This window comes from Podarcis pityusensis, assembly GCF_964106645.2.
Source record: "Podarcis pityusensis genome assembly, chromosome: 9".
In the NCBI taxonomy this organism is placed as follows: Eukaryota; Metazoa; Chordata; class Lepidosauria; order Squamata; family Lacertidae; genus Podarcis; species Podarcis pityusensis.
Window position 1 is genome coordinate 24,055,794 of NC_138034.1, and position 72,089 is coordinate 24,127,882.

General features: G+C 42.7%; 1 long non-coding RNA gene across 1 annotated transcript; it reads left to right on the forward strand.

The window, feature by feature from the left end:
• Positions 1 to 12,154: 12,154 nt before the first annotated feature.
• Positions 12,155 to 24,123, forward strand: LOC308485176. The gene is made up of 2 exons (XR_013990450.1): positions 12,155 to 12,241; positions 23,927 to 24,123. It is a non-coding gene; the product is annotated as an uncharacterized lncRNA (long non-coding RNA).
• Positions 24,124 to 72,089: the final 47,966 nt, after the last annotated feature.

A 72,089-nucleotide genomic window follows, 5' to 3' on the forward strand; every position in this document is an offset into this window, starting at 1 on the left:
GTTAAATGTATGGTGTGGATCATCCATGAATCCTTTTGCACATTTCAATGAGCGCTGAAACAGGAAGAAGGCTGAGCCATGTTTCCTATGCTTCCTTGCAAAAATATTTTTAAAGGGAACTGATGCATCTCACCAGTGGAAAGATGCGGAGATAGCATGTGCACTCCATAGAGTGCATTCTATGGAGAACATTCCAGGCACAGGCACCTAGGGTTGCCATATTCACAAAAATGAAAAATTGTTGATTTTTTTTTGGTCATAGTTGTTGAGCTTTTCTTGGGAACTGGCAGGGACTGTGCTGAGGGCTGCACTAAGGAAGAATGGTGGGAGCCACCCCATCCTCCTGATCCTGACTCTTCCCAGGAGGAGGAGGACAGTATAGATTTGGAACAGTGGTTTGCGGAGGGGCATAGTTCAGAAGGCAGAAGCTGGGAAATACTGGATTGGGAACAGCTAGCAGAAGAAACACTAGAAGAGAGAGAGAGTTAACAGATTCATAATCTCTGGACAGTAATATGCTACCCTCCAGCATCTGCTGCCTGAGGGGGCTACCTCATTCTACCTAATGGCAGAGTTGGTCCCGCAACAATGGTGAAACTGCAAATGCTTTAAAGTAATTTTCTCTTGCTTTCAGGCATGTGGTCCCAAGCATGCTGTATTTGAACGTAGGTCTCATTGGAAATGAATGGGGTTTGCTTTGGAGTTAACTTGTTTAGGGCTGAGGGCTAAGAAATAGTGTTGTGACCTGGAGGCACCATAACTGTTTACATACATGGTCCTTGTGTACCTTATCCCTGTAGGATTGTGATGTGCTTGGCATATTCATTGCATATCCCTGTGAAAATCAGCTTCTGCTATCAGCCCCCTATGGCATTAGTGAAATGTAGACTCCAGACGACCTGTTTATTGAGCATTCATCCTGATTTGCTTGCATGGATTGTTTGTTCTGATTTTTCTGCAGGGCAGTTATGGAGCAATGAGCATTCATTTAGATTTGCTTACAGGGTGTTTCTACATCTATCCATTAATGGTTTGCTCATTCCTCACTTTCCCCCATAACTTTCCTACCTGCAACCCCCCCCTCTTTTTTTTGTTGCTCTACAGCAACAGAGCGCTTCAAACCACTTTAATTGTGCGGAGCTAAATTTTTGGCATGCACTTGAATTCCTCCCAACCAAACACTGACAATGTGGAGGCAACCATAACAGAAGTAGCACTATTCTTTTGTTACTTTCTCCCTCGGTTTTTACGTTTGCTCTGAAGGTTAATGAGCAGTCATGAATCTTAACAAATGTGCTGTGTGCTAGTGTGCAGCCACCCTCAAACTTGATAGTTCTTGATGGTTTCATGTTTCCTCTTATCTCAGGGCTGTCAGATCTACTTAGTTTTCATTCTAGTACTGATTCATGCCTTACCAGTGACATTGGCTTTCTTCCAGTTCCAAATCGGCATCTTTCAACTTGAAAGCTGGCGGCAGTGGGAGTGAAGGTTTTCCATTTATCTGTGACGTAGGCAGTCACAATGAGCTCTATCGGACCCCGCCTAATAGCTTTGACCCTGACCTAGAAGGAGAGCTTCCCCCCCCCCCAGGTCTTTTAATGGTTTGAAGTTGTACAGTCTCGAAAGGAGTCTCAATTTAGTTTCTCTGCAGAAGAGGCTGACTTGCGTGTGGCTCTTTTGAGATATGAGTTTCTTTTGAGTGAAGATAATGAAACCCATTTCAGTCAGCTCCGAGGATAAGAGCACCTTAGAAGTATATTAGGAATGCATCTATGCACTGAGCAATGCGCATTTTAATGTCGTAAGCAGATCTTTATTTGTTTAAAATTGATACACGGCACAGGAGCTGTGTACTGCATCGGAAATGTCAGACAGGGAAAGTGCCAGAAGGACGACTGCGAGGAGATATTAATAGGGGTTTGCATAAGCCCAATAACGTTGCAAAAAGTAAAATAATGTTTCTTTCTGGCAGTAATTTAGAGCTCCTTCCTTCCTTCCTCGCCCTATTGATTTTCGACTACATGATCAATGATTTGAGGCGCCTTCCCATTTGTTATCTTTTCCTATATGTTAATTTGGTTTGTTTTATCATTGGGTAACGAAAGATTTGCAACACTTGGGTGGGAATAAAAACACAGCTGGAAAAAATAATAATTCACAAATGATCTAAGCCGAGTTTACATCAGGGGTGCAGAACCAGCAACCTGTGGATTGGATGCGGTCTGTAATGGTCTCCATCCAGCCCACAGCATCCCTTCATGACGTCCACAGAAGTGGAGTTTTAGGCTGAAAAAAGCCTTGTATTAGAGGAACCCAAAGCCTAATTGTGTAGGCTGCTTTTTTGGGGTGTGTGTGCGTGCGCTACAGCTGAGGAGGAAAAGACTGACAATCCCCTCCCTGGATGCTCTGACTTCCCACTTGAAAATGGCCACAAATGCTACCCTTAGGCATGTCAACAGCCTTCTAATGGCACCACTGGCCCTTTTTCCTTAAAGGGGGCATTTTTGGCATGGGAGGCCATAGCACACAGGGAAGGGATAACCTTTCCCATGCACTGCACCCCCTTGCTTGCACGATAGCCCCCATGCTGCAATTTGGCTTTGAAGTACAGCTGTTTCCCGAGCCTAACTGCTGCGCAGAAGTGGGGCCTTTTGGGGGGGAGGTGGGGGCCCTTCCTGTGTGCTATGACACCCTCTGGCTGAAATGGCCATGCTGCAGTTTCCGTTAAGATGACCTCTCCTGGCAATTAGGCTTGAACATAACTAACAGGCTGTTTTCCAGCCTGATTAATTACTGGGAGGCAGGGGAATGTGTATGTGTGTGTGTGTGTGTGTGTGTGTGTGTGAGAGAGAGAGAGAGAGAGAGAGAGAGAGAGAGAGAGAGAGAGCCACAGGAACATAGGTTAATGGACTGCTGGGTAATGCAGCTTCCTATCTAGCTCAGTATAGTCTATACCAGGGGTATATCAGCTATCAGCAAACCTTTTCAGCAGGGGGCTGGTCCACTGTCCCTCAGACATTGTGGGGGGCTGGACTATATTTTGAAAAAAAAATGAAGAAATTCCTATGCCCCACAAATAATTTCATTGTAATTAATTGTTAATTTCATTGTACACAGGTTGTACATTGACAATAAAGGTATTGTTATTATTATTATTACCCAGAGAAGAAGAAGAAGAAGAAGAAGAAGAAGAAGAAGAAGAAGAAGAAGAGTTTGGATTTGATATCCCGCCTTTCACTCCCTTTAAGGAGTCTCAAAGCGGCTAACATTCTCCTTTCCCTTCCTCCCCCACAGCAAACACTCTGTGAGGTGAGTGGGGCTGAGAGACTTCAAAGAAGTGTGACTGGCCCAAGGTCACCCAGCAGCTGCATGTGGAGGAGCGGAGACGCGAACCCGGTTCCCCAGAATACGAGACTACCGCTCTTAACCACTACACCACACTGGCGTAAAGGACACATTCTACTCATGTAAAAACATGCTGATTCCCAGACCATCTGCAGGCCGGATTTAGAAGGTGATTGTGCCACATCCGGCCCCTGGGCCTTAGTTTGCCTACCCATGTTATTTACTGACTAGCAGAGACTCTCAAGGGTTCCAGGCAGAAGTCTTCCTTCTGCTCTTCTTAGAGAAGCCAGGAATTGAACTTGGTCACTTCTGCATGCAGAGCAGATGCCCGACTACTGAGCTGTGGCCCTTCCCTACGCCCACTCTACCCCACCCACTCTTGTTTCGTTTGTGCTATTGCTGGCATTCACCCTCCAGGGGTTATGTGGCCCCTGGACCAGAAAAAGTCCCCCCGCCCAATTTACATCCTCGCACAGGATGAAACGGATTACAATTCCCCCCTCATTGGAATTTGCAGGCAGTATTCCTTCTTAGCCATTTTACCAGGCTTTCTTTTGTTTCTAATTTCTCTCTTTCTAGATGTAAAAAACCCCTGCAGTCAGCTTCCGTTGGGGCTCGTTTGGAGCAGAGGTGGAGTTTGATGCCAGCACAAATCAAGGCATCCTGTCCCGAACTGCTGAATCCATCCCTCTCTGATGCTGATGCATCTGTGTTTTGGCTTCCTGCCATTGCTCTCCCCTGCCCACCTCCAGCGCCTGCCCAGTCATTGTGCCAATAACTGTTACCTGAGAACTGTCCAGTTATTCTGGTTATTAAGCAGTAAGTCACAGTTGGCTGAACTTACCGGCCCTCGTCGCAGTGTGCCAAATACTTTGTAGGGCGGATGGTTGCCAGACAAATTGCTCCCAGGCAAGTAGGGTGTTTGGAGAGATTTTCACATGGCTGAAAAATCATGCCCAAGGTAGCATTCATGCAGTGTGTCTTCTGCGTATGAAATGTCAAGATGCAATTGGATTGCAGCTTTCAGCCTCGGTATTTTGTGACATAAACTTCACTGAAGCAAGAGTTTTCCTACTAGTTGCTCACACCTGCCAAGCATTATAATCACTTTATTATTTTTCCACACCCTATGAACCTGAAACCAGTCTGAGGCTCCAGTTACACATGTCTTCAAATGTGAACCTGTCCCAGTCAGATTTAGATTGGCTAAACTAGACAATATATTAAATATGTGGTTACATATGCATATAATATCTTTATTTTATTTTTTAAAGTGGAGACAGGTGATCATTTAGGTACCTGGATGTTTCCAGGCCATATGATGTCTTGAAGATAAACACCAGCACCTTGAATTGCCCCCAGAAACAGACCCAGAACCAGGGCAGATGTTTGGGCATCAGTGAGATATGATCCCAACTTTTACTCCCAGTTAGCAGCTTAGTATTTTGGACCAACTGCAATTACTGGAATATCTTCAAAGGCAACCAACGTGCAACACATAATCTAAACTCGAGGTTAAGGTGGCCATGTTCCCTGTTTTCAGAGAAGAGCTGTCAAAGGACAGTCCTCTGTTTACAGGGCTGCCCTGTGTCTGTCCAGTTTACAGATAAAGAATAATAAAAAGGGGGCACTGAGATCTTGAAGTTACCCGTCAACACTTAGCACTGGGACAGCAGACTAACCAGGCACACAGGTCACCTGGTCTTCCACAGCATGCTGAGATGCATTTCTATTTAAATTACAGTATTATCTATCTATCTCAATCTCTGAGCAATGTGAGATTCCAGGGGAACTTACCCAGGGTTCATGTTTCCTCTTGGAATGAGACACAGTGGAGACCGTGGTGTCATTATGATATATGGTTTATTTACACACATATATAACTTGAGCCTACGATGAAGAGGTTCACCACATTAACATCCTCAAAGGGTCTTGGTTGTCTTGTAGCTGAAGCCTTGGAATTAACATTGCTTTTAAAAGTTGCGCTCTCTCTCTCTCTCTCTCTCTCTCTCTCTCCCTCTCTCTCTCTCCCTCTCCCCAGCTCGCTGCTTTACTTCTAGGTCACATCACTGCAACTCAACTCCAAATTCTTTCTTTGTCCTACTAACTAACTGTGAGAACTACAAACTAGGGGAGGGGACCTGCACGGAGCCCCTTTCCTTTGTTCCCCTTAATGGCCCATCACACAGGTGATCATCTCACCAGGAATCTTGCCTGGCTTATATTTTAACACTTGCTGGATCCAATGGTTAGAAGGATTTCATATATAGCTTACTTCATCCCCTCCAAAAACTCATAAACACATGCAAATTTTATGCAAAAAACGTGTCCTCTTTGGTCGTCTTCTGCTAGCAATGAGAAAGTTGCAAGCCTAGTGTATTTCTCTCAACACTGAATAAACTAATGTCTGTAGCTGCTTATCACTTGAACTCACCTCCATTTTAATTGCAAGTTGGTTAGATACACTTTTTTTTAGAGGACTCCTCTCTATCAGCCACACCGATCAAACATGGAAGTTGCTTCTCAGGATGATTTTTAATCTACCAGACAGGAGGCATAAACATATTCCTGCCCTTTTCAGTTTCAAGCATCAGAGTAAATTAAATGGGGAAACTAACAGCACTATTGCCATTAGTTTTGCACAGAAGGCGAACACAATGCCGCCTTTGCTTCTGGCAGACCTGTATTTAGGGAGGTTGGTAAATCACTGAAAGTTTATTTCTTTAGAATGTTCTCCTGTACAAATTGTACAATCCTTTTTTTAACCAATTAGTGAATGTTAGAAGAACACATGAAGGAAAAGCAGGAAAGAACCCATAGCAGTTTTCTTACCAATGTTCCACCACTGTCACTGGATATACTGAACTCTGGAAACCTCAATTCAGCTCGTGGCTCTTTATGGATGTTTCTCAATGATAGGAAACATAATGTGGGTTCCATCAATGGCACAAACACTTGAGTGAATTCTGAAGCATCTCTTGAGGTTTTCCTGCTCTGTCTAACCTATATTACAAGCCCACCTTATGATATGGATAATGTATGTGAAGTAAGTTGCACGCATGAAATGCACTTGATGCTGATATCTAGTTGTGGGTAGATTTGCCAACTCTAGACATCAACAATTCTGGTACTGAGGTGGGGCCAGGAGATGCAAATGCTATGTATGGACCTTCTGCGTAAAAATAAGGAAAAGGGGACTAGTGTGTATGCTGTTACCACTTGCCTTTTGGGTAACTGGGTCTACTCTGGGTAAAACTGAGTTGAATACTATCCATTGTGTGTGAGGTGAGAAGAAAGTTCATCTCTGCATGTGGAGTTATATCTGTAATGACTCATTCATGCATGAAAGCCATCAAATTATGAACAGGCTTGTTTGAACCAGCATTAATCCCCCTTTAGAAGGAGTAGGGCCCTGGTTGTATCCTCCCCGCATCAGTACTCTTGCACCAGCCAATGTTAGTCGAGACCCAGATCTGGTACCTGCCTATGGATGCATTGGACTTTGGACAGAGGTCATGTGAGCTATGCAACAATATGCTGAGGCCATGCGTCTTGAATGGCAGCAAGTCAGTATGTCAAGTCCCCAGTCCAGGGTTAATCCATTTGTCAAAAGTCCAAAGAGAAGCACATTCCCACAGAGATCCTGAAGCATCCACACTGAGGACTATCAACATGGGCAGTTGAGCAGACACAACACCTCAGCTCTGCTTCCCTTTTGTTCCTTGCATGCTGACTGCAGCATCTGGGCTTGATGAGGCAGGCGGCCCTCACCTGTTCTGGGCCTACTCCAGCTGAGGAATCACCCCCTCCTCCCAGAGCTAATGAGTCCCACCTGGCCAGCTAGGGAGCTGGGCTGTGGGCCCTTGACTGCCTCAGCCTCCTAAAGTACCACTCCCACTGCTCCCTATACCTCAGAGCCTGTTGTGTTTGTAGACACAGGGGCCCCTCTGGCTCTGGTGATGGATCCCACTGCTGTGGTTCCCCTGCACTGCCCTCCACCTCATCATCCTTCATCACCCCGTGAGTCCTTCCTACAACCTCTCCTTCCCCAGTTTGCCCTGGCGTGTCCCAGTCCCTGCTACACCCCTTGCCAGGGTCCTCTTCCTCCTCCCCATTGTCCTGCCAGCTCACACCATGTTTAAATATCATTTGTTGTACGCACCCTTGACAACGGCTCTGCGGCAGAAATGGGATTTGCACACCTATACAAAAACGCAACAGAAGGTAAGACGAACAGAGGACTTTTCCGCTGTTCACATTTTTAAGAGCTTTAATCAAAATCTTTATGCCACTATCTGGCTTCGTGGGTGATCAGAGTCACAATTGGCAGCCTCCGTGGGGATGCTTCTGCTACGAAGCATTACACAAGCTGCACGAAGGATGCATAGTATTCCTCTGCCTCAGCTTGTGGTGTTTTGATATCTATGCTCCGGTGCGAACTCTGAATGGGTTTTGAGATGGGCCATTTTGCTCTTAAAGGGCAATAACAATGACCCTTTTCTATAGGAGTGGGGCTCATGTGCTTTGCTGAGGTCCTCTTCCCAACATTCTCTAAGTGACTCTGCTCTCTGTAAATAAATCTGCTTGTGGCCTTTTGGTCTCTGTATAATGAAAGATGGATAACAGTAGACTTATTTATTAGCTTGCTATTCTTTAGGAGCCAGGGTGCTATTTGTTACGTCTACAGTAAACACTTTATAAATGTCCAGACGGAAAGGAGTGCAAGGGTGAATGTGGAACATTACCCCCTCTCCTTTCTGTGGCTCCCTTTGTCTTCGACAAGGTGTAAGGAAGGGCTTTGAAGTCCTGGGAAAAGTTGGCAGTGGAAAGAGTTCTGAAATAACCTCATGCGGAGATTGGATTTTTCAAGCCTTAATGAACAGCTTTTGCATTATAATACACATAACACGCAGAGCTGCTTTTTGTTGAAGAGGTGCTTTTTGTGATCTTCTATCATTATATATAAATTTAAATTCTGAGTTTCTCTAAATGATATAATAGCCTATCCTCCTCACTAGCCTCAGGTAATGGAGCAGGAGCCTGTCATTTCTTGGTGTTGATGGAAAGATTGTTGGTACATGGTCAGAAGGATGGTTTGCTTTTTAAATATTGCTTTACAGGTTGTTTGGGTGCATTTCTAGTCAAAGCCCTACAAATACTAGATTGAATAACATTGCTTGTCTATGCTAAACTCCAGTGCTAAAGATTGAACTATAACCTTCAGATCTGCAGTATTTATATTTCGATGTAGTTGGAGGGTTAGGGCAGATCAGCAATTTCTGGATGTGCTGCTGCTAAATTGTCCGTCTGGAAATACCCAGAGTCAGTTGTGAACTGATCTTTTGGCAAAAGTCTACCCTGTGCTCCTCACATGCCACTCTTTTAGATTTGGCTGTTAATGAGGGTTGCTAATAAGGTCCTCCCAATGCACTACGGCATTACTGAGCACAAAAAATTAACCAGCCCTGCTGATTGTAGCAGTGATTATAGCTATAATACATAATTTGGGCTTTTTTTTTCATGCTTAGCATTTGCTTTTTTTATACGGAGGGAGAGTTTAGATGCATCTTCCGGGCTTGACTCGACTCTTGCCAAAATATAATTAGTCACAGCGAGTCATTTTTGTGTGTTGTCTAAGATACGCTGTAGTTCAAAGCTAGAAAGGGACTGAAAGATGAAGAAGGCCCCTGTGATGCTTTATAAGGGACTAAATATTTTGAGGTTTTTCTTCAAGGATGAAAAGCAGAGGCCACAGTGCAAGAGAAATGGATTTACAATGTACAGAGAAGGCAGGGTGTGAGAGAATACCGCTTACATACTGTGCACTCTTTATTATTCTCTTCCTTGAGCAAAATGCAGAGGCCAGCTCAATCCATGAGAGACAAGAGTGATTTAGCGATTTGAGAACAGCCTAGGGGCCAAAGGATATTCTGAGTTTTAATTTTGGTCTGGCGTGGACTTTCCCCCTTTGTGTCCAGCTTAATTGGTCTGGCGCGGATGTTTGGAGACCTGGGAAATGCATTATTCTTGGGGCGTAGGTACAAGCTTATTAGTTTATGTTTACTTAGGTTTTATTGTGCAAAAGCATCGCTAGAAGCATATTCAGAGTTATTTTATCTGTAATGATCCTTTCTCCCCCCTCCTTTTCTTCCTCTGCGCCTCGCCCATACACGAAACATCACTCATTCCTTGTTTTCGTGGTTTCATGTACTCCTACATAATTTACCTAGCTTGTCATTCTTGATTGAATAGGTCTGCTGCTGCCTCTTGTGTCTTATCCTTTCAGAACCGAAGACTGCAGCATACATAGCAGAGCTCGCTGAGCTGTATGAAAGTCAAACCTTTTGCTCTGGTAGAAACTAATAAGACTAACAATAGCAATGCTCTGCTCACTTATGCACTGTGAGATATGGAAATGAAGAATTCCATTTATCAAACACCAAATCAGTCCTAGCATGAGACCATCTCTGGAGCCCAAGCTTGTCAGCCTTTGTTCCTGGAATCTGTTTTCAGGGCCATGAAATAGACAAGAGCTTCTGAGCATGTATAGCTTCTAAGGCAGGTTAGAACTTTTCAAATTCAAATGAATTCAGCACTATCAAATGAGGTGCCTGTTGCTGTATCATCATCATCTTCTTCTTCTTCTTTGGCGATCACTTGTAGCCAAGTAAGATTATCTTCCATAAACACGGTTTAAACAATGAGTCTGTAAGTGGCTGTGGAGGCCAATTCTGGATCCACAGTCCTTCCACAGTGGGGATATTGGTTTCCAGGTGGGAGTTGATCACAGCGTGGATTTGCCAAGCGTGCCTTCCTCTTAGTACGTTTCTCCCTTGCGTCCTGAGTTTGAGTGTCTTCAAAGCCCATGACACCTTTGGTAAAGGCTGTTCTCCAACTGGAGCGCTCACAGACCAGTGTTGGCTGTTGCTGTATCAGTGTAGCCTATCTACTTTTGACTAGAAGTCATCCCTACGGAATCCATCCAGTAAACTCCAAACTACTCTTGCTTTGTTTTCTTCATTGCCTGTTTCCATCACCCTTAAAACCTCAGATTTAGACGGTCATGAAGGTCATTGAATTGAAGCCCATCTCATGCTCTTTATCTTATACTGCCTTCTCCCCACTCCCCCATGCTATATGACCTACTCTGCTTCAGAGGTGACAATCCTTTTTTCTGATGAGGACTGCATTCTCTTGTGAGTAATCTGTCAGGGACTGCATGATGGTGGTGGGCAGGGACAGGGCTAAAGGTTGGTGGTGCCACTGTTCTCTTTTTAAATTTTACCCCTCCCTCACTTCCAATTTTCCCCTCTTTGCCATCCATGTGAAATCAGGCTGAGGTCTATAGGTTGCCCATTCTTGGTCCAACAGGTTGCCCATTTTTGTAGTGATGATAAACAGTAATGGCTCACATGCATGCTATCTTGAATTCTTTGGAGGAAAGCTGGGATACTGCTGCTTCCACCAGACTTTACAGAACAGACCTCACAATCTCTATTCAGAAATAAGTCCTATTAAATTCAGGGGGGCTTAGTGCAGGTAAGTGGGATTAGGACTGAAGCCCTTGTGGTTTTAGAACCAACAAGGAACTGCATCCAACTTGGGTGTGGCAACAGAGGATGAGCTATTTAGAAGTCAGCTGGTTTTCTAATAATAACTGGAAGCTACTGGAAGCCAAAGCACTGGTATAATATGTTTGCAGGAGCTTTCTCTTAAAAAGAAAGATAAAATATGACTTGAATTCAGATACCTGACATAAACCAAACCAGAAAGTGCCTAAAATTATCACTGAATAGAAGGAATGGGGGAAAAATATTGTTGAAGATACCATTGACTGCTACACATTTTCTGTAGGATTTTCAGAGTATACTAGGAACTATTGCCATGGCAACTAGAGCAGCATTGCTACTGGAATTGCAGTGTATCTGCAAGGAAGTGATGCCATTCCTTCTCATGTTCACGTTGCCCATCTGCCAGGAAAGGGCATTGTTGTTTCGGGAGAGGTAAACTTATTATCTCACATAACTACTGCTGGCAAAGTGTAGAACTGACAAACACAGAAGGGGATTAGACAAATTCATGGAGGGGAAGGCTCTCGATGGTTACTAATTGTGATGGCCTTATAATGCACCCAGGATAAAAAAATCAATGTGAAAATTCATCAACATTTTAGTGTGAATTTCTCCTAATAGACACATTTACTATGTACTTTTGACTAATGCACACATTTCTGCAAGCTATCGCTCCTAAAATAATGCATTTCTGTATGATTGTTTATTAATATCTTGTTTTTTGTGCACACTGTTCCCAAATATTTTTGTAAATATTGGTTGGAGGGTTGCATTGAAAAATTCAGATAAGTGCAAGTTTTGAAGGATAGCTGTATTTTGGTTTGGAAAGTGTGAATTTGATAGATTAGCCTTCAAATGAGTACTGAATTGAAATTCTCTTCCATCCCTAACAGACATACAAGCAGATCTGGAAACAATCTGGTAGCACACTTTCCTCTACTTGTTCATCCTTTGAACACCTTCTTTTAAAATTGCATTTTATGGCTTGGATACAGGGTTTTGCATGCATGGTTTATCCCCGCTGTACAAGATGATAAATTAGCACACATGGAACTGATCACAGTCCACACACATAATTTGTGGAATGGTAGCTTACATTGTATATCTTCCCATGAATTGCAACACATACACACACACGCTGATGCAATGCTGGTCATGCAGGTCAGTATTAGCAGCTTTAAAAGTGATGATGAACTGTTTACACCATTCTCCCCCTCATTCTCCCCCTCCCCAGAGGCTGAGTGGATAGTTGCATAGCCCCTCACCCTGCAATTCGGGCAGTTTCCTGATTCCAAATCCAGCTCCGGGCTTCACCTTCTATCAGAGTGAGTTGAACTGGTTCTCAACGGTAGACTTACTGCATTCCAAGTGACAGGTGTAACTCTGGAGAATTCACCCATGACTTTTAACAGCAACAAGAGACATGGCTCTGAGTATTGTGCAATTTCAAGGAGTTCCTGCATGCTTCAAAACTTACACACACACCCCACTATACTTGAGTAGCCATGTAAATTGGCTTATGTTTTATTGACTTCACATTTTCTGGTACTTTCTAACAGGATCGTGTGCCAACCTTCCTATCCCGTGCTATATTTCCACAGGTGCATTCAGAATGACATCCATTTGATGGAGACACATTAGTCAAACCCGACGTTGACATTTTCTATTTATAGAGTCACATAAGCGCATGCAGTTTTGAAAATTAGGGCTTACTTTTTCCGGTGTAAAACTGAAATGGTGCTGCCATAGGAATCCTGACATGATTTACTGCCAGCAAACGTGACCCCATGCTAAGCCTATTGGACCAGCGTACACCTGATGCTTGCTAGTAGTTGCCGCTCTCTGAAACTCAGTAACTCATTAAAAGAGAGAGAGAGAGCAAAGCACACAGCGAAATAGTTACCACATGCTGGAAAATTAGCAATGTGGCATTCAAGCTTTTGTGTGGCATTGGATCAACAGATGGAAAAAGTTAAGTATCGGCCTCGGTGCCCTGCATGTGTTTGCTCGAAGTGAATGAAAAGCTTATAAGGCGTGACATTATTTAATTTTTATAAAGTCTGTCACATCCAGAGAGATTTACAACACTTGCTTTAAAAATATCTCCTGCAGGTGCCTTCTGAACGTGTTCCAATTCAAACATTCCTGTGTGCACTTAAGCGACTGGACCCTATACCGCAGTATTTAAATCAAGTGCCATAGTAAAATGATTTAGGGTAATCCAATAGCATTTGAGGGATTTGGGTTGCAATATACAAGCAAAGAAGTACTTAGATATAATCTTCCAAAAACTGTTGAGTGATGTTGCAAAGGCCATGCTGGCTGGTTTGTACTATGTGCTTAGCCTGGACATCATTCATTTGTAAGTGCCTGTTTCTGGTCCAAATCTCCACAATGTGTGACCCAAATGCAGCCCACCAGCCATGTATGATGATACACCAGAGGCTCTATAAACCTCTTGATACTGCTGCCTGCCTGAGTGTGGTCACCTTCTTCATTGTAGGTCTTGGGATGTGTGTGTGTGTTACAAGTTGTGTTGGCCAATTCTACAGTATGGTCTTGATTCCAATAACTCAAATGTATTGGAATGCAAGCATGCATTCATACTGCAGCTGTGATGCTACAATGGAAGTGAGGAAGGGGAGGTAACTCACATAAGAGGTACCAGATAACATGGGATGCTGGAGGTGCTACAGTCACTAATTTGGATTGTGGTACCTCAGCTGATCATGCTATTCCATGTGGACAAATCACAGCAACCTCGGGCTCAGTACATTACTGAAGTGGATGCCTGTGGGCACGATGGACATCTGAAGGTGGCTTTGACAGGTAGGTCATATAGGATTTGCAAGACTTTGGATAGCTCCAAGCAGACATCTTGCCCCCAAAAGGCCTGGAACTCAACCTTATCTTTCTTGGGCTCTACTACGCTTCCTAGGCTCTACCCACTTCTTGAAGAGTGTGGGGCCTTCAGGGGATGAGAGACAGCATTCAATCACTTCCAATACTGTGCATGGTTTTTGCTGGTAAACATGAACATGAGATGATGAGGCAATGAGATGTTATAAATGGCAGTAACTGACCATTACTGTTGCTGCATTCACACAGCAGCTTAATAATAATAATAATAATAATAATAATAATAATAATTATACCCCACCCATCTGACTGGGTTTCCCCAGCCACTCTGGGCAGCTTACAGCATATATAAAAACATAATAAAACATCAAACATTAAAAATTTCCTGATACAGGGCTGCCTTCAGATGTCTTCTAAAAGTTTTCTAGTTCTTTATCTCCTTGACATCTGAAGGGAAAGCCTTCCACAGGGAGGGCACTACTACCAAGGAGGCCCTTTGCCTGGTTCTCTGTAACTTCATTTCTCGCAGTGAGGGAACCAGCAGAAGATCCTCAGAGGAGGACTTCAGTGTCTGGGCTGAGCGATGGGGGTGGAGACGTTCCTTCAGGTATACTGGGCTGAGGCCGTATCCCATTGTTTCCCAAACTGTTAATTTCCACATTAAATTTGAGCTTTCACATGATGAAAAAACTACTTCCAGAATGAAATATAGTGCATGTTTAATACTCATTTCCACATTTTTTTTTATTCCAGAAAAATACATTTGCAGCCCCCTTAACCCAGAAAATCATGGGAGTAAAGGGACAAAATTTGGGGTGATATAAAAGCGCACAGTTATTTCCTACCTTTTAAAATGATGGAATCTTTGGAGAACATGTGCATGTGCAGAAAAAGTGGGGGTGTAGCAGTGTTGGATATTTGTTGTTGTGTCACACCATACCCACTGGTGTGAATGAAATTTAGCATGACATGCCAGTTTATCTGTCAAAAAGTCACCGTTCTATTACATTATAGGTACTGCAGTGTGAAAGGAACATTAGAAAACAGGGCAGAAGTGCTAGCTTTATAATCAGGAAAACTAATGCAATATTCCCCATGTCTGAAAGCACACCCTGAGTTCTAATAATATTTATTGAAAAATGTTATGTCAAGAAACTTTGGTCGCATCTATGCTTTTGCTATACAGGGGAAAAGGTCATTCTTCCCACCAGATAGGTGAGATGATAATTCCCCATAAAATTTGTTTTCTAACATCAAATGGCAGTTTTGCATTTTGAAAGATAATGGTTCTCCATAGCATCACATTTCAAGGACTGAAATGGGATACTAATTGGCTACTCTTCCAAGGAACCTTGGACATTTTTATTGTTTTCGATTATTTATTTATTTCAAAACATTTATACCCTGCTTGATTGTAAAACAACAACAATGTCAAAGCAGTTTACAAAAGATAAAACAGTAAAGCCCCCCTCTCCCATTACAAACCTAAAATAAAACATACAAAAGTTAAAATGCAAAAACGGAATAAAATTTACCTCAACTTTCTAAGCATCTGGTTGGGCTTGTCTTAACAGGGATGCTTGGGAGCACATGCTAAGGATTCCCTGAGACCTTTAGTGATCTCTCAACTACAGGTTGCAGGGTTATTTGTTTTAGTTGTAACATAAAATATACACATGTTCACTTGAAAGCAGACTCCCACTCTGGTGGTGACCAGACCCAGCCCTGCTTGGGCCTCTGGTATCGTAGTAAACATCAGACCTTCAGGTTATTCAAGTGGGTTATATGGGAGGAACTCATGACAGTTACTCCATCTTAAGTTTGCAGTGTACCTCTTACCCTTAATGGTGAACTCGCTTGATCCCTGCAACATCAAATGAGAACAAGCAAGTGGGGGAAAGCTATTGGGGATTTAGCATCACAGACAGCAACTTCCGTATCATTTCACATTCCTTCAGGCACCACGCTTTTCAAAGGAATCAGTTCACACATTCAGCTACCAGTGATCAAATGTAGGGAAGTGATTATTTATGTGTTGGAATCAGCCAATGGTTTTTCTTTTAAAAAAAACAATTTCATCTGTGTGATCACTGATCAGTGACTGCTTTGCTACTCTCTCGAGTGCCAGGTGGGATTGCAAAGATGAATATTCATGATCTAGAACTCTTATTGTTTAATTCATTTGAGTCTTCTACAAAAAGCTTCCCTCATAAGCATGTTTGAACTGGGTAAAAAGTGGCACTTATTTACAATGGGAAAGATAATTTTATGCCAGATAAGTGCGGAAATTTCGACTCCCACAGGTATAGTGTCACAGGCTGGAAAATATATTATAACAATCCTCTCATTGATAAGCTTTTTCGGCTTGTGCTATGACACCTTTGACTGTCAGCGTTTAGCTATTACTTATATTCGTTTGAAGTAGCTGCCAGGCGATCAAAAGCTTGGAAGAGCGGCTCAGTTTAACTACCTGTAAACATCAGGGGTCTTTAACTTGAGCACTTTCTTTTTATTATTATTTTCTGAGTTTTATGATAATGTAAAAATGAAAAGTAGAGCAGGCATTGTCAGGAAGTTGAACTGTACTCCTGAGGCTGGCTCTGGATGCATTGCATATTGCAAATTAGGCAGAAAGAGGTGACTTTTCAGCCTGGCCAATGTAGCTATTATTGGCAGGTGCTGAACCTTTTCTACAGCAAAGTTAACCTACTCACCCCTATTGCTCATTTGTTGTGTAAGGTCACTCAGCAAAGGTGCTTGAAATGAGATGAGACTATCCAGATAAGATCACTGGAAAAAGGATGATTATGCTTTAGCTGTCAGTAGACTTAACTTGGAAGAAAATTAACCATTTTGAGGATTTCTTCTTTTATACTTACAGGCCTTTCTGGCTTTTTTAACCCAGTTTAGTTAAAACATTCAGAGTCAGAAGCTAGTTTCAAATCCTAGTTAAATTCTGGCCGTGGTCATCATTCAATCTAACAGCAGATGCAACACTTACAATGGTACACAGTGGAAGAGGAATTTAAGAACGTAACTCAGTGGTACAGCACATGCTTTGAATGCAGAATATCCTAGGTTCAATCTTCAGCGTCTCCAGGAAGAGCTAAAAAAGCTAAGCTAGATGGAACAATGACCTGACCAGGGTCAGCCCATCCATGAGGCAAGGTGAGACGATTGCCTCAGGCAGCAGAATCAACAGGGGCAGCAGATCCTGATGTAAATCTTTATTCCCCCTTGTTCCTGTTGTAGATCTTCACTCACCCCTTCTTCTCTGGTAGGGAGGGTGGTAGTGGTATTTTTGTGGGTCACCTCAGGTGCCAAAATGTATTGGCCTGGCCTTGGGTCTCACTGTATAAGGTAGTTTCCTATATTTCTTTTTGTATCAAATTAAACATCCATCAATGCCAGCTTTCTGTTTCCCTCACTGGCCAAATGCATTCAGAAAGCCCACTAGGGGAGGTTGAAGGCAATGGGACTTCTCTGGTGCTTCTGCTTAACAACTGATATTATGTGGCTTTCTTTCTCTGAATCTGGGGTTTTCATGAAGCAAAAATTGCTAGTAGCTATTGATGAGTCAAGCTTCCACAAATTTGTCTAGTATCCTTTTAAAACTATCTAAATTAATGGACGCTACTATACTTTGTGGTGGTGGATTCCATAAATGAATGTGTACATCAGGTGAAGAAATTCTTCCCTTCATATGTCCTGAATCTGCTGCCCACCAAGTTCACTCGTTGATCGTAAGCTCTAAGTACTATGAGGAAGTGAAAGAGAAAATATCTGTCAGTCCTCTTCGTCCACACTATGCATAATTATATAGACCTCTCTTAGGATTACTCTCCTCCCCACACCTTATTCAACTTTTTGATAAACTGAAAAGCCCCAAACAAGTCCTTGTAGAGAATGTGTTTTGTTTGGGAGGGATGGGGTGGGAGAGGAAGTAAACATACCTTTGCAAGACTCCTGAATGATGGTTGCAAGGTGAAGGAACAGAGCCGCCCTGGGCACTGGTGGAGGAAGAGGAGTGCAGGGGGAGCGCACCGCCCCCGGCAGCGTGATCCTGGTGGGGTGCCATCGTGGCTGCCCCCCGCCCACGCTGGATGCCACGCCCCAGCCCTGCCCCTGCCTGCTCTCCGCTCCCCGGTGCCGGAGCATGAAGCCCCTACCACTGGCCCTGGGAATGACCATGCTTTCTCCTGAGGCATTATTGCATCTGATCAGAAACATATCAGCAGATGTGTGTCTTCTGACCCCGATCTGCCCTAAATGGTGCCCCAGCTGGCCATTTTTTAAAAATAAAGCCATTCTATCTACAATCTGATCAAAATCAAAGGGAATGGTGTTTGAGTAGGCTATGCTGATGTTTTGCCGGCATTTTTGGGGGGGCGATCTTTTAAAATGCATAGGTATTCATAGGGTGTCAAACCGTTAAATCTCTTTGCAACAGTTCCCTTTTTTGCAACTGTCTTTATGCTCCCAGACAAAAGTTTAATTTTTGATCTGATAAGTTGGTTTTCTTTATAGAGCAGTCTTTGAGTTCCCCTTGAAAGCATCCCCTTGTCAGATAATAACCATAGCTCCATGGTTGACTGGGAATATTAAATTCTAACATTTCCACCTATCATTTTTCAGATATTCAAAACTGATCGCTTCAGGCACTTCAGCTTTAATGATGCATGTTATGTCAGCCATCGACTCCCCTGCTCCCCCCCCCCCCGTTTGCTATATAGAGGGTGGTTGCTGGTTTTGTTCTAGGGGCTCTTCCAGATGAGAGGTTATTGAGGAATGGCCACGCCTTGTCCATTCACATTTGATGGAGGTCCAGATGACATCACCATCCTTGTGCAATCAGCCTATATTTTCCCCAGGGATTGCCCTATGTGTCTCCCTCCCACAGAAAATCTGATAAAAATAAATAGAATGGAGCCATAATGGAAACTCTGCAGATGGAAAGGATTGTAGGAGTGCAAATATCCAGAGATGTAGTGATCAGGTGGGATTGCTATGAGGAATTATAACAGATATAGAGTAAGCCATCTGTGTCAGCAATGAAAGCATTGCGTTGACTGGGTTTAAACTATTTTGATAAGATTTTTGATCAATCTACACCTCTGCATCTCTGGCCCTTTTGACCCTACTGCCCATTTCTCTCTCCTCACGTCACGTACACAGCGTACACAGCAGTTGCTTCGCCAGGCAGGCTTCCTGGGCCATAAAGATAGTAGGCAAGTTCTTTGACCTAGTTTTCTTATATATAATCTTAAAATGTTAATCTTGGAGCCAGGAAACAGATCTCACATGAAGGTGGTAGTGATCTGGTCCTCCTGGCCATCCTTCTTATCATGTGTACTGATTTTTTATGACCTCCGGGGTTGCTGTATTTGCTCCTTTGTAGTTCTCAAGTTATTTACTACCCCTTTGTAGTTCTCAACTTATTTACCCCCAAAGTATGCATGGATAACTAGTGTTTATAGGTTAACTTTCTCCCCACGTGGGTTTGATGAAATGCTCAGAGGAAATATGATTGGTTCTTACGAGCACTGTGTAAAAGATTCTTTTGCTAATAAAATGGCCTGGTGAGGGGTGTGGTTTACGCACTTTCTCTGAGAGCCTTGCTGGTCAAAGCCTTGTGTCTTGATTTTTAATCAGGGTCCAATCCTTCCTTTACTTTGCAAACACAACAAAGGATCCTTATTGCCATTTTTGCTTCCATTTTAAAGGCTCTTCTTGCTGGTTTCCACCTGATTAAATGCTTCCTCACTGCACTAGTGCTAATCCGATTGGTCGCCTAATTAGAGAATTCCTATTGCCTGGTTTGTGCATTTTTAATTGATCCAGCTACAAAGAGGGAAAGAATGGTGGTTTCTTACAACATGCAGAATTTTAACTTTCTTTTTAAAAAAGCACAGTAATTGCACACTCAGAGGGAAAGTTGCTTTGCATAAGCTTGTTTACTGTCTCATGTTGGAAAGGGGGAACAAGTTCCAGAAATGATTAAGCAACATAGCAAATTGTGCAAGGAGGGGAAAAGGGGCTGTAGTGTAGGTGCTCTGTTGCAATTCAAGATGCAGCATAAAATGGAAAAGGAAAAATTGGAGAATGCTGAGCCTTCTGTCCACCCCAGGTTAATTTTTGTGTGAATGCTTCCTTTGTCTTTTTGTTCGTCTCACCCCAACTCTTTTCTAATACAGTATAATAAAATACAAGCAGCTAGAGACAAACGTATCTCCTCTCTGTTCTAGAAAGCAAACCTGTTAAGAGGTAGCATTTGTGCAGCCAGGGCCAGAGGCTTGAATAGTTGGGTTATGATTATATGCCTTCAGAAGCAGGAGGGGATTTGCCAGGAGTGTAACTCAGGAGACAGAGAGGCTTCCAGGTCAACCCTGCTTTCTCCTAGTCTCTCTCCTTAGAATGGTATGTGCCTTCCAGCTAAAAAAAATATGCTAATTGTAAAATGGGGAGGGGTGCAGCAACTGAAATGGTCAAGCCCAGAGGAGACCCATTGATGGTTTGCTGCTTGGCAGGCCCTCAAAAATCTTGACCTTGTTTTGAGCATTTGTGCAAACTATCTAGAGCAAAGACACTGTCTTAAGGCTGAAACACTTCCAGTAATTAAACTCTAGGTAAGCTACCTGGAAATCACTTGAGGAACCATGCCAGCATTCCTGTCCAGATCTTAATTAAAGAAGAGCAAGCTAGCAGTGAGTGGTGTTATTAGCAGAATTAATGCACACTTTCTGAGAGTTGTGTGCATCATACTGCCTCAAACATTCATCTGGATATTATCTTGCGGGCTGTATCATGAGGCGAGAGCTCATTCCGCAAACCAAATTGTTCTAATAAAGCTATTAACACATTGCCAAAAAGCAAGAAAAGTGTCTCCAAAAAGGGGGACGGATTTACATAAAGCGTACATGCTAATTTTTATCCATGGATGCAAGTTCAGAAGTAATTAGTGCAATTGAAAAAGAAATATATCTCACTGCAGAGTGGAAGAGCGCTGGCACTTCCAGTCGGTCGCTTTTTCGCATCACATACCGTCAGGTTGAGCAATTAAAGTTGAGATGGAGGTCTTGTGCAACAAACCCACTTCCCCAAAAGATTGGACTTCTTGAAATGTGGAAAGTGCGCTTGAAAGTTTGGGACACCATTTGTTTTGACGCACCATTATCTAACCTCCCCCAAGCAAGTTGGAATGAATGCTCATTAAATAGGCAACATATGGGGACATTCGTGAATGCATGAAGCGGTTGACATGGCAGGTGACCATAGAAATGTAGAGACTAGGGCTCTGCTGTTGGCTGTTTGATGTATCGGCACAGCAGTAGACAGCACCCACATCCATTTTGGCTGAATGCACCTTGCCAAATGGCTCCAGTTGGATTGCACACCTGAATGGGAATACCCTCGTGCGGCAGTGCTGTGCATAAGCATTCATAAAGCACAGCATTGGCAGCACATGCATGCACACCACATCCACAGTGCAGCTGCCGCTCTAAAGCGATGCCTCAGTTGCACATGTGCATTAAGACAGATTGTGTACTAACAGGAGGTGAAATAACAGGCTTTGTTGGCATCCCTCCCCCCTGGCTTTCTGTCCTTTAGCTCTGGCAACAGATCAAAAGGGTAAGACATGGTGGGAGCAGCAACCTGACATCCAGTGCAAGGCTTGCAAGCACTAAGACAGTGTTGACCTCCTCTGAAGTCCTACCCACTGAATGAAACTCTTAAGAAATACAGTCATACCTTGGTTTTGGAATGGCTTAGTTCCTGAAAGTTTTGGCTCCTAAATGTCGCAAACCCGGAAGTGACTCTTCCAGTTTGCGGACTATTTTTGGAAGTCAAACTGGGCTTCTGGGGCTTCCAATTGGCTGCAGGAGCTTCCGGCAGCCAATCGGAAGCCGTGCTTTGGTTTCCAAATGTTTTGGAAATTGAGCAGACTTCCGGAACGGATTTCGTTCAATTTCCAAGGTATGACTGTACACAGAATTAACTCCTGTACCATTTCCATACAATTTTAAGCACATCTATCTATCTATCTATCTATCTATCTATCTATCTATCTATCATCTATCTATCTATCATCTATCTATCATCTATGTTTCTGTTTATCTGATACTGCTTCTTGATTCAGAATAGGTAGTCTACATCCTCATCAGATTGATAAAGGTGCAATAAAAGCACAGCTCCATCACAAAAAGGCCCCTTTTCTCTAGAGGGGCCTGAGCAGTGTGCCCGTTAATGCAACTCTCCTAAAGAGAAGCCCTTGCTTGTCATTATAGTTTATCTGCTCTTGGCACCTGTAGGAATGCCATGCAATACTGCACCTGCCTTGCACTGAAAAGGCAAATGCAGAATTGACAACACTTGCTTGCACTTATACCCACTGGAATCCCCACCAAGGTCCATAAGGAACCCTATCTCTCTCCTCTCATGTCTCCAAGAAGTTGTAAAGCATTATGCCCTTAGTCCCGCATGAACGAGTTCTTTGAACAGTCTGGTGCGATAAAAAATTTAAGCAATAATTTAGACAAGACATAATTAAGTGAACAGGGCTAATAAAACTCAGTTAGAATATTGTCAAGATATAAAAATGTGAATACCCCCTGAAGTATACTTGTTCAATGATGTCTGCCCATTCAAGAATAGAGGTCCTTTCACTTGAATACACGTTTGCTGTCATTCTGTGATGGCTTAGCTAATGGGACATCCCTGTTCCTGTTGAATATTTCATTAGTATAGGTTTCTCACTTGTCGCAGTTGTCAAAAGCATCACAGTTGATATGGCTTCTTAGTCCTGAAGCTTGCATTTTTTCTGGTCTGTTGAACAGCCTCTGGTTTAGACCGTAGGATTGCAAAAAGGACAAGTGTCCAAATCGGCCGTCTCCAACATTTGTATGTAGTTTCCAATGTGCACACCTAAGTTAAGACAAGTCTAGGCTTGAATCAATTCACTTTCTGCACTGAGGCCTGCCTGAAGCTCTCTATGTGACACTTTCTAATATCCAACATTTCCTTTCCTATGTTTATTCCTTATAATGCAGTTTTGCAACTCCGGGTTATTTTTTCCATTATCATTCGTAAAACACCCATATTCTCTGGGTGCTTAACAGGAATAATATCATTATCAACAGCAGCAACAAATGAGGAATATTGCAGTGTGGTTCTTGTTCAGTGTACCAGCCAGCTGTGCTCTTTTTGAGAACACTCCATTCCACACCACCCCCAACTAAGCATTTTGTGGCCACTGAGCAAGCTCAGTCCTCATTGGGCTGGGAGGGGGAGTCTAAAGGTTTTTGCTACTTCTGCAAAACAAGATTTCCCCATTGTGCTGGTACCCCCTCCTTGTTTCTCAGTGGCCTGTTTTGGCTACCACCCTGTTAGCACTCATCAGCTGAGTTCACCAACTCAGTGAAACCAACAAACAAATATAGAGGTTTTTACTTTGGAGCTACATATGTGTAGGATTGCACTGTGAACAAGCAGCCGGTTTGAGCATTCTGCTTCCATGGAACTGGGCTATTCCTACGAAATAAAAATGCATTTTCTTATAACCAGGTACCACACAAAAAAGAAATAAAGATCATACCAGTGATGCTTACAATTACATTGTAAGGCAGGCCATGCTTATCATCACCCTCGTCTTGCAAACACAGGGACTAGCATAAAAGAATGGCTTAACTTGGGCCTGTTCGTGTTTGGTTTAGTGTTGAACACAAAATTGGGGGTGAACAGCACCTTCATTTCCTGGCTGTGGGGCAGGGATTGCAAATGTGATGCTCTGCAAATGTTGTGGACTGCAACTCCTGTCAGCCCCAGACAACATGGCCAATGGTCAGGAATGATGGGAATTGTAGTCCAAAACCTCTGGAGGGACCATGTTGGGTACTCTAGAGGCACCTGGCTGGTTGCTCTTGGAAATGGAAAGTTGGACTAGATGGGCCCTTGACCTGCTCCATAAAGACAAGGACTATTTTCATATATACTGACCAGCCTTTTGGCTTTGAAAGCACCAGGTGCCTATTCTATAGGAAAGGAGACCATTCAATTGATACCAGTGCTCGCAGCCAGCATACCTCTCCTTTATGGCTGTTGTCACTCACACTGTCTACTCACCCTTTCAATTTCTCCTCTTGTCCACCGCATAGGACTTGTAAGTAAGGAAAACAAATGAGAAATGGCAAACTTTATGAGTACATTCTTTTGGACGGCCTTTTATACGTGTCAGTTTGATTACACAAATGGAAAGGGAAGGATGTTGGATGGATGAAGAGGATGTATGCATTGACATTTGGCACTTTTTACTTGTGATGAGAAAAGAAATGAATAAAAATGGTAAAGCCCAGCGATGACCCCCATTTATGTCAATCTCTATCTGCCTAAGAGTTTAACTATCATGGGATTGCTGGTGGTGGAGGGAGAGAGAGAATGAGAATTTATTACGGCTGTATCCTGCAATGACCTTTTGCTTCCTGAGTGATAGATCAAGAGTGGAGATAAAGGTCATGTCATAAGACAGCTATCAAATCCTTCCATTAGCTGATCATCTATATTATTTAGAAAGTCCTTTTCTGAAAGGCACCCTTGGATGTTTTGTAAAGGCACTCCAATGAGAACAAGACAACACAACTACGCCTAAGGAAAACAAACCCAGTGTGATTTGCCGGAAAGAACAACTAAATAACATAAAATATATGCTGTGTAGATAAAACGGAGCAGGGACCAAAATAACAACAACAAGAATGAGGAATCAAGAGTCCAGAAAAGTCTCCAGGTCTTTAAGAGGTGTTAAAAGCTGGATATTGTCTTTGCCTCTTGAACTACCCAGGGAAGCACATTCCAAAGGGCAGGTTCTACAACGGAGAATGCCTTCTTCTCTCTTGAACCAAGCGACAGTCCTCTGGTCATTGAATGAGCAGCATGGCTTCTTTGGAAGATATTGAGACTTGGCTTAGCATGTACTAGGGAAGGCAGGTGGATTTAACCAAAGCAGCTAAATGGGTAGAAGAAATACCCTTCTGACGATTGGATGCTGAGCATGAACAACAGAGGCATGCTGTTGACTTCAGACCTTCTTGAAAAGTTCCTCATTGGGGATAATGGGATACGTAGTCAAACAGCCTTTAGGGCTACAGGTCCCCTTTCTGAGAAGTAGTTCTTCTTTAGCGCAGATTGATCTCTTTCAGTGGGTATAATCTATTCCTATTTCCAGAGGAGAAGGAACTCCTTTCTAAACATTGTCTTTTTAGCTCCATCTTATTTCGCTAGAGAAGTTGTTACAGGAATTGATTCTGTAAGTACTGTTAGGCTCAGTCCACCATACTTTTCTTTCAGTATGGCTTGCATGAGTCCCTCCTCCTCTTTTTCTATGAGCTTGTATATAAATCAGCCAAACCAAGGCAAGCCTACTTGGGTCAAAAAGCCATGCCCATCTGGGAGTCTGTTTAACTAATCATTTAAATTGGGGGGCAAGAAGAAAGGGTAAAAACAATAAACAACGTTCAAAGCTGGGTAATTAGGGGACCCACTGAAATCAGGAAACTGGGACAGCTCGAGAGGAACAGGAAGAACAGAGCCTGCTTTTACACATCTTAGTCAATTCATTAGGGGAAATTTGGAAAGAAATCAAACACTCTTGTTATTGCCTGTCTGAATGAAACAAAGCACTGTTGGCATTTGTTTCTGCTTGATGGTATTTTTTTTTTAAAGGACTCAGAAAAGCGCGAAAGATGTGTTCTATCTGTAGCTATAAAATATTCATAAAAGTAGTCAGTTTTGTCGCTTTTGGGGCTATAATGTTTTATCACATATGGGGCTATAGGGGAATGATAAAAGCAGGCTGTTCTGTCACTTATGGGGCTCTGGGGAGCAAAACTTCTGTGAATTGGCCCTGCACATTGACCTCGAATGTAATTTGTGTCTGTTGGGTACATGTGCTTAAGGCTATTGATTTGACTGGATTTGATTGGACTGAGTGCAGGGTTGTATTTTAGTGCTATAATCCATCAAAGGAAACCCCTCTCCAGAAGCAGCCTTCTATGCATAAATTCTCCCCTGGAGCGGCTTTGCACATGCCCTAGGGTGCTGTGCTGGTGGTTTCTGTTGCTGTGTCTAGCTCTTGGGTCCACACCTGACATTACCTTTGCTGGACTAGATTATGTTCTTTTGAGCATTTATCCTGATTTGCTTCTACAAGGCTTATGTGGAGGTTAGACTATGCATGGTCTTTCCTGAGGATTTGTTCTGATTTGTTTGTGGAATTGATATATAATAAAAAAATATTATTATTAATTAAATTTGTATACCGCCCTATACCCGTAGGTCTCAGGGCGGTTCACAACATAAAATTACAATATGCAAAACACAAAATACACATCATCCTGATATGCTTGTGGGATGATTCCCCATTAATCATTCACTCATCCCACACTTTTCAGTGCTCGCCATACCACTTTCCTAACAGCAAAAGGTCAGTTTCTTTTTTTAAAATGTAGATTGTTTCGCTATGGTGACAGAGTGCTTTAATTCATTTTAATTGTGTTTGTCTAAATTTCTGGTATGAGCTTGTCTCCCGCCTGCAAAATAGTGACAATCTGGAGGCAGGCTAGCACCAAACACACAGTGAGGAATTAGGGATGGGGAGAAATTTGATTCAGCTCACATTTAAAGGTGAACCTCTCTTATTCATAGAATCATAGAATTTTTGAGTTCGAAGGAACCATGAAAACCACCTAGTCCAACCCCCTGCAATGCAGGAATCTTTTTGCCCAATGTGGGGCTTGAACCCACAACCTTGAGAATAAGAGCCTCAGGCTTTACCAATTGATGTACTTTCCAAAACAATACATGAACCAAAAGGTAGCCATCCTTTTGAAATTTGCACTTCTCTGAATTTTGCAAGGCAGTTCTCCAGCAGGTGTGTGTAAAAATTCACATACTGAGATAAACTTTACATTAAAGTGCATAAAATAGTGAAAATAACATACATAATGCATGGTATTAGGCACAATTGCATAGCTCTAACTGTGGTAACTGAGATTGGGGGTGCCCTGATCATACTTGGTTTCAATCCCCGTCGCATTTCCTGCTGTGAGATTCCAGACATGTTTCTCATTGATAATTTATTTATTTTCTTATTACTATTAAAACCCATCTTTTGAGCTCATGGCTTTGCCCCTCTTCATATTATCCTCGCAACAACCTAGTGAGGCGGGTTTGGTGGAGAGGTAAAAAGAGAGCTGGTGATTGGCCCAAGGTCACTCAGTGTGCCGAGTGGGGATTTGAACCCTGGTCTCCCAGGTCATAGTCTGGCACTCTAACCGCTATGGCACACTGGCTCTGTGTTCCAAATGTGTGGACCACTGGAAAGTAGGTGGTGGTGAGGTAGTTGCAATGGAAAAGCAGTGATAGAGAAAGGGTTAGGTGCACTCCAAATCTTTCTCCCTGAAAAAGGCCTCCTTTTGATTGCTGCTGTGTGAGTATAAGTGAAGTGGTTTGGGAACACTCAAAAAGCGGGATATAAAATTCAGAGTATTGTGTTTATTATGTCTATTTCTGTATTAAAGGAGAACGATGGAGACAGGAAGAAAGGGGAAAAAATAGTAAGGAGTGGCTAGATGCCAATGCTGCAGCGAAATTAAAATCTCATTCCAATATATTATAATAAAATATACATTAACATTTAAGTTTGATGTTAAGGGACGTAGTTTAGTTCTATGAGGCTGGAGTCAAGATTTTTATACGGAGGAATAAATCTTGCAAAATATACTCAGCTGGGCTTTTTGAATAGAAATAGAATATTAGTGGAAGATGGGAACACAATAGATTACCAGATTTTTGTGAACTGACTGATATTAACATGCTTCTGAAATGTTAATTTATATTTCCATGAGTAGGAGCTGGAGTACAGACTTAAAACCTGCTAAAGGATTAGAATATGAAACAAGGGGAAATGGGATTTTGCTGTAAACCTGAATTGCCCAGCAGGCTTTCGAAACTGGAACCCATCCAGTCTGACAGCTACAGATAGAAGGCAGCTTCTCACAGTACTTTTCCTACGTACTCAGTCTGCCCGAGTTCAGTGCACACATGCTGCCATGTTTGCGCACGTTTCTTGGTGTGTTTCACCATTAAGATTGTCTTCTTCACCCTGCGTTGGACCACAGGCTCACCTTGTGCCCTTTGAGTTTCCCCATCTTTGGCTCCAGCCTCCTAGCACCCCTTTTAAGCAGGAAGAGGATGTTGGCAAGCTGATGGACTTCTTCTGCTGAAAGCTCCTTTGCATTTATGACTTGTGTACGTTTTTTGATTTTTCTTCTCTCTCCCTGAGGATGCTTCCTCGTGGGAAGTTCATTGTGAACTTGGTGACACTCCTGCATGCAAGCTTCCCCCCTTCAAAACACCATCCCATACCCCTTTCCCATTTAATCCTGAATTACCGTTTCCACGTTTGTTTGATTTATTGGATTTCCCACAGAAATGACAAATAATAGGTAAATAATATGGTATGGCATTTTGATGACGACAATGTTATGTGGATGCTGCACAGAACATGCAGGCGTGAACATCGCCAAGTCCCCAATACACTCCCCTGTGGAATGCCCTGAATCCTGCAAGCTTGTTTATTTTTTATTTATTTGTCAGATTTAGATCCTGCCTATCCCCCCAAAGGAGCCCAAGGTGGCAAAAAGATGAAAACAGAAACAAAGTGAAAACATTATCAGACAGTTAAAGCAGTCGAAAACCAATTACAGTTTAAAAGCCCCTAAAAGCAGCTACAGTTAAAAACGTTCTTCCATCCCTTGATCTCAGGGTTACCAGGAACCGTATTCTTTGCTTGCCATATGCATGGGAAAGCAGGACTGTTTTCAAAACCCTCCTGATATTTAAGAATGACGGAGACAGGTGCGTCTCACTAGGGAGGGCATTCCACAGCTGAGGAACCACCACTGAGAAGGCCCTGTCAAGGCTCAGTTCCTCGGTGATGGCACCACCAAGAAGGCCTCACCCACTGGTTGTAGGGTCTGAGATGGTTGGTATCTGATAGTTGGTTTGTCTGCCCTTCCTCTTTCCCCCAGATTCCTGTGCCGCCCATGTATCAGGTTTCTCCCTGACAAAAAACCACAACACAACACACACAAGTGGCAGTTGGGAATGGTACCCCCACCTTGGACTGCTTCATTTTAAAAGATTTTAGTGTTTGCAGTTTTAGTGGTTAACAAAGTGAGCTTTGAGCTTGGAAGTCCCTAGTGCAAGTGGATGCTGTCAAGCCACTATTCGTCAACCTTCTATCTAACATGGGATGATAATACAGTTTCAAGGCTACTGTCATCTCTGTTCCAACCAGTCAAGAAATATGCTATCAGGGTTCAGGCAGAAGTCACTAAGTAGTTTATCAGCAAAGGGGTGAAGCTGCTTGATCCTGTACCACTTGGTATATTCTGCCAGCGGAGGGAGGGAGGGAAAGATGGATGGATTAGTTTGAGGCAACAGGGAAGAGAAGGGGAGGGGAAAGTCTTTGCTGTTGCCAAGGTAATACATATTATCTCAAATGGAGATGCTGGGAACCATGTCTGCAGTTCACGGTTCCCCCCTCTCACTGCAGTTTCCTACCCAGGTAGCCTGGCTTCTACAGGGAGTTAAGTTGGGAGTTCTAGAGCCCCCAATTGCCCAGAGATCCTTCAAAATTTGAATGGTGAATGAACAAAAGATAAATCTGCATCTCTAAGAAGGTTTGAATATGAGGGGAAAGACTATGATCCTGTGTATAGGTGGGGTTTTCTCCATCTTTCCAGTGATTGTTTAAGCCTTTTACTCTATTCCTACCCCTTTTTCTTCACCTCAGCATGCCATTTTTTTCTGTTACCCTAGATTGAATTTCTTGCTCCCAGGTACCATCTGTTTCCCCTCTGATTGTCTCACTTATTTGAAGTTCCTGGTGATGTGTACACACACACAAACACACACACACACACACACACACACACACACACACACACACAGTGGTACCTCGGGTTAAGTTCTTAATTCATTCTGGAGGTCCATTCTTAACCTGAAACTGTTCTTAACCTGAAGCACCACTTTAGCTAATGGGGCCTCCTGCTGCTGCCGCGCCGCGCCACCGGAGCCCGATTTCTGTTCTCATCCTGAAGCAAAGTTCTTAACCCAAGGTACTATTTCTGGGTTAGCAGAGTCTGTAACCTGAAGCGTATGTAACCTGAAGCATATGTAACCCGAGGTACCTGTGTGTGTGTGTGTGTGTGTGTGTGTGTGTATAAAACTGAACCACCTCTTAAGGCACCTGTGTTACTGATCGGTGCCTGTGGTCGACATCATTTCTGCCATGGTTGCTGCATCTTTAGCAACTCCAGAAAGCTTCTTATCACTGCATCTTTCAGCGGGAAAAGCTTCTCCAGTCAAATTTAGGCCATGCAGCTATCGATGGCAAGCATTTTACCAGCACAAAATCTTCATATATAAGCAGATGTATGTAGGTCTGAAGCATTAATGTGAAATATTGAGATGTCTGGAAAGATTGGAAAGCTTATCTTCAGGATACGCTTCTTGTCTTCAGGATCTTCTTTGCACTCCATAGTATCTTCCCACCTTGCAGCCAAAACATTAGGGAGAGGGCCTATCTCCTTATATGCAGGGATTTTAAAATAAAAATATGTGAACATTCAAGCACGAATTCCCTAACCTGCTTCCCAAAGTGTTATAACCTAGGACAGGGGTGGCTAACCTGGTGCTGTCCAGATCAGTTCAGTGCAGTTGCCGGGGGGGGGGGGGGCAGGCAGGGACAAATCTGCCTATCCTACACCCCCTAAGTGAACTTGTTGCCAGTGTTGAAGTAAGGTTTAACTGCTGGCCTGGTTGCCTTCAATGTGACTTTGTGTGTGTGGAGGAGGGAGAAGATGTTTTCTGCCTTAGGCAACAATATGTCTTGGGCCCGCCTTGTTTGGGGTTTCTAGCTAATCACTTCCATTTACCCTGACCACTGGGCATGCTGACTGGCACTGATGGGAGTCGAAGTCAAACAATATCTGGAGAGCAGCAGCTTAGCTACCCTTGTTCTAGAAAAAAACAAAAACATGTTCTATTTGATTCTGTTGCATGCATAAACTACAAGCTGGCAAAGTTTCCTCTTAAGTATAATATTTGCTTCACCATTCTCCGTGGAAATCATTGATTTTCTGCAGAGGCACAGTAGACAACAGGACCTGAAGAGGGCAGTAAAGATATGTCATTCTTTTCATTGCATTCACTGTCTTGATTGTACATTGTGTCAGGAAACTGCACCTCTGGCCAGCACACCTTCTGAGGCGTTAAACATTTCTGCAGCTATGCCGTAGAAAATATATTGTTGGGTCAATGAAATCTTTTGTCAAGATTTATCCACCTAGATCTCACTCCTTCACATGACAATGCAGAATTGGAAGCCTTGTCCATCACTCATTTTCTGCAAGTAGCGGGTGGATAATGAATCTCCTAAGCCAGCCAGAGTTCAGCCGGGTCATCCGCCTGAGATAAGATCATCATTTAGTTCTGCAAACGGATGAAAGTAATAATTTTACAGGTTGCCAAGAAATGAAATATGCTATTTTCATACTTTGTCTTAACAATTTCAGAGAGGCCAAGTTCCCATCAGAAAAAGACCAATGGGATTTCTCTTGTAGGATGGAGGCTTAATTTTTCCAATCATTTGTCTTGAAAGCGGCTTGGCAGCTAGGTTTAAATGGAAAACATAGGTAATCTTATATGTGAATCTTATAGGAAAGGAGGGGGAAAGGGACAAACGTACTTATAGAACAGCCTGAGTCAAAATACCTTATAAATTTGTTGGACAGAGTCTGCTGCAAACCTTTCCCTTAGAGGAAAAAGCACTTTATTTTTCCGAAAATTAACATAGTTTTAACTCTGAAATGCTACGTTTCCCATCACAATTAAAAATATGAAATCTGGAGAGAGATTAAAATCGGATCAGTTTAAACCACATATATATTTAGATGCTTGGCAATATTTTTTAAAGGACACATACAGTCATTTATATAGTCAGGGAGATGCAGCAGTTAGGGGGCTAGCAAAAGAAAATATAAGGAAAAGGAAAGGAAAGGAAAGGAAAGGAAAAGGAGGGATCATAAAACCAGGCATATGAACCCAAGCTCAGCTCAGGTGGGATGATGCAAATTAAGAGGTAGGACGGCAGGTGTATATTTGTTAACCTGTCTTGCATGGTTCCTAGGTGGTCTTCCTCATCCAAGCAGTACTCAGGACCAGATTTGCTTTTTTTGATCTCAGTTACATCATGTACTTTGAGACCATTTTCTGGAAAAGAGAAATTGCAGTTTCCAGGCAGTGCCAAAACACTGTGAAGCCAAATAAAATATATGTGAAGGTGACAGATAATTGCAACATAAGCCCTCGTCAGATTTGCATTAAGTTCTGGGCTATAAGGAGCAGTATCAAGTACTGACCACATTCCACGAAGGGGCAGGATTCATTTACTTCACACAGCTTGACAACTTGTGTCATTACAAAGTAATGCCTTTGCTTTTGCCACCCTATCGCTCACTTCTCGCACTCTCTATTCCAAGGATTGACAACCATTTTGGCCAGCGGTCATATTTGGAATTTTGAGAAAGGGTTGGTGTGCGTCAGTCGCAAAATGGCTGCTGCGTGGTGTGTGGCAAAACACAAAATGGTTGTCACATCTAAAAAGAGCAGAAAAAGAGACAGGAACAACAACAACAACAACAACAACAGGTGGAGACATCTTCCATGTCAATGGAAAAAGATACCTATACTGGCTGTCTCCATGCTTGCTCACAAACAAAATGTCTTTGTACCTCTCCCCTTTGAAGAATGGAAGGAAAGGTGGGTGCTCAGTCCTGGCATCCAATGAAATGTGGTCATGCTTAAAGAGCACGTGTTCAGTGTAAGAGAGGACAAGTCTGTGCAAAAAGGAAATCAGCAGGAAGGGTAAAGTCTGTCCTGTGTTTGGATTTTTGATGGAATATTTACTGAGAACTTTTGTGGGTGCCATAGGAACTATTGGCAGACACACTAGTGCCTGCGAGCACTGGGCTCATGACCCCAGTCTTAAAAGATTTGACTCTCAGATGCTTCCGGAAGAAGCCTTTGCCCTGTTCAAGTAATTTTTCATCTTCATTATTATCCTGTTAGTAGTTCATGAATGCAGCAAGTATGTTAGCAGTGCTGCTGATGTGATTTCAAGACTTGTCTTGGTGGCTTCACATGGAGCTCATGTTGTCTTTGGAGAGCAAGCAAAGCTTTTGGTTCACTCACTTCTATTTTTAGGAGAGCAGCTAAAAACATAAGACACATCAGTGTTTGGGTTTTCAGTATAGGGCTCATAAAATTCATTTCTAAATACAATGCTAGGATGGGTCTGCACACACTTCCATAAAGGCCAATGTCAATGGCTGAGTGTGAGTGTCCATAATTTCCCTTTATGTATTGGCCACGGTATGCAAGGACTGTATTACAATAGTTCATTTGAATTATCGGATCAGCTAGAATACTTTATAATGAGTTTTGCTAAATAGCAATGGCTAGGAAGTATCTGTTGACCTTCAGCATGAGAAGTTGAGAACAGCACAATCCTGATGGAAAACTCATGACTCAGCTACTTAAAAAAATAATAATCCACCACCATTATCCTAATCCTTATACAAAGCAACTACTCTATTCTGAACTTAAAAATGGAAAATGTAATGATGGTGGTCAACAAAAGAGGTTTAAAGACTGTCTCAAGGCATTTTTTTTTAAAAAATGTAGTATAAACACTAACAATTGGGAAACACTTGCCTGCGAGCACACCAATTGGAGAACAGCCTTTACCAAAGGTGTCATGGGCTTTGAAGACACTCAAACGCAAGACGCAAGGGTGAAACGTGCTAAGAGGAAGGCATGCTTGACAAATCCGCACTGTAATCAACTTCCACCTGGAAACCAATGTCCCCACTGTGGAAGGACATGTGGATCCAGAATTGGCCTCCACAGTAACTTACGGACTCATTGTTAAAACTGTGTTTATGGAAGACAATCTTACTCGGCTACAAGTGATCACCAAAGAAGAATCCTTATACTGCACTTTTATCCATATACACAATCTTACTGTACAACCCTATGCATGTTTACTCAGAAGTAAATCTCACTGAAAACAGGCCACTCCCAAGTAACTGTGTATATAGGACCGCAGCGTCAGTTGCCCAAATATTTATTTATTTAGCTTAATTATAGTAAGCAGCCTGTGAATTAACAGCTTTCTGTTTAATTATTTGCTTATCCTTTGAGAGTTAATTTTATTGTGTACTATTCTAATGGATTACTTTATTTGATATAAGTTGTTTATTTTTAAAGTTGGGTTTTTATTATGACTTTTTGTACTGGATCAGATTGTTACAAGGTGTGTGATCTTTGTTGTATATGTTGTTGTTTCTTTAGCTTGTAAATCGCCTTGTGCATAGTAATATAGGAAGGTGGGATGCAAATTAAAAGTAAAATGAAATGAAATCCACAGATCTCAAGGTGGTTGACAATAAGGAAAATCAAAAGCACAATCCAAATACTTATATATCCACCAGGAACAGTAATAATGAGCTGGCGTTATTGCCATCTCTATATTGCAGAAGAGCAAAGGGGTGATCATTATGACTAGCAGTGTTATTGAACTTCCTTCCTGGCTTCTTTTCGACCCGACGGCCCTCACGTTTGCAATGTTCTTATTCTCTCTGTCCTTCCTGCACTGATCCCATTAGTTGACCTGTTCTGATATTACTGTGGAGCATCACAACAAACAACTTCCACCCCGATGCCATTGACAAAGTGGTTCCTGTGTCACAGATAGGATTGGCAACTATGAGATATTATAGCAAACATTACAATGTGACATTGTGGGCAATGTTGGCAAATTAAACCTCTTCATCTACGGCATGGCTTTTCAGATGCATATGTTTTGTAGGAGATTGAGTGAGTAACTTCAGAGCCTTTCCCTAGCAGTGAATAAATAGAATTTTGTGGTTGTTGTTGCTTACCTGTATGGTTTTTCTTGGGGGGGGGGAATGGAGAGGGTGGATTGAAGGGGCTGAAGGTGAGAACTAATGGCTTGCCCAAAGGCTTCTAGCGCATTCAGAAATCTAAAATAGGAATTTCTAGCCCCAAATGTCTCTTTTAACACTTTACAAACCCAGATTATTCAAGAAGGTATGGCAGGCCAAACTATCTGCTAATATAAATGTGCCATTCTCTTTTTAAACCTAAACAGCTGCTGCGAGCCCCCATCAGGATTGTATTGTGATTCATGGGGAAGGGAGATCAACCCCTTTCTTCCATGCTGTGGTCCAAATGAAAATTGCCCCCACTAAGCTGCCATTTGCTTTGAGAGAGAAGCTCCTATTGGCTACAGTGAAAGCTTCCCAATAGTGGCAAATAGCAGCTGGAGGGGAGGGGGATTTCCATTGGGACTGTGACAGTGGGAAGAGTTAACCTGTGCCCTGTGTGCCACAGTCCCAGTCCTGATCACCTTCCCCACACAGCAGCTATCAAGAGTAGGAAAAAAGAGAGGTACACCCCCTTTTGTTTGTTCATTTGTTTCTTAACATTTATATGCCACTTGAATGTAATAAAACCTCTTAAGTGGTTTATAAAAAACAAAGCCTAAACACTAAAACTATTAGTAAAAAAATAGGTTTTTTAAAACATCCAAAAATAATGAGAAAACAACAGCGAGTAAAAAAGTGAAAACACATGTCAGCATTCTACATATCTGGATAGGATTCCCCAAGCCAGTGATGGCCAAACTTGGCCCTCCAGCTGTTTTGGGACTACAATTCCCATCATCCCTGACCACTGGTCCTGTTAGCTAGGGATGAAAGGAGTTGTAGTCCCAAAGCAGCTGGAAGGCCAAGTTTGGCCATCACTGCCCTAAGCAAAGGGAAGCTGAAAGGAGTACAATGAAGGCAGCTGCTTGATGTCAATAGGCAGGGAGTTCCGAAGTGCAGGTGCTGCTACACTAGCAGATTGATTTCTTAGAAGTGCAACACAAGTATTATGCAGTACCTGTAGCAGTGCCAGTTTCACAGATTGAGTATGCATATATGGCGTTATGTGATCCTCCAAGGCAACCTGTTCCAAGCTGTTAAGGACTTAATATACTAATTGTAACGCCTGGAACTTGGCCCAGTAACACATAGGCAGCCAGGGCAAAACCCTGAGCAGAGGTGTTATATGATGACACAGTCTCACTCTTGTCAGCAACCATGCTGGAGCATTCTGCACTGGATCAGACCTAAGGTAAGCCCCACTTTGAGTGCGCTGAACTACTGTGGCAGCGACTTCCAATGACACCTTTGACTTCCAGTGACGCCTTGAGTATCCCATCTCATTTGGCCCTAGCAGAGGACTTCCGTTGGCCGTTGCTGCTCCTTGGGTTTTGAGGCATCTGCTAATGTGTTACTTTTGGCATTCTAAGCCATGCAGGAAAGCTGTGTTTATAGCATTCAACAATCCCCAGAGGTTGTGGAATTCGGTTTTGCATGTTGTCTTGCACCAATTGCCTGCTTCCAGTTTGCACTGCTATAAACAGGTACTTTGATTGCTTATGTTATGGTACATCGGACACATGCAGATGAGCACCACTGTTTATCATCACAATTCTTGCATACCCTTGACCATAAAAACTGGAATGCCTGGATTGCATCTTATATCTTGGGTGGTCTCTCTCTCTCTCTCCCCTCTCTCTCAGTTTAAATGCTTTGTTGTAGAGCAGACTTTTGAAGCAGGGTCCAAGACAAAACTCCTCATTATTAGTAGAACGCACTGCAAGAGGCAGAGACGAATAAACTGAAATTTGACCAGTTTTCTGCAAGGACAAATTTGCAGAGCGTGAGACTGTAATTCTAAAACACGAGAGGGGAAGAAGCCAATATCTGCATAACTGCATACATCAAGGAGAACCCTGATAAGATTATCATAATGTACTTTGTGCTTTACATGGTATCTTAAAATGGAAGCAAATGAGTTTTTTAAAAATATGTTTGGCAGCTGCATGGATATATATTTTAAGTACTATGGATTGAAACCAATTGTGTTTATTATGCATTATCCTGCCAGAACGTCACCTAAATATGCAACCTGGGCTTGATCATCATTTTATTCATTTGTTACATTTATATACCATTTTTTTCTTCCAAGGGGCTCAAGGTGGTAAACATGGTTCCCCTCTTTCCCATTTCATCTCCACTGCAACCCTGTGAGGTTGGTTAGACTGAGATATGATAATAATGGGTCTAAGGTGACGCAGTGAGCTTCATGGCTCAGTGGGGATTCAATCCCCGAAGAGTAGAAGAAGAGTTTGGATTTGATACCCCGCTTTATCACTACCCTAAGGAGTCTCAAAGCGGCTAACATTCTCCTTTCCCTTCCTCCCCCACAACAAACACTCTGTGAGGTGAGTGGGGCTGAGAGACTTCAAAGAAGTGTGACTGGCCCAAGGTCACCCAGCAGCTGCATGTGGAAGAGCGGAGACGCGAACCCGGTTCACCAGATTACAAGTCCACTGCTCTTAACCACTACGCCACACTGGCGCTCTGGACTCCCATGTCCTAGTTCAACACTGTAACCACTACCTAGAATATTTTTTCTGGTTCAGATTGGCTAGTATGTAACCCCTTCCCCTTTTTGTATTTGTCTTCCTGACTTCTGTAAGGCATAGCTTGCTTGCCTGATTCAATTTGCTCTGCAGGCACATTTAGATTATGCACGTGGTCTCTGATTGTAGCAACGTCAGCCTCCATCACCGTGGTAATGTGTGGGTGGTCTTACCTTTTAGTTCCTTCTGAATGTAGCTCAAAGATGAACACTAATGAAAGAACACTTTGCAAGATTACAAATGAGCCACATAGGTTCGATTGGAAGGAAAAAATTTGGAGCTGGAGGGTTAGATTAGGCAGAATCTTAGGGAGAGCATTAGGGAGGAGGATAGTGTTATTACTGAAGTTCTCACCCTGGGCCAGCAGGGGGGTACTGTAGATAGTTTTCACTCAGGTCTACATATGCAAATAAGGAATTGAAAGTGACGTTCAGTGATTGGATAGTTACAGAAAGTTGTTACTGTTGCTTTGTAGTTGAGCTCTATATAAACAGGTTGGCTGAACCCTTCAGTTCAGTTCTGTTCTGGCCTGTGAATAAACAAGAGCTGTCTGAAGAATCGCTGTGTCGTCTGATGTGTTCACCCACAACTTAACAGATAGAGGGTTGAGGAGAGGCTTAGCTGGCTAGGAAGAGGGTCAGCAGGGTAGGGAGAGGTTGGGAGGTTTAGATAGGGTTGTCAGGTGTTGGACAGGGTTTTCTTTTACAAACATTATATAGGAACCTTTTAGATAATTAAGTCCCAGCCATGCTTGTGCATCACCAGTTTTCACAGGTGATAGGAGGTCCCACCATCCTTTCCTGCACCCATGCTATAATAGTTTTGTCCCATATGGGAATTGAACCTGCAATCTTGGTATTTTCAGCACCACTTTTACCCATCCTCTCCCTTCTGACAGGTCGGGAGATCAGTGACAGTTTCTGACACCGACACTAGTTAGGCCAAAAACAGCATGCAAGAGAGTTGGACACTGGCTTTTCTGTCCGAAATGACACTGTACCCCACTCAGTTCTATGTAATAGTACAAAGGATTTTGAGGCGCAGTCCAATTTTGTACACCCTGCCCCCTTGCTTCTCACTTCTGGCAGCCACAGTACACTTGAAAAGAGAGTACACTCGAAAAGAGAGTACACAGTACACTCGAAAAGATCAGTAAGGCAGGCCCCTATGGGTCTGGATTTGGCCCCTGGGCCATCAGTTGCTAATCCATGACCCCCAGAAATACTTTCTCTGCTTATACATTCATCAGTGAATATTATTGATGAAAAATTGCAACACTTGTTGTTTTTAAACATCTGGGCTTTGTTTAATGGCCTTGAAAAAAATTCTGCATTGTAATAAATCCATAGTTTTTCTCTCTGCAAGGATACAAAATTCACATTTTTTAGAATCTGTGGTCTGAAGAAAATGCAAGTCCCCAACTACAGTTTGTAGTCGCAATGTTCTGATCATCCTCTTCATGATATTGTGAAAGATTAACACCCTGATGTTTGATCATATTCAAGTGCTAAGTGTGAAGAGTCAGAGCATTTTCTTCGAGGTACTTTTCAGATATGACAGTGTGCATTTTTGCCTTGTGGCTTTGCGGGCTCTGTCGGACTCCTCAAAGAAAGGGTGTTTTTTTAAGGATTAAAAAATTATGAATTTTCTTAATCCCTTCTATTACAGTGTAATGTGTATTTATAGTTCCCTTGGGCTCCGTGCAATAAAACTAGTTCAAACCTTTAGTCCTTTTAGTAGTTGAGTTTTATTACAGAAGTTATTTTGTAGATTTTATGCTCAGAGCAAGGTCAGTGCATTACACTGTATAAATTATTCTAAGTAATTGCTGGGCTATTTTATAGCTTAGTTGCAGGATCTTTTATGATTATTATTAAACTTAGGATTTTTTGTAAAGCTGGGAGAAGAAGGGCTTCATAAATCACATAGCAGCATGCCATTTGAGGTTTGAGCTTTACCTGTGATAAGGATTTAATAACAATCTGGCCCAGACACCAGTTCCCTCTCAATTACCTTTCCACATGGGCATTAGTTCACACTGTTTATTAAAAACTCCCCTTGTAGTTGCTTTAATGGAGTGTTTTAGATTAATAGCCCCCATGGAGTTTGACTCCATTGCACTTCATTAAAGCTAGATTGTACAAAAGGTTACTTCAATTAAATCCCAAACCCAACCTTAAATCTGTATGGATTTGGGCAAATAAAAATAAAAATGGATAAAAATGCTATGCCGATCCTTTGAGATTAACAAGGCAACAACATCCCTTTTAGTGAGTGTAGTAAGAAATATGACTGTCTGTTCTGAATTTGCTTCCCATTTCAAATTCACATTTTATGAGATTAGAAATCAAAAGTCACTGGGTGGTGTGTGTGTGTGTTAAACAACAGATTGGAAAACCCAGGGAAGGCTGAATTTGTCAAGAGTTTTCATGAGTTTACAGATTTCCCCCCACATATTTTTTGTTTGCGGTTCTGGAATTGCTGCATTTTTCACAGTTCTAAGAAAGCGTAATAACAAAACTCCCTGTGGCCTCTAGATATATTTATACTTCTTGACAGAAAAACGTAAGTGAAAGTTCTTTCAGTATTTTTCAGCCACCTAACTATTTACACTAATTTGTTCCTGGAGGATGTTGCAGGCTCTGCATGCATTTTCTAACATTTTCTTGGATTACATTTACTTCAAAACCCTTCAGCTTGTCAGTGGGGCAAGTTGGAAAACCAAGTGGCATACTGTCATGGTATTGACGGAGAACGAAGGGGAGGAGGAGAGAAGAGCAGATGAAGGGGGGCAGGAAGAGCCAGTGCAGGAAAGGGGGGAAAGCCAGGAGGAGGAAAGGCTCTCAGATGCTGGAGCAGAGCCTCAACTGGCACGGATAGCGATGCAGTGCCAGTTCCATCTGCTCAGGAACGGAGAGGGTTAAAGCGGAGAGGGCAGAGACATCAATTGAGAATGCCGCGCCTCTTCTGCTGGAAAAGGGGCGGACGTAAATCACTCCGGGAATCTGACTCACAGGATTCGGACGTGTAATTATGTGTGCTGCTTGTACATATGTAAAATAAAAGCTGTATCTATGCATCTCTGAGTGAGCAGAAGCATTTCTTGCGAAGAGTATTCTCAAGCCATCACACATACTGATGCTTCTTTGTCAGTGGGAATTTAAAACTGACACAGCTGTTATTTATTTACTTGTGCAAACAACTGCAACACCTAAATCCAGACCCAAGTACACTGCCTAGCTCAGTTTGTTTGGTCAGTAGCCTGAGTAGGAAAAACTGAAGTATGATGAGATTGACCAAACCAAACACACTACTCTGTTGACCAAAGACGGAAGGTGAGGCTTCTGGTATTTATACGGAGCCTGGCCAATCCAGAGGCCTAATACTGCTAGCCAGTTGCAGGGACTGATGTTGCACACGCCCTGTTTTGGCATCTTGAGGCCTGAGGGTGCTCGACCCTTGACACTTATTGCATGAGAAGGACCTGCTCAATTACTTTTAAGTGAAGTTTTTTTCTACCCAGAAATTAGTTCTGCCTCTTACAGATTTGACCCCGGAATATCCCGCTTCTCCTTAGGACGTCCCTATTTTCAATGGAGAAATGTTGGAGGGTATGGAGTTATCCAATCCATCTGAAGGCAGCCCTGTATAGGGAAGTTTTTTTAAAAAAAATGTTTAATGTTTTATTACATTTTTATATGTGTTGGAAGCCACCTAGAGTGATGGGTGGGGTATAAATATGAAAATCACCACCACCACCATCATGGAATAGGACATCTCTATTTTCATTGGATAAATGTTGGAGGGTATGGCTGAATGACAGCACACCCAGCAACTCTCACTAGTAACTGGAGTAATTATCATTATTAATTGCCCACCCTTCACCCTCATGTCCTAGGGTCTTATGCATCTTATAAGATACATTAAAATATGCATTTCAAATGTCAAAAGCCAGGGCAAAGAGTTGTGTCTTCAGCATTTGCCAAAAGCTATGTAATGACGATGCCAGATGTATCTCTGTGGGGAGGGAATTTCACAGTTTAGGGGTGGCCACAAAGGATTCTCTCTTCCTGGCCACCACCTCCACGCTTCTGAGAATGACGGAACAAGCAATAGAGTTCGTCTGCCAATCTTAGCACTAGAGGGGGTCTGTAGGGAAGCAACTAGGAACAAAGGAAATGGCTAGCCTGGTTTAATCTTCAGGAAATATGGAAGTTGGACTCTTTGTGCCTGTTTTAAAATCCTAGCCATGTATCATTTATTTTGTTGTTTAGTCGTTTCTCTTATTTTCTGGCTGAAAAATTATGAATGGTTGTTTATAGCAAAATGCAAGCTTTACTTAACACAAAATTACCACAAATCACATAATTGAATCATTATAATAATTATTCTGTGAACCAAATCATTACAATCACTAACTAAAATGAATATTGACATTGATATCCTTTCAGCTTCTAGAATAATTTATACCTCTCATCTCTAGTTATCTCACTAGACTCCTCCAAGAGAGGCTTGTAAAAAAATCCTCAGATGTTCTTCCTTCTCTCATACCTTGTGCAAAACACCCAAAGGTGGGTCCGTGAATTTCTCTGCTTCCTCACATCTGGAATATCACCATATGGAGGTGACAAAGGACTAATTTCAGACATTCTAAACAAGTATGCGAAGAGCACTGGTGAAGAAATCCAAAACTTCATTCATATATATGCGCTTTCTAAAGGTTGTGTGTGGACAGTTGATTGCATAGCAGCCATGGGCCATAACTGAAGTACAAGATACAATGCATAAAATGATAATAACAGAACATATGTCTTACAGATTACTACAGTGAACAAAAGGTAGGGTAAGCCAGTTCGTCATTATAGCAAACATGGTAGCACAATTGATTACAGGTGGTATAATAACTCTTCTCTTCCGAACTAATCTAAAGCAAAATACTGTAATGGCCCGGGGCGTGGGCACTAACATCATTCTTTTCCCCACCCTCCACAAGCATCTATCGGCCACCAAATCTTATATTTCTTATGACACATATTATGAAGAAGCAGTGATTGAATTGGCTAGTGTTCTTCCTTCCTCATCTCTTTTTCATTTGTATTTCTGTGCATCTGTTAGCAAGCCTACAGGTGGGGATGGTACTGCTTTTTAGAAACTTTCAACAGCGAGGAAATGTCCCATGCTAGATAAATTAAACGGAATTTAAAACCAATATTTCTACACTATAGCTTGCCATACGTTAGGAAAATACATTTTTGGGGAGGTCAGCAATTTGGGTTTGTTCCAAACAAAAAGCTCAACAAGTGGTTGTAGTTGGGAATTGTACTTTTTGAAATATGGCAACCTTATTCTACATGCATGGTGGTGCTGTGGTCTATACCACAGGACCTGTTCGAATCCACACAATGTGGTGAGCTCCTATTGCTCTGTCCTAGCTTCTGCCAACCTAGCAGTTTGAAAGCATACCAGTGCAAGTAGATAAATAGGTACCACTATGGCAGGAAGGTAAACAGCATTTCTGTGCACTCTGCTTCTGTCACGGTGTTCCGTTGTGCCAGAAGTGGTAGAAAACTGTCTGTGGACAAATGCCGGCTGCCTCGGCCTGAAAGCGAGATGAGCCAATAGTCACCTTTGACTAGATTTAACTGTCCAGGGGTCATTTACCTTTTACCTTTTTTACATGCATGGTGAACAACCACCACATTTTCTGGGGGGTATTTTCCTGCATACCTCTGATCCAGCATATGTTCACAAGTTTTCACCCTTTCAGAGAGTACACCAGTTTTATGGATAGGTGCAGTACTGGGAGCACCCGGCTGCAATGTCAGAAGTACAGTTGCCTTGATGTAATGTCACCCTCCCTCGACCTTGCTTGCAGAAAACAACAGCATAGAGTGTTGACTGTAGTCTGGCTTCTTCACTGCATGACAGTCTGAGGACAAAGTAATGTGTGCAGCTTCCTAAAGGACGGGAAACGTAGTGCTGCGATGGGATTGCTCCTCATGTCTAATGAGATGTTCAAAACCAGCCCTTAAGCCTTCCTTTGTTACTGTGAGTCCTCCCTTCTACCTTTTCTCTTTGATGCTTCCCAGAGAGACGCGAGCGTCCTGTTTGATTTCCATTTTGTAGCAGGCTCTGGTAAAGTCTGAAAGGAACCGTACGAGGAGAAGAGGATAGATGTTCTGAAAGACTGCAGAGTCGCTCTTTCGCAGTTATGTCGCAGCCTCCAACCCCACGCTGTTGTGGGGTTAAATATTATGTTGGGGAAACCCTGCAATTTGGGATGAATGCTGCTTTTTGTAAGAAGCAATGCAACATTGTTCAAGCACGCCCTCTCCCCTTTCGATGGCATCGGCCTGAAGCCTCTCATGGAATACGAAGCTATATTATGAGAGAGATTGATTGGTAGACAGAGGCAGGTTCATGATGAATGCCATTTATCACTTCGCTGTGCAATCTATCACACAAAATCACCCAATGTGGTTTATTTTTAATATTGTCCTGTGGTAGAAGCCAATAAATAGCAGAGGTTCTTCACTGCAGAAAAAATAGCAAACGCAGAAAAAGCTGAGACTGGTTCAAAATCCTGATCTGGCTCTTGTTGCTAATTCTACCTTACTGGACCCAAGAAATGCATTACTGCTAGAAGACCGTGACCCGATGTGAAATATTATATGCTGTATGCATTTTCCAATAGGATTTGTTTTATGTGGCTCTAGGACTTCAGTTATAGAAATTGTTGCATGCACATATTGACACAGCAACATAGGATCTGTAGTCTTTAAGTTATGTAGACACTGAAGGATTGCCGATTTTATGGTTTTGTTGGAAATTATTACACAGATTTCAAAGATTAAATTGGTCTTTGCCAAATAAGTGATGTGATATAGGAGGGGGCGGGGAAAGATAGACAAAATTAGGTAAGTTTGACAAGATGGTTTGGCATAAGAAGACTTAGAATACATGCAAAATGAGCAGTAGGATTAAACATTGCATGGAAATGTTTACTATTAAATATCTGCATCATAAGTTAGACCAAAGCATGGCAGACTTTAGTAGGAATGCTGGAATTCTGAGTGATTGGGTTCTATATACATGACCTGAAATTCAATACTTGTGAACTCTTATGTCAGCCTTGAAGAAAGTTTCTTTTAACCCAAATATGAGTACTTAATTTTCATACTGGTAAGTTATTGAACTGTATTATATTGTAATTTTGTTTAATAGACTTTGTTCCTTATCAGAGAATCCTGAGGCGTATGTGTGAGTAGGGATCTATAACAGAAAATTCATAGCACCTAACCAAACTCCATTCACAGGAATCTTTGGAAGAAGCCATGATAGTTTAACTGAGGTAAAACTAGTGCACATTTATAAGGTAGATATGCTGCATGTTAAGAGTGTGCCTAAATGCTTATGAGCACAAGAGGATTGCTCTGTGTTTTAAATAATCTGTATACCTGGGGGGAGAGTATTCCAGCCTTACAAAATTGCAGTAGGAACAAATGTCATTTAGTTGCTTCCTTAGCGACCCTGGCTGCTGAAAATACATTGCCTGGCCACTCTGCTTTCTTGCACAGTCCCCTCAGAGACTGCCAGGTCAACTCCAAGGTCTCAATGTTAATCTTCAAAGCCCTTTATGGAATTGGTACAAGTTACCCCAGAGAGTGTCTCGCTTTGTGTCTACAACCTCCCTTGACAGCTGTGTTCCTCAGGAATTATGAAGCTGTCAGCCTCAAGGGTAAAGCTCGAGAGAGCAATAGATAGGACTTCCTTAGCAACATAGCTGAGGTTTTATAACTCATTATCACAGGGGACAAGAATTACCACAAATCTCTCTGCCTCATGAGCAGTGGGTAGAAGGCCCTTTTTGTTAAAGCTTCGCTTCCCTACAGACACATTTGAACGTGCCATTTTTTTTAAAAAAAAGGATTGAAGATGAAAGAAAAAAGAGTTGTCAGCTAAGAACACCCACCTTAAATTTGCCCAGTTAAGAACGGGATTGTTAGCTGGTAAAAGAATTAACTGATTGATTTGGTGTGTACGTACTGGCATATTAGCAGATCCTAACCTTTTTTTGGAAAATAATAAACCCAATGTCCTTAACTTATAGCCCCCACAAATGAATAAATTAACAACCCAATTTAGTTACTGGGATCTAAATGCGGAACTAGCCTTCTGAGTTCAGATGTTCACCTGGATGCGTTTCTCGATGCACATTACGATGCTCTTCTGAGCTGCAAGGAACTGGTTGGATGAGTCTTCGTAAATGTACATTCTCACCTGTTATACCACCAATCATTCATGGTACATAAACAGTTGTCCACTGGCATAGCTAGATTAAGGCCTAAATCTCTTGATTAATCAGATGTTCAATGGCTATTAGTCATGAAGAGATGGTGTGTCACTCAAAACTATTGGCTGGGTGGAGACACTGGGGGAGGACATGCCTTCCATCCTGTTTGTAGGATCCCGCCCCCCCCCCCCCCGCAAATCTGGAAAGTAGGTGAATGGCAGCAAATGAGTGAGCAGGTGGCAGTGGTGGGTGAACAAGCGGCGGGCGTGGCAGGATGGTGCTGGGGCTGGTGTCCCGCTTTGCCTTTCCAAAACGTTGGAGGGTATGCATCTATCATGGTGCTGCCTGGACCAGGTCACTTCACTAGCAGGCATGGTAGCACTGACTCTACTATCTGCTGTGCCACACGGGGTTCTCAGAGCCGGATCATGATGCAAAACCATTCTCTAATACCTGATTCCTAACTTGATCCATATGCAAAACACCTGGGCATAATATGTATGTGAACTGGTTATTTTTATATTAAAAAAGTACTTCCTGCCTCAGTGAAACCATTGTGCAAGCCTGCATCTGTTTCTGCTGTGTTAAAAGCTCAGTCATCAGGCACACTCTGAATGACAGCACATTTCATATCAATGTGCTGTAACAGCTGGTAATGAAATGGCACACAGTTGCATCTTGACCTGTCAGATGCTAAAGCATGCCACCTAATGTACTGTTGCTATGCTTGCAGTACCTGAAATATTAGCAGGTTTTGGCCAATTCATTTCTTTACATCCCTGGAGATAGTCAAGTGATGTGGAATATATATATATATATATATATATATATATATATATATATATATGAAACACACACACACACACACACACACACACACACACACACACAGAATTAATCAATACCTGACAGAAGGGGGGGGAACCCCAAATGCACTGATAAATGTTGACATCTGACTACTTTAATAAATAACAGCAAAAATAATGGTTAAAGGTATTGATGAATAAATTATTCAACAATTGATGAAAGGATCCAAGAAGTGATTCACTAATGTTACTGGGCAAGCATGCCTCATTAAGAGGATTCTCAGACAAAAATAACACCAGGCTTAATTTAAGAACAAGATGACAGAGTAGTCTCATTTTGGACCAGATGTTGCTGCTGCTGTTGTGGTCATACCCATTAGTAGTAAGCTTATTATTTTCGGAGGAAGTGTCTGTCGGAGGACAGAATGGTGTCGGCAAAAATCTGCGCAACATGAGCACCCTAATGAAGCATCATGCTATGAAACAAAGAGCCACATCTCAGCTCCTGCATATGCTCTGATGTGGCCAGTGGCAGTCAGCTGCACAGTGTGTTGAACCTCCCAGATTGAAAAAAGGGGTAAAATCCCTTTCACCTTCCCCCTCCTTACCTGTGGTGCCCAGTATAAATAAAAAAGTAAGTACATTTTGCATTTTCATGCGTGCTTGGCATGAGGTTTTTTTTTTTTTTTAAACTGGAGCTGATGGCACAATGTGATTGTGCTGCTCACCTGAGTTGCCACTGCAGACTGGGCTAAAATGGGACAACCTGGCAGGATCAGGAGTACCACTTCAGCAGTGTGCCGGACTGACTCAAGCAGAGGGAGATCAGGTAAGTGGCACAGCCTCGCTGTACCACCAGCTAGTGTGTGTGCGCGCGCATGTGCATGTATATGCCAGTTGGTGTAGCTAGTACCAAGCAAGATACAGTGGTACCTTGGAAGTTGAAACTGAATCCGTTCCGGAAGTCCGTTTGACTTCCAAAACATTCGGAAACCAAGGCGCGGCTTCAAATTGGCTTCTGCAGCCAGTCGGAAGCTGTGGAAGCTGTGTCAGACATTCGGGTTCCAAAGAACTTTCGCAAACTGGAACACTCACTTCCAGGTTTGCGGCATTTGGGAGCCAAATCGTTCAATTCGCAAGGCATTCAGGATCCAAGGTGCAACTGTAGAGCAATGTGCTGACTCAGTATAAGACCTCTTCCTAGGCTGGATCTGCACTGACCTGTTTAACGTTATTTCCCTCTATTAGAATGATATTAGATATGTCATTCTAAAATGTCACAGGGCATACATCTTTTACCTTGGTTTTCCCTCCTTCCTGCTGTCAAATGTTATTAACATTTAGCTACACCATTTAGCTACACCATATTAGCTACACCATTTCTGGGGGGAGGCGGGTGGCGCTGTGGGTTAAACCACAGAGCCTTGGACTTGCTGATCAGAAGGTCGGCGGTTCGAATCCCCGCAACGGGGTGAGCTCCCGTTGCTCGGTCCCTGCTCCTGCCAACCTAGCAGTTCGAAAGCACGTCAAAGTGCAAGTAGATACATAGGTAACGCTCTGGCGGGAAGGTAAATGGTGTTTCTGTGTGCTGCTCTGGTTTGCCAGAAGCGGCTTAGTCATGCTGGTCACATGACCCAGAAGCTGTACGCCGGCTCCCTCGGCCAGTAAAGCGAGATGAGCGCCACAACCCCAGAGTCGTCCATAACTGGACCTAATGGTCAGGGGTCCCTTTACCTTTACTTTACACCATTTCCACAAACACTGCTTCTTTCCCTGCTGCTGGTTGCTGCTTGCTCTGCTCCACCTTCTGCTATTACATTTTAATTCTTCCTCCCTCCCTCCCTCTCTCTGTGTCCTTTGTTATATGCCCCTTGAATGCCTTTGGAGGGGGTGAGATGGGAGTTTGAATGCAGCAAAGAAAGGTAAAATGCTACATCGGGACATATGAGCAGTGTTTCACTGACATAGCGGCATGAAACAATTAAAAATTAAGCGATAAAAAACACACGGTAATAACGCATTATGAAAGTAAAAAGTAGGACGTCATGTGTCCATCTATGTTATCAAAAGCATTCCATAATCCTATCTTAATGTTAAAAACCATAAATGTAGATCTCCCCCTAGTCACTTTTTAACTTCCTCACAGTACTCCAGAACAATGTTGGAATGCTAAGTTGTGGCTAGTTCTGGCACTGCTTAGAGTACCAAGCCAGGTGGGCATCACTAGTGGCATGTGGTCAGTGGGCTAGGGAGACAAGACTAGTCCCCTAAATGTTTTCCCTGCCGCCTTCTTCCCAAAGCTTGGGAAGCATCTGCCCAGATTAGGGAGGGAGGCAGGATCCTCCGAAGGGTCCAAGATCCCTTCTGCCACCTTCCCAAAGCCTGCCCAGCTTTTTGTAAGAGGCAGGAGGGCTCTAGCACCCTGTTAGAGGCCTGACACCTCCTTCCCAAGCCTGGGAAGCTTCTGCCCAGTTTAGGGAGGGAGCTGCGACATCGCTCCCCCTTCCTTAATTGCCCTTGCAAGCTGGCGTCTCTGGCCCTAACTGTTCCCTTACGACATAATTTCATTGCAAGCTACTGTCTGCCAGGGCAGAGGGTCTGGGCAGCTGCCGAGGGTGACCAGCTGCTGATGCCAGCCCTGGGGATGAGGAGCTCTAAACTGTCTGGAAAAATCGTAGCCTTCTGTTAAGGTGAGGTTATTTTTGGGTTGAAATTCTGCACTGCTTGCTAACCAGCCACCTGGGTGCCATCTAAAGCATCAGTAAAATGGATTCCGATTTTCAGGTTGCCCCCCCCCCCATTTTGTAATAAGTTGTTATTTTGCTGCTTTGCCGAGATGACATACATCTGTCAAATGTCAGGATCTCTGTAGCAGTATCTTGTGACTCCTGGGAGAACCACTTCAGGTTCATTGCAAGCCATAACTCACAACAGCTTCAGGATTCTGGCCATTTGGTATTTATTCCAAATGCTGCAGGTGACAGCAATGGCTGCCGATAGTGTGATAGGTGGTGCTGTCAAGCTCCTAGCCTGCCAATATAAACCGAGAGAGGTGCAATTCTAGCACCTGCATGTCCAGCCCCCATAAACTGCTGGAATTAACCGTCGCTGGATTTGTATTCTGACACGATGCCTCAGCTTGATTGATTTTCTTCCTCCCTCCCTCGATGAAATAAACGGTGCAGGAAGAATCCACCTTGTTTGTTGTCTTTGTTGTGAGTGTAGCGATCAATTGTACATACCTATGGTTCCAATTAAGCAAAAATGTAAGGGAAGCAAGGAAATAGCAGGAAGTGAGGGCTGTAATGCTTTGGAAAAATGATGATTGTGCAGGACAACTTGGGTAACAGAGGCAGCCATTCGAACAGCTGTGTGTCGTATGGGCAAAGACCCTCAGCTAATTTCTCATTGCTTTCCTATTTTCTAAATCAGTTTTGTCTCTCCTGTGGCTTGCCCTTTGCCAGGTTTACCGCAGTGCTGATCCATCCAATAAACTGCGCTAGGCAGTGTCTCAGACAGCACCTTCAGTTTTTGTTATTGGGCCAAGGAAGATTAAGCCCCAGCCTCTCACCTTGCGCAGAGATGCTAAAAGAGCAGGTGGTTCCCGGAAGCCTCCAGCCCATAGTTAACAAACATTCTCATTTCCTGGTACAATGACTACAATCAACATTTAACTTCCATCTGATGCATATCTTTTAAAAATGCAGGACCTCTTGCTTTCCATAAGCACAATTCATAACTGAAGTTCAAGATGTTTGTGTAGAAATAATTAGAGAGCTATACTGTAGCAAGACTGCGAAGAGACTGGAGCCCAGTTTGCGGTGTTATTGCTCCCATAGAACAATAACCCCTTGTGATGTTTGCATGTTCAGCACAAACATCTGCAGTCAGAGTGTGTGCATGTTTTTGCTTCTAGAGCTCTGTGACTTGGAACCTTCTGTATTTGGGGTTGCATTGTGTGGAAACCATTGCTCCTAGAGCTGTACGGGTGGGTGGATACATACAGCTGTGTATGGTGTTAGGGCAGGGCTGCTTTGTGCACCTCACTCTTGCATTGCTTTGCATGGGCTCGAGAGCACCTGAATATCCTGGCATTGTGCCGTGAACCAGGAAGTCTTGGGTTCAGAGCTTGCTTCTGGCATAAAATCACTGAGTGTCTTATTAGATCATCTCCCAATCTTGGCTGGAATATTGACTAACCCAACTGTGTTGTTCTCAGGCTTGTTATTGTTGCACGCCACTGCAATATCCGAGGAGTGTGAGATTCCATGGGTTCCAGGAACCCAGGGTTTGGTTTCTTTGGAATGAGAGACTGGGGTGTCTTTGAGATATAGGATTTATTGACATTGGATACAACATTATGTTTGAAGACTGGGAAAGGTTATGGACCACCGGTATGAAATTTACGGCATGTAGTGCCTTAAAAGAAAACATTATGAAAATGATATACAGGTGGTACATGACCCCAGTCAAACTTGCAAAGATATACCATTTGTCTGACAATAAATGTTGGAAATGTAAGGAGGCTGAAGGAACATTCTTTCACCTCTGGTGGACATGTCCGAGAGTGAAGGCTTTTTGGGAAATGATTTATAACGAGTTGAAAAAGGTATTTAGGTATACCTTTAATAAGAAACCAGAAGCCTTCCTTCTGGGCATTGTGGGCCAGAGAGTGTTAAAGAAAGATAGAACTTTCTTTTTATATGCAACTACAGCAGCAAGAATTCTTATAGCTAAATATTGGAAGGCACAGGAGCTACCCACACTGGAAGAGTGGCACACGCAACTGATGGACTACATGGAATTAGCCGAAATGACGGGCAGAATCCGAGACCTGGGAGAAGAGGCAGTGGAAGAGGACTGGAAAAAATTTAAGGACTATCTACAAAAACATTATAAGCTATATGAAAGTTGAGAATTTGCTAAGTTTTGAGGAAAACATGCTTCAGTATTGAAAATTGAAAATGATTGAAACTAAGTTATAACGGTGAAAAGTTTTAATTTAGAATATATAAACAGATGAAAGTACAAAAACATACGAAACAAGGTATTAATTTGCTGCATAATACTCTTTTATTGTAAAGAATGCAGGGATGGAAGATCTGGGGAAGTCCAGTTGAATATGAAAAAAGATGTGGAAAAGTGAATTTTCTTTTTTTTTCTAATTTTTTCTTTCTTTGTAAAACTGCTTTTGTTGTGTAAATTGATGATGGATTTTGACTTTGGAAAATAAGCAATAAAAAATATTATTAAAAAAAAAAAAAAAAAAGAGATATAGGATTTATTTACACACACTTACAACCTAATCCTACAATGGAGAGACTCGCAGCATTAACATCCCTCATAGCCACAGCCTTGGATTCCAGCAGAAATCAAATATCTCTCTCACACACAGGCTCTTGCTTCTAGCTCAACTCACATATACACACTCCGGCTCCAGTGAGGGCTAACTATCAGCCAGGTGAGGGGGACACCCATTTGCGCTCTGGCACAGAGCAGCTTCCATTTTTAAACTAGCAACCCATTATGGCCCTTGCCAACTGAATCCTTGCTGGATTCAGAATTAGAAGGGACTCAGCCTAACCGCAAGTAGGAAGGACTTTGAACACACTCTGTGCTAATGTTAAAGATAATTATATATCTGATACCCATCCACAGTTTTCATTTCTTCCTTCACAGTTCCCTTTTCTAATTTTTAGAGAGATTTTTGTTCTTTTTTCCTGTTGAAATATTGGATGGATATACTTTCTTCTTCAAATGAATGATGAAGTCCTGTGCAATATTATATTGGATATATAATTTATAACACCATGTTTCATAGATTCTTTCAAAATGATTTTGTGGTGAACAAAGCTTGGGAAGCTCTGAAACATGAGTATTCTGTACGTCTTTTGACATTATAATAGGCTTTATTGATTAATAGAGAGGCAGGGACTGCCTTTTCTTTTTTCTTTTAAATAACTTTTGATGCTAGTCATCCTTTCCTCATCTTTTCAAGTGAAGTTTGGGTTCAGAAGTAATTTAATAGTGCCATGTATTTGTTGCAAATCTGTTGTTGTACATTGATCTAATCTGTTAATAAATAAGCACATCACTTTGCATTTTTATATATTAATAAATAAGCATATCATTTTGCTTTTTTTTTTAAAGTCTTCATGGAAAATTATCAGCGTTTTAGTGTGCATTTCTCCAAATACTGTATACACATTTTTGTATGAAACATGGCCAATACACACATTTTTGCAAGATGCACATTTTTGAAACATGATGGAGAACTGCCTCACAGAGTTCAGAGAATTGCAAAAGTTGAAGCAATGCATTTGGGTTTCTGCATTGCTTTGGGACGTGCTAATTAGGTAGGTTTGCATTAAAACACCAGCTGAACTGAATTTCCTGAACACAACTGAATGGAATGATCAACTAAAAAAGATATTCAAACCTTTAACATCTTTCTTGGTACTGGGAATCTCCATAGCAGGTCTATACTTTCCTTTGTGGAGCTAGACAAATCCATGCTGTGATCAATCCAGCTATCCCCATTAGTCTTAAAGAACTGCTGTATCTTCTGTGTCAGCTACATAACACCTAAATCTCGTCCCATTGTCTTTACCCCCTTAACTTATAACCCCCATGGTCCGAATTCCTTTGGCTTGTTGCCATCCTGGGAACAGATCCAATGAATGACCTCAACAAACTGTCTCATTCCCTTTAAACAACAATTTTATATCACAAGGTGAGTCTCACTTTCATGGCTCTGCTGGTGGTGCTCTGTCATTATTTACATTGTTTGTCGAGACCCTGAAGCCACCCCCTCATTGATGAATAAAACACAAGGACACGGATATTAGGTTAATGGTTATTGGGCAAATTTAGGCCACAACTTTATTGGCTACATGTGAGCAGTATTGGCTTAGGCACTGGAATTGATCCAACTATATCTGACTCCTGCCCGTCACACAGGGAGTCCTGTAAGGGTCAACCACCAGTAGGAGGAGCCCCGCCGATGCAAACCAACTCGAGCTCCCCCTGGGTTCCTGACGGGGTTGTGGCATGGCCCTAGCCCTGCCCGGGCTTTGGACAGGATCCACACCCCCAGATTCCTTCAACAGAATACCCTTAAGCTTGGAGGGGCAGAGGATGGCCACACCTCCCCTCCCCCACCATAAGATCAACCAATGTCTAACCACCAAACCTTACAAAGTTGTGATGATTGCTACGAGGAAGGTGAAAACCAAGTGGCCCATGCCAATTTGCCAAGTTGGAAAATTCCTACCAGGCCCCTCAATGGCGACCAACCGAGGTCCATAGCAAGGCTAAAGTCGACCTGAAAATAGGGAGGGTAGGCGGGAGATCGAGGAAGCGAGCCTGAAGGAAGCTCTCTGGCTCACACCTCGGTTTAAACAGGGCCTGGCCACGCCCCCCCAAAGCCAGCGGATTGGCTGGCTGGCCATGACGTGGCCAGGACCTCTGGGTGATACGGGACTCTGTCCCCCGTGCCCAGAGTGGAGTGAGTGGCCACGTGGTCCACCGCAACTCCTCCCCACTGGGGAAGTGGAGAGTATTTATTGTAGGGTCATATCCAAAGGCTTGTCTACCTGTCCTCTTTTCTTGTGCCTAGAAAGCACAGGCCTGAGTGGTTTTCTGCTTTTCCTGCACTTTCTAGGAATGGGGAAAGGCAGATATATGCAAGTCGTATCAGGCATTGCAGTTAGGATAAAGAGAGTGTGTGGTGGTAAGTGGGTGAAATAGGGTGATTATGTTAGCTATGGCCAGTGCTTTTTTGGGGGGGGACGCAGAGGTACACATACCCCTAAATATTTTGTGAATCTAAGTTTGGCCTTATTGAGGGGGAGTATTTCAATATGAGTAGGAAAATGAGAGTACCCCTAAACATTTTTTAAAGAAAAAGGCACTGGCTATGGCTCCTTACATTCCTGCCCCCATTGCCTTCCAGCTCGTGGAAGGTGAAGATTTGAAGATGGAAGACTTTTGTATCTGTGGACTTTGGAGTTCTATAAAAATATGTTTAATGTCAGTGAAATGTAGGTTGCTTTTAAAAAATATTTATAGGCTCATAAGAACACTTACTTATATATAAGGCTTTTATGGTTTTATGAATACCAAGGTGGGATACAATACATAAAATAAGCCAAGTAGACACTAAACAATCAAAGTTCCAAAACACAGGAACAAGTTAAACAGCAGAGCTAAAACAGCTAAAACTGGAAAGGGATACACCATATATATATATATATATATATATATATATATATATATGCCAAAAACCAAACTTGGTGTGATCTAGGAATGTCAGCTTTTAAAGCAGAAAACAGGGAGCATAGAGGAAGCATACATCAAGCAATGCTATTGATTTCAAGTGTGGTTCCCGATGGAATCTTAAACACAGACAGTTTGAAAGATCAATGTAAACTTCTAAATTCTAAACTACTTCAATAAAATTGAAGGCTGGAATATCGGGAGACCTAGAATTCCTCTGTTGCAGCAGGAGAGGCCACTGGAGATCTAAGATGCACTTGTAATTGCTGTGCTCTTAATAGAAAAGATGTGAATGTACTGGCTGTTCATCTGAAAGCTTTTAAAAGATAACATTATATTTTGAGCTTGGGGTGTTAAGGTGTGTGCCAGAACCCTCTAATGCTTGGATCCAGCAAGTGTCAGAATGTAATCAAGGCTTCTAATTCTTGGAATAGGCAGGAATAGCTTCCTGGTGAAGTGATAGCATGGGTGAAGAGCCATTAAGGGGGATTAAGGGGCTCGTTGAGAGATGGCAAATGGGTGGGGGCCCCACCCTCAGTGGGCAAAGTTAGAATTGAGAGCAGAGTTTTGCAGTAATGTCACTTGGAAGTAAAGCAGTAAGTTGGAGAGAGGTGGAGCAACATTTGAAAGCAATGCTTGATTTCTGTTTGAATCCAAAGCTGCTGTTATAGGAGAGGCAAGACCCTCTTGGGGGGGGGGGGTTCATGCTGTGAACCCCTGCATTGTAGGCTCAGGTCACATATATCTGTAAATAAACCATATATCATAGAGACCCTACAGTCTCTGCTGTGCCTTATTCCAAAAGGAAACGCGAACAGCTAATTAACAACAAAAACAACAAAGCAAAATAGAACACGTGATAGTAAAAATGCTGGAAACAAAACCAAAACCAAAACCAAAATGGAATAAAAACAGCAGCATAAAATTTCCTTCTTATAAGACAGAATGAAACAATTTGCAGCTCTGCAGAAGATGAGCAAGATCATACGGTTGATTTCAAACCACACGGTAAAACACTGGTTGGTTTTAAAAGACATGCATGAATAAAAGGGTCTTATGGATGAGCGGCCATATCAAATTTTATATGACTACCTTTACTCAGCCATCATCATTATTCCTACAATCATCATTATCTTATGTCAAAATAATAATTATTTTTTACTCCTCTTTCTCCTTTGGCAGACCAACAGCTGCTTCCTCCTACCCCACTACCGCAGGGGTAGTCAATGCATGGCCCTCCAGATGTTGTTGAACTACAGTTCCCATCATCCTTGACTATTGGCCATGCTGACTGGGGCTGATGGGAATTGTAGTCCAACAATATCTGAAGGGCATAACATTGGCTACCCGCCACATTAGTGTATCTTTGTGGAGAGGCAGTTTTCCATGTCTGCAGCTGGGATTGTGTGACTGTAGACCTGGTCAGAAAATCAGCTACAGTGTCAGCTATTTGAAAGGAAAAGGGGGTGGGGAGGGAGGGATAGATTTAGTCCCACTTCCTGGCCAAATAGCAGACTGCAAACTAGCTGGTTTTGACTATGCATGTGTAGGCCAAGCTGCTTCATTTTTGTCTGCTAATTACATGGCTATAGATAATTGAACTGTGACTAGCTTAACACTTTCCAGGGTGATCCCAGTCAATGGACAAAATCCACTGAGGCCTACGGAAAACTACATGTAGCAAGTATAGTCACTGAAGTGAGATTAAATTCTTTGTGAAATTAATGTAAGGTAATGAAGAACAAAATCTTTATTTTAAAGCAATTGACCTATTGAAAGCACTGGTGATGAATCAAAGACAGTAATTGATTTAAATTAGAATTAAAGGCACAAATTAGATTTTAATGAGAATCGGAACAAAAATCAATTAAAAGCCCAACGTATTTAATGTAATAAGCAGTGTATTGAATCAAATGATCTATAGCCGTTTTCATTACAAAACGTTACTACAGAATGTACTTACAGCTTACTGACTAAGTGGAAACTTATTGACCTATACAACGCAGCATTCACACCAAAAGTCCACGAAAAGCTCTCAGACACCCACCTTGCCTCATTTTTTTCAGGATTCGCACTAATCTTTTGCAGTCTGCTCAGAACATCTCCTCATCCCTAATGACAATGTTGAAGGGACCACAAGGGTCATCTAGTCCAACCCCCTGCAATGCTAGAATCTCAGCTAAAGCACCCATGACAAATGGCAGGCTTAAAAACCTCCAATGAAGGGAAGTCCAGGACTGGCAGTTTCTTGATGCCCGTATTGGCCCCTGTGCATGAGGGAGCTGCTTGTTTTTTTTTAACTCTTGGAAGGCATCAGAATTATTTTCCTATACAACTATTCAGTTGTTGATCGGAGTGCCATATTAGCAAGCAGTGAGGAGACCACAATGCCCCCCCTTTAGCAAACAATATCTGATTCTGAATAGCTTCCTGTGGGAAAAAACACCAGGGGTTTAAATATATATATATATGTTTATTTACACACTTGTAACAATAGTAATAAGAATTTTATTAGTACAGTGTTCTCATAGCCATTAACTGGTGCTTGGGGATCCAACACAATGAAATAAAATGCAATTGCAATGCTTAGAACATGTTATATAAAACAATACAATAAAATACAATGATATCGCCTAAAATCCACTTAGGTCTTTTACAAACAGAAGAAAGAGGAGGAAATTAACAACTGATTGGGGAAAGGCAATGCTGCTTCCAGGCTTCCCGGCTGAAGATTTTCAGTCCCCAGCATTAGCAGACTGCAGAAACAGTGAAGGATATGTGTAGGAGGGAAGAGAACCTGGCACAATGGTAGTCATGTTGGGGAGGGTAAAAGAAATAAATAGGGCTTCTGTCTACCTGCCAACTACATTCTTTCCTCCCATAGAAAGTAAATTAGGTAGGATCAGTTATAATAATGGAGGGGCGACGACAGTTGACCACACCAGTGGAAAAATAGTACAGTGGTACCTCGGGTTACATACGCTTCAGGTTACATATGTTTCAGGTTACAGACTCCGCTAACTCAGAAATAGTACCTCGGGTTAAGAACTTTGTTTCAGGATGAGAACAGAAATCATGCTCCAGCGGCGTGGCAGCAGCAGGAGGCCCCATTAGCTAAAGTGGTGCTTCAGGTTAAGAACAGTTTCAGGTTAAGAACGGACCTCCGGAACGAATTAAGTACTTAACCCGAGGTACCACTGTATCTATGTGCAAAATCTTACATGGCAGATTACCGCGACATGCCTACTTTTATGACAGTGCAATGCAGCTGGGAAAAACTGTGTGAGGACATCACATGTGGAACGTTGGCTGCAAAACCAGGGCAACCATTGAGAAAGCTAGCCCTGGCTTTCTGATGCACTTCCATGATACACGCCGTTCCGGATTTATGTATAAGCTAAGTAGGCTGAAGCATAGGGCCTCTAAATGTAGGGGGCCTCGCTAGCCCTCCCGCTCCCCAGAGGCCGGATACACACGTTCCTAAACACATTTGTGTCAGTCCTTCGTTGCATTTTCGGTGCACTTTAAAAGGTAATGCGTGAATTGGTCACAAGACTCAGTGGTGCTGCATCAAGATCATAGCATTTTTCAAACAAGATCACTATGTTCTTACTGTATTTAGGGACATACAGTTGCCATTGTGTCAGATGCTGGTAAACCTCCTTGAAAAGGAGACAGTGCTGTTTTCTAATTCTTTATTTGACCTTGTTGCTACTCTTCCCCCTCCCTGCTGCTGAGTTTTTGTGCTGCTCAATTTATACTGAAAATGGACTTGTGTTACTGCAGCACAGCTTGGAAGCTCATCTTTATCTTTTGACTCAACTGTTTAGAAGCAGGACGTGGCTGCGAATTGGCACTGCGTGATCTCTCCATCTTTTTATTTGCGCTGCCACCATCCAGCCGAAAATCTGCCTCCTGATTTGCTGCCAGCGCGGCTCCATTCATTAGCCCTCCTGACTTAATAAATGGCTCCTTTCATTAGAAGTCAGGCGTTCATTCTCTCTCCTGTATAGCCCCTCTTCTAAAGCTTTGTGTGACCTGATTTTAACCTAAGCATCTTTGAATTGCATTGAATTCTGCTGCTACGGCTTGAGTAGTTTGTATCAGTCTGAATAAAGGAATACTAGAGAATACAAAAATAAGTGCTTTTTGGAGGCCTTCAGGTGAGGAAAATAATGAGAAGCATGATTACAGTTCCTGTGGTATTATGCTAAGCTGGTAGCTCCCTTGCTCATTCTTCCCAGCAGCCGACTGTGAGTGCATCATGTCAGATTCCCACTCATAGTCTTTAGTGGCAAAAGACCAACACTTGGGGATAAAACGCCCTAATCTGGCAGTAATCCTTCTGAACCTTGTAATGGCTCAATAAAGTATTGCTGATGTATGAATTAGAACATTTTAAAGGCCTGGCCATGTTTTACTGGAGTCGGCGAATGCCCTGTTTCTTGTAAGATTTTCCAGCGTGAGTGCATGTTGTTGCTTTTCCTAGGGGGCAGATGTCCACCATGTTCAGTAACATTACTTACTGTTTACTTCATTGGTTTTTGGTTAATTAGATATCCTTCCTCCCAAGTTATCTGCAGTCCATCCTATGAAATTCACTATTCTGTGGCAATGAGGGTGAAATTCAATTCAGTTTGCATGCAAACCTAGTTTGAACTTTCTAAAACGATATGGAAACAAAAATAACCCTCATTTCAGGGAGGGTGGGCGGGTGATCCGGTGCACGCAGCAAAAGAGAAAGTCTAAAGTTGTGTGACCTGTATTTAAAACCTTTGTGTCCCATCCCCAAATTGGCAACATGAAAATCTCCCCAGAAACTCAACTGCCCAATGACTGCCTGTGGCCATCCAAACAGATCCGCCCAGCAACAGTGGGTTGGCTTGCTAGACCCCACCGCAACAAATGCTCTCTATTAGGGAGAACATGCTTTGCAAAAATGCGTATATTGGGCTAAAAGGTGTAAAAAGTGTTTATTAGGATAAATTTACACTAAAATGCTGCTGAATGTTTGTAAGGACTTGGAATGTTCATAACAAACAAAACCCAAACTCATGCAGAAGGTGCAGACAGCTGAATTTAAGCTTGGAAAAATGAGAAATAGACACACTAACATTGACATGTTCACCCATTCCTAAGCATGCTTAGTCCTCTTCAGGCTATTTTGGGGTCCCTTTAGGGCTTTTCTCTTTGGTCTTATTATTTCTGCAAAACCTTGGGTTCCCCAAGCCTTCTGATAGCTGCCTTTTCTGCATGGATGATACTGTTTTGGCTATATAAGGATCGCTGCTCAGGGTGCGTTATTAGTAAATATGATTGGAATCTGGGTACAAATCCCAGAAATAAAAATAAATGTTTTTTCTCTGCTGTAAAAGGGAATTCTTGCAATCCATAACCTTTATGCGGAAAAGATTTTATCATTTTGTGTAAGATCCGTCTTACTTATCACATTTCTGGCTCCTCGGCTACTGCAAGAATACAAAACCTGAGTTTAAACTTATTGTACAGCAAAAAGAATATGTACAAGACTTGAGTTCCACATGGTTTGTGAATGTGTGGTGATTGTGAAAATCATGCCACGACTGGAGAAAGTAGTTGTGGGAATCCGCATAGTAACTTGAACCAAAGCCACACTCACCCATTTTTGTTAGTCCTTCTCTACACTATAGTGAAGCCTATATTTTCTTTGTCAGAAAAGGCTGGTGTTAGTGATACTGAAAAATCTGCTGAGGATAGAGAAGCACGTTCCCTTGAGATGATATGGATATATTTATCTGAAAATTGGAAAAGAGAAGCATGAATCATTTAAGAGCATTAGCCCTGTTCTCTAGTCCACCAGACAGGATTTCTGGGTTACTGAGTACCAGGGACAGGTCCTTTTATGTGGTGACCCTGTATCTTTGGAATGCTGTATGGGCAATCTATCTGGAAGATATTTGTATTTTGAGGAGTTAGTGATCTAACCTGGTTACCCTTCCGGCCTCTGTTTGCTTCTTCTTCTCCATCTCTTGCTCAGCTCTTTGATGGCTGAGAACAGCCTTTAATGCCCCAATCTGTGGAAGGAAGTGATACTGCTGAGTAACTTGATGTTAGACATTGTTTGGAGAATGTGAGGCACTGGGAGAGGTGGCTAGTGAATAATCTGCACATAGCCAGTCGAGCAAGCCATGCAGGCTAACAGGTTCGCTATCTATAAATCAGATGGTGTTGGGCAGAGTTTTAGAGGGAAGCTTGTGCACAGACTGATGGCCGGGGAATCACTTTGCCACTTCATGAGGGCTTCCAAGTGGCAGATTGAGGTGCTTGCTTGGTATGTATGTATATATTGCTTGCTGTTTAGAATAAAATCTTTAATCTTCTCACTCGCTTGTGTTTTGTAGTACTTCTGAATCTCATTTTAAAAGAATCACCTTGCATTTGGCAAGACAAATGCCCCCACAGGAAGATACATATTCCTCTTACTTTGTTGGCTTGTAGTATAGCCCCCCCACAACTGTTTTTATTCAACTTTGCTTTAGAATGATTTTTTTGGTACTCTGCTTTAATAGTCGTTTTATCTACTGCTGTTACTTTAGTATTGCTTAACGTGATTTAATGATTACTTATTTCCGCTATTAATTTTATTGTTTTAATAGCTTGAAATCTTATTTTATTGTTGCTTATTGATTTCTTTGTAAACTGCCTTGTGATGGTGGGGAAAAAAATCTATTAAATAAATCTAAAATAATTTGAAGTACTAAAGCATTTCCTTTTTGGAACTGAAAAAGCAGAGTATCTTCAGTAAATAAGGCGGCAGATATAGGGAACTTAACTGTGAATTATGATAGTCTTTGAACATGATGACAATCATGCATGCATACCTCAGTCCTATTCTCCAAGATGTATTAATGGAGAAGTGGCTTGATGTATTATAAAGCGTGTTCTCCTTCATGGAGAGCACGTGATGCGGTGGGGGCCGCCAGGACACTCCAAAGTTGGGCGCAGGCTAATTGATCGTTGGCCACTGATGCGATTGGGCTTCCCTTGTTGTTGGGAAGAAGTTAATGTTGCCATTTGTTGATTGACAGCCAGAAATGCTAAAACTTCTTGCATGAGGCTAGGGCTTCCTCTTTTCGCCCGTGCATCGGATTGCCCGTTCCTCCCTCCCTAGAATAGGGTTGTTCGCTTTGACCTTGCTATGCCTGTCATGGGGTCGTCTGCTATGGAGCGGGGGCCTGGTAGGAATTTTGTCCATTTGGCTGATTGGCTGGGGCCATTTGGTTTTTGCCTACTGCGTAGCAAATCGTCACAACTTGTAAGGTTCGCGGTTAGGCATTGGTTTATGGTTTGGTTGGTTGAGGGGCATGGATTGGCTGTGCCTGCCCCTCTAATGCTGCTGCTGCAAGGGATTCCGTTAAAGGAATTGGGGGCTAACTATTGCTTGTCCACTCTGTCAAGGGGGCTCGGGCCATAGCAATGAGCTCCTCGTTGCATTTGGGGTGAGGGCAGGTTCCCTGCTCCGTCGCTACCCCCAAGTGTATTCCCCTATTCTGACTTTCGCATCGTGCGGAATGTCAGTCTGTCCCCCATGGTGGGGGCAGATAGTCGCAACCAATGCCTAAGCAACCACTCACAAATTTGTATTTTAATAAAGTTGTGGCCAAAATTATGCCAGAAATCTTAAACAAAAATTCTGTGTGATGTGTGAGTTATTGGGGTGGCCCTGGGGACCTCAACACGCAATGGCAGATGCGTTTTATTTCCCATAGCAACTAAGGCTGTGCACACTCAATATTTACAAGAATCAGTAGAGACTGAGGACTCCCCCTTCCAATAGTCCCCACATAACCTAGATTGCTTGCATTTCTCCTGAAAAGTGCTTATTGGGAAACTAGTTTCATTCTCAAAATAATGAGCACTCATACTTTACATTGTGGGTGCCCTTTGCAGGATCGCGTGGGGTGCTACAGTTCCCAGGGAACTTACTGGCAAAGAGGGACTGGCCTGCCTCTCAGTGTAAATTTTTGGAGGTTCACGCTCAGCCTCAGTAATCAAGTTTCATTGCTGGGAGGTGGGGCCAGTCCCATATAGATAAGGGGGTGGAGCCGACAGTATCCAGGCAGTCGGCTTAGGAGATTCACCCTCCCTACCTTCCCTTAGTTTAATGTTTTCTTGTTTGCAGGTTAACTTTTTCTTCCTGTTTAGTGGGTGCTGCTACGGTCTTTGACTGGTTGCTGTTGAAGGACCGGGAAGAAATTTTCCTGCATTGGCAGGTTTTGTCTTCCCTGTAGCAATTCACCACAACTTTGGTGGTTTATGGCCTGGGGTGGAATCCTTTAGTCTTTTGTTCCTTTAGTCTTTTGTTCACCCCCCTGCAGTGGCGATTCTAGAGTCCCCTCTTAAAAGGGGTTATATAACGGGTGTTACTGGCCATACACTGAAAGGTTGTTAGTGAACTACCCTCTGTGCGGGGATATGGGGTGGGCTGCCTATGTACACATGCATCTCTCAGTTCACCCCCATATCCCATTTACCCTGATGAGCCCCAGTTCCCCGGCTGGGGGGCTGGGAGGGACACATGCCCAAGGTCAATGCCAAGGTCTTCCTACATTCGGAAGTTTAATAAAGTTGTGGCCTAATTTTAATTCCATAACACATTGTCAGAGTCTTTATTCCTTCCTTATGATCCCTGGGGGCTGGGGCTGTAGCGGCTTGGTCATGCAAAAGTTCATTGCAGATGGATTCCACATTACATCACAGAATGCCCATTTGAAAACAGAAGAAAATAGATGTTGCCCCAACAATGGGGGTGGGGTATCCACACCTACCCAAGGACATTGTGGATGAGTGTAAATGCTAAGATTGCAATCACCACTCCTTCATTCACCTAAGCATGTGCAGGGAAGAAAACCTAATCAAGAGCAGGGTTTTCAAATGTGTATCCAGTAACCACATCCAGCCTTGTGTATGGCAGGATGCAGAATCAATATAGGCTGAATGGAACATGTTGAGGACAAGCATGAGGAATTCTAGATACCACACCTTGGCATTACAAATGAGTGTGTACGCAGCCTTAGTTCTCCTTTCCCCCTTCAGCTTTCATTTCCTGGGCTTGCCTTTGCAACCTCCCATAACCCTTTCAAAGCCTTGGTGAGAATGGCATCCAAGCAGGAAGCAGCCATTTTACAAACAAGACCCAAACATAAAATGGCTGAACAGTTTCATCCCTGCAGCCACTAGATGAGGAATTGACAGATGAAAACCAATCTAAATGGCCTCAGCAGCTATATATATTGCAGGCTTCTGAATTGATGGTTATGTCAGGCTGGCATTTTGCAGTCATATAATTTGTTTTAGTTCTTTTTGCTTTATCCTTCTGAATTTGTTATGCCCTTTGTCTTACTTGTTGCTTTTTACACCAGAAGCTGTTTACCGACCCTGCATAATATTTCCTGCTCTGCTTAGGGAATCTGTTTTCTAAGCTTGCATGTGACAACGCACCTAAACATGACTCTGGATTATCATTCACCTTTCGCCTCACCAAACTCTCAAACTACCAAGTGCAATTTGGAAGCCCCCTTGAATAAATGAGCTTTTGTCAGTGACTTTGTGATGTGTAGCGATGAAGTTTTGGCTTCCCTACAAAATAGCCTTCCATCCTACCCCATTTCTATATGAAAGTAATTAATTAAGTTTGAAAGGTTTGCAAACAGCCGTACACAATTAGCATATCAGAGTCTGAATTAAAATTTGGATTTTGTAAATGTGTTTCTGTTAATTCCCTTTCATCTTTCCGAAAGTTTGTTAGCATTAATTAAAGTGATGCGCAATGTGCATAAGATATAGCAATAAAGAGGAATTAACAGTCACCTTTAATTTAATTGGCTTTACCTTCAAGTTTAGCGGGGTAATAGAGTATAATTGCCATCTAAAATCACTGTAGTCTGTTTCGGCATACTAATGAGCTTATTTTTGAATCTGGCAACCTTTCAGAAGTGAGCAAAACAGATGCAAGCAACACAGCATTTTCAAGGCAGCTAAGTGTGGCTTATAAGATATAATGAGGATTTCAGAATGCCCCAAAGATACATAATGCACTTTAAAAGACTTTATGGTGTTTGTAGGTACAGTGGTTGATCTTCTGAACTAGTAAAACAAGAGATCATTATGAAGAAAGCAATGAGCTAACCTTTAGTTTGTGTTTTCACATAAATGTTTGGAGAACTTTAATCTCTTGTGACACCTATTTATTAGGCAGAACGACTGCTGGATTATTCTATCCTCTGTGGTTTAAAGCAGAATCCAGGAAGAGTTGCCAGCAATGATGTTGGTGTTTATCATTTCTTAATGGCCATCTCTCTAACCACCTCATCAGCTGCCTGTAGAACCACTCCTGAATCTCTGGTTGGGGGAGTTCAGGACTGGAGCAGAATCAGCCTTAGTTGTTGCCCTTCTTAGGATCTTACAGCAGATAAAAAGTTTATGTAGATTTCATCTGCCACACATCTAGGGCAGAACTAGATGTGACAACAAATATGGGGCTCTTGCTAAAAATAGGAGCCTTTGACGAATTTACCCCCCTTCTGTAATGCCTGGTTCAGCTGGCTCATGTACTATGGAGCAGCCCTCTGTTTTTGTCATGTATAGTTTTGCCCTGAAGTACGGTATTTGATAGACTTGCAGTGGAGGATTTCCAGTGGTTGACCTTACAGAGTTGGGTGGGGCTCATCCCAGGCTTCGGGATGCAGCCGGGCTCCCCAGGCTTGCAGATATCTGCCTGAAGCCTGGGGTGCGCTCCGCTGTGCCCCCTGGGTTTCGGGCTGCAGGCTGCTGTCCGCAAGTCTTGGGAGCCCGGCGCGACTTCCCGCCAGGCTCCCAAGGCTTGTGGATAGCTTCCTGAAGCCTGGAGAGCGAGAGAGGTCAGCGCGCCCCATAGGACGCACACACATTTCCCCTTCATTTTTGGAGGGGAAAAAGTGTGTCTTATAGGGCGAAAAATACGGTATTTGATAGACTTGGAGTGGAGGATTTCCAGTGGTTGACCTTACAGAGTTGGGTGTACTCAACTCATGTGTACTCAACAATGTTTCCCACCTCCGTTTCAATTTGCTGCAAGACCTAAGGCATGACACCACTGTGTCAGTTATCCGTCTCTTCAAAAAGAAGAAGGGAATAATAAGGCATTATCTCAAAACAAGGAAGATCCTTAAGCAATTTAATTTTCAGAGTCAAATGGTATTTGTAAATGTCCACAGAGTGTTAATAATAATAATAATAATAATAATAATAATAATAATATTCTGCCCAGCCACTCTAGGCAGCTTCCAGCAAATTAAAACTTTTGAGCATAGTCAACCACACTGCATCTGTCATCAAGGCAGGTAACAATAATTCCAGAGGCAATATTAACTAGGTTTGGCTTAATTTGGAGAAGAGAGGATGGAAACTTTCCATTTCAAACCTACAAAACAAAACCTGGGACCAGGGTTCAAATCCCCACTTAGCCTTGAAGTTCACTAGTGACCTTGGAACAATCAGTGCCTCTCAGCTTAACCTACCTCACAGGGTTGTTGTAGGGGTTAAATGAGAAGGAAGAGATCCACCTCCCCTTACTTTACTTTACCCCTTACTCTTACTGCTGCTGCTGGAACCAATAATTCCCCCACCCCCGCCCACCACTTCAAGAGCCAGACACAGGCAGAAGCTGCAGATCCATTCCAGCCTTTTTATTCTGCCTGCATCTCTCTGTCTGTCTGCTGCTCTCATCTTGTCCTTCACCTTTTTCTCCTGCCACCCCCCACTTCCCTGTGGGTTGTGATAGCTGGGGGACCCAAGTTGCAGCTCTGTGCTCTCTCCTCCTTGCCACAGTCCCTGCTTTTGCATGTTCAGACCCAGAGACCTCCCCCCTAAATAAAGACACATTCGACTCAAATTTTAGCTTTGGTTTTTGGCAGAATTTAGGCCACAACTTTATTGATTACAGAAAAGTGAGTGGTTGCATAGGCTCTGGTTCGAGTAGCTCCCTGCACCCTTGCTCCAGCATAGGTCAGCCAAGGGTGAACACCTGAGGTAGGTGAAAAGCCCAGGAACAGACTCTGTTCGCTCCCCAGATGCTCCCCTGGACTCAGGCACAACCCCTTTTGGGGGTTGTCCAAACCAAGTTGAGTCCCTGGATTCCTTTAATGGAATACCCTTCACATAGGGATGGCAAGACCGTTCTCCCATCCCTATCACATGAACCAGTGCCCATTTGCAACCTTACAAGTTGTGACGAATTGCAGTCAAAACCCATATGGCAACAGCCAATCAGCCAAGTGGGGAAAATTCCTGCCATGCCCCTGTCCCAATGACAGACGACACACAACAGCATAGCAAGGTCAATTGCAAAACACCCTAAAATTAGGGAGAGGTGGGTGGGTGTTCCAATGCACGAGCCGAAAGAGGAAGTTCTGGGACACGTGCAAGGGTTTATATAGGTCCCTCGATCTGTTTAGACTGCACCCCATTGGCCAGATTAAACCCAGCAATGAGGGACCTACCAATCGGGTGTTGTGACTATCCAGTAGACCCACCCACAACCAGGAGGTCAGTCTCCAGGTCTCACCGCAACATGTGCCCTCTTTTAGGGAGGACACGATTTAGGAAACATAAGTGTGTGCCTGGGCACACCCAGCACACATCCATGTCTATAAATGAATGTCAACACTGACTGTTTATTGCAGAGGACTGAGCATTCAACAGGATGCCAAAATTATTATTTTCTCTTGCGTTTAACAATACAACCCCCCTGTTCTGAAAATAAATATCAAAATGCCTCTTGTCCATTTAATGACAGTGTAGTCTGTTGCGGGTTCAATTCTATTATGAATAAACCTGTGGATTTTGTTAAGAACATTTTCTCAGTGTGTCTTCCAGAAGCTCCACTGAGGAATAATTCAACAGCATAGGCATTTTGAATGATGGATGGCACGTAATGTGTATAATTACCTACAACCTGCTTCTGGTTTCATGGAGATCTTGATTTCCACTGTGCGACAAGCCTTTTTTTTAAAAAGAAATCTTTTGAAGAGCATCTTGTTGTGATCATTAAAAGTGTCAAGAAATGGTGTGTGTGTGTGTTATATATGCCATTGTTGACTGCTTGCATTTGCTTGTTATACACCAAAGCTAAATAGAATGGAAGCAGCCACGTACAACACAGACTAAGTGCCACTTCATTCATAAAGGCAGTGGAGTTGGGCGTCGGCATCATGGGGACTATACATGTTTGCTGCAAGGCCTTCACTCACGTCGATCTCTACCATTGAGTGTGCAATCTCCGTGCTGATCATGCAGCTGTCAAGAAAGTGTGGTGCTGGTGTGGAGCCTTATAGTGACAGTCCCTGTGATGAGCCAATTAAATTCTGCCTCACATCCCTGACTGGCAGAGAGTTCCAGGAGCAACTTTTTAGAGCAAGAGTTTCCTTATGAGGAGAAAAGACAGGAGACACATCACAATTTTGTGACATCTGTAATGGGTTTAGGGGTTGTTCGTGCGTAAGTTGCCACCACTCTCCACTGGTGTTACGCTGATTTCCTTCCCCAGCGGACGGGCTGCCTCTCTCCCTACTGGGACCCTCTCCGGCATCCCTCTGGAGCCTTCCCTCCGCCTCTAGCTCTGATGGCAGTTCCCTGACAACATCCATTTGTTTTTACGCGGACACATGGAACATGGAGGGAGCAGGCAAGCGTCCAGACTCTGCTAGATATTCAAGCTACATCTTTTTTCCTACAAAGCCCTTGGAAGTCTTCCTTCCTCGAAGCTTCTTCTCTTTTTTTGGACAGCCAGTTAAAAGAATAATGATTGGTTTTATATTTCCTTCACTGACTATATTCTAACTGTTTCTCTCTAGCCTCCCTGTGCAAGGAAGAGTGTGTGTGTTCATTAGCTATCTGTCACCAGTCATTAAAAGTCCATGCTCCTCTATGGAAGTATCTTTAGATATTAGCTATGCCAGAAATCCAGACCTTGCACAATAGCGCTTCCACTACAATTTGTTCCACAGTAGGGACGCAGGTGGCGCTGTGGGTTAAACCACAGAGCCTAGGACTTGCCGATCAGAAGGTCGGTGGTTTGAATCCCCACAACAGGGTGAGCTCCCATAGCTCGGTCCCTGCTCCTGCCAACCTAGCAGCTTGAAAGCACGTCAAAGTGCAAGTAGATAAATAAGTACCGCTCCGGCAGGAAGGTAAATGGCGTTTCCATGCGCTGCTGTGGTTCACCAGAATTGGCTTAGTCATGCTGGCCACATGACCCGGAAGCTGTACGATGGCTCCCTCGGCCAGTAAAGTGAGATGAGCACCACAACCCCAGAGTCGTCCACGACTGGACCTAATGGTCAGGGGTCCCTTTACCTTTACCTTTACCTTTACTGTGGATTCATGCTGCTGTTGTTGCAGTGCTCCCAGCATAAAGGATTAGAAGTTCATTAGCAGAATTTTAGCCCTATAGGCAAGATCATAATCTGATCACTGATTAGGTTCTTGGTCTCATATGTGCTGCCCAATGACATGTTGTTGTCTTTTGTCTTTTTGTGAGCTCTCTCTCTCTCTCTCTCTCTCTGATACAGTAGAATAGCTGTGTCTAACGGAGTAGCTGCGATCGCCCTGGAGTTGTGACACTTGGATTTAACTCGCAAGTATACTCAGTTAAACGTCCCATCTCCTCCCCCAATATTTCCCTTTTTCTAATTGGCTCAGCTAGATGCTACTTATTCAGACTTTTCAACTGAGTCAACATGGCACAATTCCTTTATTTATTTAAAATAAGTATAATCTGCTTTTGGAGCACATGCTCTACAGGGTGGCTTACATCACAAGGAAAAATGTGAAGCCAAATACGGTATAAAGCCATTTAACATTCTCTCTTGTATCACGACCACCACCATCAATTGATTTAATGAATTTACCAGCAGCTCCCAGGGTAGGTTACAACCATTTAGAAATCAGAAATAAAAACAGTTAAAACAGATTACAGCCGCAAGAATAGGTCCTAATTACACATGTCAGGTATCAGAGGTGCACCTATAACCACGAAATACTAGCGGCGATAGCCAACTTTGCATGAGTGGACTTCCCCTTCTCTTCCCTGCCTGTAGCTCCACCCCACCTCCCAAATCTGCTCCAGAGAGACTGTCAACCCTGCAGAGCAGCAGAATGGCACATGGGTGTGTGTGTGCAAGGGCAGAGAGAGAGTCTATTTCACCGGTGTTCTTAAGTTTCCCTCTCAAATATGGACATTTTATGGTTCCTACAGAGACAGCAGTTTCACATGGATGAGCTTCAATCAGCAAACCTGTTTAAGGATTTGTTCTTGTAGCTGCATACACCGTGCCAGGGAACCCAGCTGGAGAGATCTCCATGCCCTAAAAGGAGAGGAGGTAACCATCACCAGAGACATAGGAAGCTGCATTATGTCAAGTCAGATCATTCGTTCATCCAGTTCCGCAATGTCTATACCAGGGTTTCCCAAATGTGGGTCTCCAGCTGCTTTTGCGCAAATAATAATAATAATAATAATAATACCCCGCCCATTTGGCTGGATTTCCCCAGCCACTCTGGGTGGCTTACAGCATATACTGTATGCAGCAGTTGCGCACTTGCAGATTACTTTACTCGTTTGGTTGTTAAAAAGTACACCCAGCACTCATGGGAAAATGTGGCGTGATCTCTTAGAGTAATGAAATCAGACTTTGACACATGGCACGATAAAAGTCTGTAATTTTATCAGAGCAAGTTACTTGTTGTTTACTGTTGTAACAATTGTTTTCTTAAAATTTATCTTCTGTACCATGAAAATAAATAAAAACAGTATTATTATTTTTAAGTACCTTTCCCGTGACAGGCCTTCTTCCCCAATTAAACTTCAGTCCTCAGCTTATTTATGGCTTCTTACCTATAGTGCTCACAAAGCACATCACCACTAGATTAAATTGACTACAGCTCTCATCATCACTAGCTAGCAGGACCAGTGGTCGGGGTGATGGGAATTGTAGTCCCAAAACAGCTGAAGACCTAAGTTTAGGAAACACTGGTTTACACTAACAGGCAGTAGTTCTTCAGGTTCTTAGGTAGAGGAGCTTCCTAGCTCTAGTTGGGATTGAACCTGGAATCTTTTGCATGTAGGGGTTGTGCTCAAACATACAGCAATGGCAACGAGGACACAATCTGATTTAAATAAATGCTGGATTTGTCATGTTGTGTCAAGTAATGATGGAACAATAAGGTTAAGGGGGAAATCATAATTAATGTGGCCAATGTTTACTCCCCCAAATGTTTCCTTTATGGGATGCTGCTGTGAATTGAAATATCTCCCACCACCAGAAAACAAATAGCTGGGATAAGTGATTTCAAGGATCAAAGTATAAGCAGGGAAAGGATTCCATTCTCCTCTCCCACCCATCCAAGTTTCACCTCCCCACACTTTGCTGGGGTTTACTATGAACAGACATGATGTTATGTCTAGTTTTGTCTTGAGCATTTAAAAAAAGGAGGGGGGATGTGTGTCTTTCTTTCAAATTCATGACTAGCCTTCAAATAGCGCCTTTTGAAATGGCATGCTTTAGTTAGCTTCACCCGGCCCCTGCAATTGTTGCAATTGCACTTTGATCTTCCTTAGACAGTTTTATTATGCTCCGTCGATCCAGTTCTCTTCTGAATTCATGTCTTGTAGATTTGTGGAGTGCTTCTGTGTTAATTTTCTGTCCTGCATCCCTGCGTTTGAAAGATATGCTTTGCTACGTTTAGCTTGCAGCAAAAGAAGATGCCCATTTCAGCTCTCTGATAGCTTTAATTTTTTATGGGTAATGTATGAGATCAGCAGTTTACAAGCTCCTTACAAAAATATTAATTGCAAGCAAAATTCCCAGTCTGCCAGCAAGGAAGGAACTGACATAATAATCCATATTGCTTGTGTGGCTTTAGAGGAAATAGGTTATGAATTCACAAGTGACCTACATGCAAAGGGAAAAAAAAATATTTTCTTGGGTAGCAGAGTTATTTCCCCTTTGTCATACTATATGCATCTCCCTTATAGAACACACCTGTGCAAGTAGAGCAGTCAGACTTGAAGGTCTCCTATATCTTTAATAGCTGTGAACCAAAATAAGAATTTTGGGGAATGCAGCCTATCATGCAAGAATAGCAAAATCTTCATATCTCAAAATCTTCTCTTTACACAGCTGGAAAAGGTACATTAGCTCTGTGTGATTCACCTATGTCAGGTGCAGCCCTCCTGATTTTGTTGG